Below are 72,089 nucleotides of genomic sequence, written 5' to 3'. Positions count from 1 at the left end.
AGAGAATTAGGCAGCCAACACAAAGAAGGGCCAATACCAAAGGACCTCAGAAATACAGAGCTCAACAGAAAGTCAATTTGCCCCCATTTGTTTAGAAAGTAGGGGAATTTAAAGCTTCAGTACACATAAAGTCAAGGTTTTTAAGTGTTTTGATTCTAACATTCTAAGCCTGGTATGCCACAGAAAGGAGTTCTTAGTAGTTCATAACTCCCTAGATCAGAGTTTGCATGGCATCATGGCTGTGTTCTCTGTTCGGTATCATCAGGACCTCAGCTGGGCTGGTTCTTATCTGGGCGTTCTGGGGAAGATCTGCTTCCATCCTCATTCTTGTTGTTGGCAGAATTCATTTCCTTGTGGTTGTAGAGTTGAGGTCCCTATTTCTTTGCCTATTTCTTTGTTCTTAGTATTTTTGAGGTCAAGATTTAAATCCTGTATTGTTTTCCACAGTTCCTGGCCTGACTGCATAGCAAACACTCAAAAATACCTGCTTACTAAGTAATGTAGAGATGAATTTTTCCTCATACTTCTGCTTACTTCTTCCCTCACCAACTTACCTGGAGACTTCATTCACATCTGGTTCCTCAGAAAAGCCCTACATGAATATTAACATTTTTTTTTCTCCATTCTCTTTTTACATTGGTGACTTTTTCTCTTGCTAAGACATTATATCTCCTGCATCTTTGGCGATTTTAGTAAATATGATTACAAATTTGTGATCTTAGGATTTTTTTTTCTTGATGAAACTTCATTTAACCAGTATTTTTTTTTTTTTTTTTTTTTTTGCTTTCCTGCTCTGTGCCAGAGATTGCAATGATGAAGTGATAGGTTCCAACATTTCTCAGGAACTCTGGAATCTTGTGAGAAGGGAAGATTGCTAAGTGGATTATTATAATAATGACTTGCCCCGTAGCAGGGCTGTGTGTGTGTGTAAGGTGCCCCAGCAGCAGAGAAGTCACAGGTGCGCCGAGCAGTGAGGGAAGACTTCAGAGGAGAGGCATGGTATGTGAGTTTTCTATTCCTGCATAACCAACGGCAACAGACTTAGTGGCTTAAAACAACACCTATTTAGTAGTTCATAACTCCCTAGATCAGAGTTTGCATGGCATCATGGCTGTGTTCTCTGTTCGGTATCATCAGGACCTCAGCTGGGCTGGTTCTTATCTGGGCGTTCTGGGGAAGATCTGCTTCCATCCTCATTCTTGTTGTTGGCAGAATTCATTTCCTTGTGGTTGTAGAGTTCAGGTCCCTATTTCTTTGCTGGCAATCAGCCAAGTCCTGCTGTCAACTTCTAGAGGGCCCCCCCCACCCCGCCTCTGGCATTCTTTGCCATGTGACCCCGCCCTTTGTTCTCAAAGCCAGCAACAGAGAATTTCTTGAAAATCAAATTTCCCTCACATGCTGAATCTCTGCCTGACTTCCTTTTTTGTTGCCAGTCAGAGAAAACTCTCTGCTTTTTAAAAGTTCATATGATTAAATCAGCCCCTCCCAGATAACCCGTTCTTAAATCAGTTGTGTTGGGGTTCCTGGGTGGTGCAGTCAGTTGGGCATCCAACCATTGGTTTTAGCTCAGTCATGAGACTGAGAGCTGTGTGAGGCTCCACGCAGAGTGCAGAGTCTACTTGGGACTCTCTCTTCCTCAGCCCCTCACCCCCTCTCTAAAATAAACAAATCTTTTTTTAAAATCTACTATGTCATACCACATAATCTAATCATAAAAGTATAGTTCATTATATTCACAGTACCAAGGGCTATGCAGGCCATCTTTACCAGTGGGATCTTCAGGGACATATGAGAGTCCTGCCCATCACACATGGTGAGCTGAAACTTAAATTCAGGAAGTTATTTGCTGGGAGAAATAAGGATGGAAGAATGGGCATTCCAGGCAGAAGAACTCAAGTGTACACAAGCTTGGAAGTGTAAGAGAATAACCCTGTCCTGGGAAGGGTAGGAGTCGCTGGCCTTGGGATATTGGGAGAAATGTAGCCAGGGGGTAAATCCAGAGAAGAGAGCAACCAGATGAGGAAGGAAGGGTGTTTAAGCAGGCTAAAGATCTTGAGTAAGGAGATAAAGATCTAAACCACAGCAGTAGCTGAGGAAGTGATCTGAGGACTATCAGTTGGGATGCATTCAGCTGCAAGGATCAAAACACCTAGCCCAAAACAGCTTGAAGAGCGAAGATTCTTTTCTTATATAGCGAAAACCCAATAGAGGGGCCCAAGTTGGTTAGGCCATGAATTGTCATCTCTGCTGTCAGAAGGTGACTTCCTCACCTCCAAATAGCTTGGCATCCTACACAGGAAAGGGGAAGGATTCATATATTAATTCTCACTCTCTGTTTCTCTCTTTCTCATAATCTTTTAATTTTTTAGAACAGATTTATATTTACAGAGAAATTGAGCAGATGGTACGGAGAGTCCCCATATACCCCACATCCAGTTTCAATTGTTAATATCTGAAACATTTGTCAAATTAGGGAGCCAATATTAATAAATTGTAATTAACTGAAATCCACACTTCATTCAGATTTCTATAGTTTTTATCTAATGTCCTTTTTCTGTGTCTGAATGCCATCTAGTATCCCACTTTATATTCTGTCCTCCTGTTGACGTAGGCGCCTCTTGACTATGATGTCCCTTGTTTTTGATGACCTTAACAGTTCTGAGAAGCACTGGTCAGGTATTTTGTAAACTTTTCCTCCACTGTGATGTGTCTTATGTTTTTCTCATACTTAACCTAGGGTTATGAATTTGAGGACTATCACAGAGGTAGCATGCCTTTCTTATCACAACCTATCAGCGGTCACATCATCAGCATGACTTACGGCTGTTGAGGTTGACCTTGGTTGCCAGTTTGAATCCTCACTTGTCAGATTTCTCACACTCTTTTCTCCCCCCCCCCCCCCCCCGCTTTCCATATTGTGCTCTTTGAAAGGAAGTCACAGTGCTCCCACCTAAGGAGTGGGGAGTTGTGTTTCACTTGCTAAGGGTGCAGAGTATCTATATAAATTCCTTGGAATTCTCCATAGAAAATGTGTATCTTCTCTCAGTTATTATTTATGCAATCATTTATTTATATTAATATGGACTTATAGATATTTATTTTATACCTTGGGCTGTAATCCAATATAATATATTTACTTTGTTGCTCAAATTGTTCCAGATTTGTCCATTTGGAGTTCTTTCCATTGGTTCCTGTGACCCTTTGACATTCCCCCACCATTGTGGGATTTTCTTTGTTTTTCCTACTTTTTGAGTACTTCCTTACTTTCTGGCATTACCAAATGTGCCAGACTCATCTTGAATATTTCTACCACAGTCCTAGAATCAGCCATTCTCCATGGAATCCTGTTTTCTCTTATTAGAGAATAACACTGGAAACCAAAATCTGTGATGTAATGAGCACTGGGTAATATATAAGTCTGGTGAATCACTAAATTCTACCTCTGAAACTAATAATACATTATATGTTAATTGAATTTAAATAAAAACAAAACAAAAATCTGAGGCTAAGTGTGCTTGTGATTCTCTTCACTAAGAGCAATCTCACATCTGCCATCCAGCAGACTGCCCCTTTTGTTCTTGCTAAAAATCTGCTAATGGTGCCCCTGAGTTCATTCTGCCTTTTCCATAAAAATCAAATTTTGGCTGAGCAATAGACCTTCTATAATAAACAGCCTCCCTTGTACCTAAATGTGGTCCTGTGACTAGGTACTAGCAAAAGGGAAATCAATGAAGTGTTCATCCAAGAACCTTCTTGAGAGACCCTTCCCCAAGAGACAACTGCTTTGCCTTCTCTGTCTTCATCCCTTTCTCCATCCTGGAATACCTTCTAGGCTGTCTTGGAGAATGAGGACAAGGGGCCACACAGAAGTGGTAGAAACACAACCCCCATCCCAGTCTGTACCACAGGGCTCTGTACTTTCACATAAGGAGGGAGTTAGTGTCTGTCACTTGTAGCTGAACTTCCTCCTGAAAGCATTTCATTGACTGGCGCTGGGCCAGCTCCTTTCCTGTGTCTGCAAAGGAGTCAGCACTACCATGATGGGTTCAGCCTACATGAGGAGTGCCCAGGGCTGAGCACACTGCCAGGCCACATCTGACCACAAGCCCAAGCTAGAGGTTACAAGAGCTGAGGGATAGATGACTGTTGCCTGGCAGCCAATCGTGTCTCCCTGGGAAGCACATGGAGAGCCGTGACTTGGGGAGCTAGAACAGGACACTGTAGGTATACCATGTGCTGTATAAATGATCCATGACAAGTCTATTATTTATTTTTATTTATTTTTTATTATTGTCATCATCATCCCCAAGGCAGTTGGGGTGGACACTCACTTTTTTTTGTCAAAAAGCAAAACATTAGTAAGGTAAAGCTCCTGACAAAAATCCACAGTACTTCCGGAAGCCAAGAAAAATCATTTCTGGGATTTCTGCTGTTTGGGATCGCCCAAGCAACTTTCTGAGTGTGGAAAGAGGCCATATGACAAGATTTCCCCCAGAGGTTTGTCTTGAATTTTCCGTGATTTTGGTTATCTCTAATTCTTTCCTTTATCAGTTGCTATTACCTATATCTCTTTAAAATTGTGTATTGTGTATTTTACATTATGTTACACATATTGATGGAAAATGTGGGACACACAAGGAAGAAAACCCTCTCATTCCATCTATATCTATTCCCATTCAGTCTTTTCTCCCTGCAAAGATCTTTGTTGTGATGGTATTTTTTGCTTTTATACATTTTTAGGTAGTGTTAGGCAGTTGCAATCCTATAATGCAATTTTAGATCCTACTTTTTTTCGTTTATGCAACCTAAGTAGTTTTACTTTCTTTCTGCTATAATTACAAATTTGATAGCTGGTATGTATACTTTAATTTTAACTTTTATTCTAATTTCTTTTTAATGAAAGATGTTCATATAATGAATAAAGAGCTAAGGACAGCCTCTTGGCTGCCAGGGAACATAATAGAGATTTTTTTTTTTTGCCCTTGGTATTTACAACAAAATGACAGATCACGTGAGACACCGATGCTAAGTGAAATTTGAGAAGTGAAACTCATCCTAGAGATGACTGTCCCTTTCACATTCCTTTAGCCCTCATCATGGTGTTAGATAGGACATGATACAGTGGAAAAGGAAATTACGGACTGTTACTGGGGGAGAACTTTCTGTTTTGGAAAAGGTCCTAGAGATGTTTAAATCACATGGGTTATCTGAGCTAACACATTCTAAGACTTTATAGTAAATTAGGGTTTTTGAGAAGTTGGCCGTTTGCTTGGGGCCTCCCGGTGGCCTCCACCGCTGCAGCACCCCCTAATGGCCCATTGTTGCCTCCAATCTCTGTGTCTCAATAGCAGAATGAGGAATATGTTTCTTCCCTTTCTCTTGTTCATATTGTCTGGTTCTCTTCCTGTTCCTCTTATTTCCTTCTCTCTCTGCTTCTTCCCCACTCTCTTCACCATGTTTTATTGGTATTTCTCACAAACATCCCAAGAGAACGTCATGGGAATGATTATCCTCATTTGCACATTCTCATTTCATATGTATATTCCTATTCATATTCTCTTTTGCATAGGAAAATGTGGCAGAGAAAAGCAGGGTTGCTGTTACCAGGCTGCTGGGCCACCTAATGGAGCAGCCCTGAAAGGAGTCCAGCATCCAGCCCTCCCCAGCGCCTGGTGTCTCGGGGTTCCTCCCTAATGCCAGGTCCCAGAGCCCCTCCCTGATTGCCTAATACCACAGGGTACCACGCCCTGTCTTGCCTTCAGCTGCCCCTCCCAGTACCTGGGGCTCTGCCCTCCAGGTTCAGACTGGTCCCTGGTGAAACCACTGGCTTCCTTCCCTCCAGGGACCCCCAGGCTCCCTTTCAGAGCCAGGTACGCCATCAGCCATCATGGGTGTTGATACCAATAGACATCAGTGAAGAATTAGTCATCTCCATCCCTCTGGCTCAAGACGCGCCTCAACCCAGCATGGTGCAGCTCCTTTCACAGCTGGTTCCTGCAAATCTACTCAAAGGGATGACATTCTTTCTTCATCTGAAGGTCTGGTTCTTCATCAGAGGCCAGCCTGTCTGGAGCTGCACTGGAGAAGGCTCAGTGTCCTGAGAGACGGCAGTGCCACTGACCCCTTGGCCCCTCCAGACTGCTGTGGTTGCTCAGACCTGTTTCAGAGAGTGGGGTTCCCTGTGCCCTCAAACACTGGCTGCCCTACTGTGGCCAAGCCTGGTGGCTCTGGCCAGGCTCAGCCACGAACACTGGAGTTGGCCAGAACTGGTGCCTGACCCTCTTGGTCGGGCTCACTGAACAGAAGACAGGATTGTGTTGGACACCAGTGGGGCAAGGCATGTGAAAGCCACTGGATACAGAAAGCCTGCCCCCATTGCTGTCTGTGAGAGGCCCAGCGCCACACCTGCCCCAGTAGACTGTAGAGCCAGCAGCCCCTTGAGAATGGAGGGTGCCCACACACACCAGAAGGCAGTTACTTTCAGGGAGACCGACTCTGAGATGGTGGCCCCATATTATGAGTCATCACCTCTAATTTTGGAGTTCATTATGATCAGACTCTCATGAGCCAGCTGCTCCATCAGCCTTGAGCATAGCAGAGGGGCCATGCCCAGAGAACTTGGGTAGTTTTCTGTCACCACTGGAAACACAGTGTATCTTCTGGAGCCCCTAAGACCATTCTTCTCCTGCCACTCCCTGGCCCTCCACCACCATCCTTAAGAACCAGCATGTCTGGCGCCTGGCTGGTTCAGTTGGTTGGGCAACTGCCTTCTGCTTGCTTGGTCATAATCCTGGAGTCCTGGGATCTGGTCCTGCATCAGGCTCCCCACTCAGTGGGGAGTCTGCTTCTCCCCCTGACCCTCTCTACTCTTATTTTCTCTCTCTCTCTCTCTCTCAAGTGAATAAATAAAATATTTAAAAAAAAAGAAAAAGAAAAAGAACCAGCCTATCATGTCCTCTGCCCTAAAAGTTATTCATGCCAAAGAAAGAAAAACTAAAAGATGTTACCTGTCCCCTCCACCCTTGAGGTTGTTGCCTCAGACTTCAAGAAATTTGTGGAGGGATTTCTTTTCTTTTCTTTTAAAGATTTTATTTATTTATTTGACAGAGGGACAGCAAGAAAGAGAACACAGTAAGAAAGCAGGGTGAGTGGGAGAGGGAGAAATAGGCTTCCCACCAACCAGGGACCCCAATGCAGGGCTTGATCCCAGGACCCTGGGATTATGACCTGGGCCGAAACCAGACACGTGATGACTGAGCCACCCAGGCACCCCTGTGGAGGGATTTCTGTGCAGAGAAACTTTACTGCCTGGTTGACTTGGCCAGGGTTCTGCCGTGCAATGGACCTGCCACCTACCGTAGATTCCCTTAGAACCTGGTGCCCGATTTTGCCAAGCCCTCACTTACAAATGTAGTCTTACGGCACTTACATAACCCTGCTGCTTTTAAACTTGTAGCCTGAGGAGGCCTAGAAGTGGGATATCCCAGTCACAGTGAGTCTATCTAGTGTTTCAGTCTAGGTTTCTGAATGCCACTCTTTACCAAAAGGGACTGGGGCTGCTGCAGAAGTACAAAAGCCTGGGGCATTATACATGTGTGGAAAGGACGCCAGAGTCAGCGTCAAGGGGTTAATTAGGGCCAAATCTGGAACATGTGGAACATGAAAGTGATGATAATAAAGGGTTATCTCCCACATAATCATTCATGAGGCACAGTGTTCTAAACTTAAATGAGGAAGAAGGGAAAACCCTCCCTTTCAGAAATATGCCAACAACCAACAGTTGTGAAAGCAAGGACAGACTCAAGATATTCACAGTGGATATTCAGACCACTGGTTACAAGCCTGGTGAGGAGCACAGTGCTTCCGCTCAAAGTCTCTCCCCTCCAGTAATTATTTAGAGAAAACAGCCCTTTCAGAGTGGAGAAAGCTGGCAAACACCTTCAGAAAACAAAACAGCTCACAGTCCTGCCACCCAGGCTTATAGAAGTCACCTGCTGAAATGTCTCCAAAAAGTGACCTATGCCCCCATGCACTCAGCAGCTTGTGCTGAGCGTCAGGCGGCTTCTGCCAGCTTAGAGCCAGAATATAGCTGAATCCAGCCCAGGTATGCACTACTACAGGAATTACTGGCCAAAGAATTACTTTCAACTAAAAAAATACCTATTTCCTCTGGGTGACCACCTGCCACTGAGGTGAGGCTTGGCTGTGAATTTCTGCCAAGGTATGTCCGTCTGCTCAGGCAAGTTTCTTAACCTCTCTAAGCTTCAGTCTTTCATCTTTTGAATAAACCAGCAGTTCCACCTAGAGAGACGAAAACATATCTATAGAAATGCTTGTACATATACATTTGGTGCTACTTTTTTCGTAATAGCCCCCAAATGGAAACAGCCCAGATATTCATTAGCTGAACTAATGAAGGACCTAAACAATGATAACATTTCAAAAGCATTATGGTAAGTAAAAGAAGACTTTCACCAAAGGACTATATATGGCATTATTCCATTTCACGTTGGTGGTATGGTGGTTAGCATAGCTGCCTTCCATGTCAATGAAAGTCTAGGAAAGGTAAAACTCTAGTGTCAGTGTGGTTGCCAGGGGCCAAGGGAAGAGGACAGGCTGCAGAGGGGTGATGGAATTGTTCTAGGTCATGAACACCACGATGCTGACTACAACATTGTATCCATTTGTCAAACTATCACATTGTATAGGTAAAAATGGTACATTTTATTATGTGTAAATTAAGCCTAATAAAACTGATGAAAAAATAATACCAAAGCTATAGTATCATTGTGAGGGTTAATAGGATGATCTATATGCAGTGCCAAGTTCATTGCTTGACCACAAAAGGAGTCCTAAAATAATAACTGTTACCATGTACACTGTCTTGGGCACAAGCAGGACAAGTGCATAGGCAAGAGGCCCTCCCAGAGGAGCCACCCTCTCAAGATATTCTGCAGCTAAACTGGTAATGCAAGGTGGAATGAGAAACGCACAGGTTCAAGAGGAGATGGCATGAGACCCACACAGGAGGCTGTCACCACCACTGGGGCACCCAGAGCAGCAGAAGGCCCTCCTGCCCCGAGGAAATGGGCACACACCCCCCAATCTGAGGTGCCTCCTTCTGCCATGCTCCTGCCTCAACGTTAGGAAGTCCTGTTCAGCTACCGCCGCCCCTACCATCCCGTCTGTGGCCACCACCCACACCTTCTGCACCTCTCTCCCACCCCGCCCTGCACAGCCTTGTCCCATTTGTCGCCCAGGCAGAACTCCCCATCCACCCTGAGGAATCTGCCTCTGCAGTCTGCCTTCACTCTGATCTGGAAGCTCTTCCCTTGAGGAGCAAACCTACTGCCCCAGGAGAAGCTGCAGGGAAGGCAGCCAGGGCAGAGGGCAAAAGTAAGGGGAAGACAGCAGTGAAAGTAATAGGCCTCACTGTTACAGCGAGAGACTGGGTTGTATTTATATATGTTATGTCTTGTTGCTTGGCAACCAAGTCTCAGCCCAAGTGCTGGCTGGGGAGGAGGGGGTCTCTTTGTTGGAGCTGCTCAGGGTGACTCATTGCTATATACTCTGCCCCCCCCCCCCGCCATTAGGTTAATAGTTGCACATCATTTCAGGCTGGGTGCAGGCTGCAGGGCTTTACTTGCTGTGGAATCCCAGCATGGAGAAACGCTAGCTCCTAGAAGGAACACAGGCTGAATACAGTCAGACCACCACTGGGCTCCTAGTTCCACCAGCTGGGTAGCCTTGGGCGAGTCACTTAACCTCTCTGACCTTGGCCTCCTCATCTTTAAAAGATTATGAGAGTGACTCTTCATTTGGGTTTACAACAGACCTTAAACACACTAACTCATCCACACTTACCCCTGTCTCCCGAATCGGGCAAGGAGGAAATTATACATAAGCCAGGGCAAAGTTAACCAACTTTCCTAAAGTCACCTAATTTGTATGTGAAAGAGGAACTTTCAAAACCAGGTCTCCGCAGGACAGTGCACTGTATGTCTTTTCACTGTTAACACCCCACCTTGTGTTCCATCCAAGGGACTCAGGGACTGAGTTCTGGGGCGCGGGCTAGTGTGATTCTCTAGGGCAGTCCCTTAGGTTAGAGGGTCTGAGAACTCTCTCTGATGTCAGCGCCATGTCTTTAGAAAAGTGTGCATGGTCTCTGCACTCGGATGGGGCAGGGGCTACAAAGCTGCCTTCACGCCTCAGCAGGCCTGCTCTTGCTGTCAGCTGTTCCCTGTAAACTCTAGCTCCCCTTTTTCTCGACCTGGGTCACCTCCTAGGGTGGCTTCCATGAGCTGCAGTGTCAGATTTTGGCCACCAGCTTCCTGTGACTACAGGAATCATTGTAATGGATGCAAATCTGGCCAGGTCACTCCCCTTCTCAGAGCATGTCACAGGCCCCCATTGCCCATAGGATGAAGTTTAAACTCCATGGGGTGGCAGGCAGAGAAGCCCTCCACCATGGAGCCTCTGTGTCTCCAACCCCTTCTTGTCCTTCCCATCACTTCACTCTCAGGGCCCCAAATCATCAGTCTGCCCCACTCCTACCCTGTACATCTCTTACCTCAAGGTCCTCTCTGGGGGCTTGTCTGGGGGCTTCCCAAGGACACTGAGAGCACCCTGAGGGCAAGACACACTTTCATCCTACAGGCCTGCCTCTGCGTAGTACCTTCTCAGAGCTTTTGCTGAGTAAGTTGTGAAGGGACAGATGAATGACAAAACATTTACTTTATTTCAAAGAGCCTATGGCCTCCAACATGAGGCATTTGGGGCTATTGAATAAGGCCAGAAAGTCCTGGTTCAAGACCCTTAGCCCAATTTCATCTGACTCTTCATACTTTCAAAACATCCACTCTCATTATCCAGACCTATTTCCCCCCCAGTAGCTATAAAAATGTAGCATTGTTTGAAAGGTCATAAGTAAAAAGGTCCTCTTGAAAAGCCATAGCATTTGGGGCACTCAGTTCCCTTCTTAGGACCTCAGTTTCCCTGTTTGCACAATAAGAGGTTGGCCCGGAGGGGTGTTTTTCAAACTGCAAGTTTGGATCCATTCATTAGTATGTTGTGGAATCAAACTAGCTGAAAATAACCTGCCTGGAATAGAAAACAGCTTGTGGATATCGGTTTAAGTTGAATTTATGTGTCTATATGTTAGAACATGTTATAAGATGTACTTCTTGTGGTGGGTGACAAGCAGAAAGCCGCACTCCCTCTCAGCCCCAAGGATTTCAGCATTTGAAACTACAAAGTGGCTGCCCCCCCATGCAAAGACCTGCTGTGCTGGGTGAACCCCACTACACTGGTCCAACAGCGCCCCTTTCATTGTTCTTTGGTTTCAAAAAAGGAAACAACAAACACAGACACTGTTAAAGACAAAAATGAAAAGTGATCCCTCCCTCCCAACTCCAGGTGCCGGCTGCACACCCCAGGAGCATATCCCTGCTGACGCCCTAGTGTTCCTTGATTTTTTGTTTTGTTTTGTTTTTTAATTTTTTCAAGATGTATTTATTTATTTTATTTTTTAAAAAAGATTTTATTTATTTATTTGACACGGAGAGAGAGATCACAAGTAGGCAGAGAGAGAGAGGGAAAAGTAGGCTCCCCGCTGAGCAGAGAGGTCCCTGTGGGGCTCGATCCCCTGAGATCATGACCTGAGCTGAAGGCAGAGGCTTAACCCACTGAGCCACCCAGGTACCCCTAAGATGTATTTATTTATTTTAGAGAGGGGAGAGGGTCAGATGGCGAGGGAGAGAGAGAATCTCCAGCAGACTCCCTGGTGAGTATGGAGCCTGACACGGGGTTTGATCATAGGACACTGAGATCATGACCTGAGCCAAAAATCAAGAGTCGGATGTTCAACCAACTGAGTCACCCAGGCACCTCTCCTTGTTTTTTTTTTTTTTTTTATTGTTTATAACGATTTCATTTATTTACTTGACAGACAGAAATCCCAAGTAGGCAGAGAGGCAGGCAGAGAGAGAGGGGGAAGCAGGTTCCCTGCGGAGCAGAGAGCCCGACTCTGGGGCTCGATCCCAGGACCCTGAGATCATGACCTGAGCCGAAGGCAGAGGCTTAACCCACTGAGCCACCCAGGCACCCTCTCCTTGTTCTTTTAAATTGAAGTACAGTTCATGCACAATGGGACTTTAGTTTCAGATGAACAAAATAGTGATTTTGTAAGTCTGTGTATGCTCACAAGCATAGCTCCCATCTGTCACCATACAATGCATGACAGTGCCATTGGTGATATTCACTATGCTGTACCTGTTATTCCCATGACTTACTCATTCCATAACTGAAAATCTGTATCTCCCACCCCCTTCATCCATTTTGCCCACCCCACCCCACAACAACCACCAGTTTGTTTCCTGTATTTATGGGTCTATTTCTGCTTTTTCTTTGTTTGTTTATTCCACACAGAAGTAAAATCATATGGTATTTCTTTCTCTAACATACTTCACTTAGCATAATACCCTCCAGATTCATCCACATTGTCACCAATGGCAAGATTTCATTCTTTTTATGGCTGACCAATATTCCATTGTATATATGTAATATATCTTCTTCATCCATTCATCTATCAACGGGCAGTTGGATTGCTTCTGTATCTTGTCCATTGTCAATAATGCTAAAATAAAGGATGCATGTATCTTTTCTAATTAGTGTTTTTGTTTCTTTGGGTAAATATCCAGTAGTGGGTATTTGAATCATGTGGTACTGGATCTTATGGTAATCCTGTTTTTAATTGTTTTAGGAAAATCCATACTGTTTTCTACAATGACTACACCAGTTTACATTCCTACCACCACTAGGGTCCCCTTTCCTCTACATCCTCACCAACATTTGTTATTTCTCACGTTTTTGAGTCTTGTGTTTTGAGTTTTTGAGCCATTCTGGTATGAGGTGATAGCTTACTGTCGTTTTGATTTGCATTTCCCTAATGATCAGTGATGTGGAGCACCATTTCATATGTCTGTTGATCACCTGTATTTTTGTTTGGAGAAATGTCTGTTCAAGTCCTCTGTACATTTTAAAATCAGATTATTTGGGTTTTTATGTCTTTTTTTTTTTTTTTTCCGGTGTTGAGTTCTGTAAGTTCTTCATATACTTTGAATATTAATCCTTTATTGGATAGATCATTTGCAATATATTCTCCCATTCAGTAGGCTGCCTTTTCTTGTTTTATTGATGGTTTCTTTCTAAATCCTTCCTTTTATTTGTATGGAGGCCATGCTTCCCTCAGGTATTCCCAGCCAAGGATTGAACAGTCACACTGCCCTCACTGCCTTGGCTCACTCTGCTCTGCCCACTCTTTCTCCACTGTTTGGGTCCCCACCTCTCACCAGCCCCCTTAGCCCTGCACAGCTTGCTCTTTTCCTTCCCAAGCTGTTCCGAAGGCCAATCCGGTTTTGCATTTTCATTTAACCAGATTAAATCTGATTTGTACCTAGATCCTAATTCCTAAATACCATTCTCCAATAAACAAGCCAGGGCTCCTAGAGAAATGACTGATTCCAGGGCTGGGGAAGGGAAAATACCAGAGAAGCCTGGGTCATCTTGTGCCACACAGTAAGGAAGTGCTCCAGGAATGATGGAGGCATGTCAAGGAGCACAGAAGCCAACTTAGGGGAGCTCCCAATTGCCAAATCTGTTACGATTTGAGCAAAAAAGAAGAGTAATGGATTAGAACCCACAGAATGAAATATCTAAAAGACCATCCATAAAGATGTAAAAATAATGGATTAAGTAAATAAATGGGGGAAAGAGTTCCTTTTTACAGTAGATTTCCCATTAATGTAGAAAGAATAGTGGAAATAGAAAAATCACTATTTGGTAAAAACCACAGCAATACCTGTTGCAAACAAGGATCATCAAGGGATTCTACAGTTAGTGGGAAAAAGTATGAGAGAACAGGATATTTATATAGTCATAAAGCATCTCCCCACAGAATGTTTATTAATGACAAAGGAAAACAGATGGCTTTACAGTGGAGAAACCTCCGAGAGACCATTTTTACCAGGTGATCAAAATTACTATGAGCAGTTTAGATACATCAGCACCACCTGATAGGGCATCTGGAGAAGGGCACATCACTTCTGTGGTATTCTTGCCAAAAATGTGTAACTTCAATAGAGGAAGGAGAAAACAGGGAGCTCTATTCCTACAAGATTACTGGCCCAAGTGTTGCAGTGGCACAGAGAGACTGAGGAACTATCCCAGGTGCAAGCTAAAGGGGACAGGACAACTAAATGCCATGTGGGATTCCGAATGGGATCCTGGACCAGAAATAGGATGCTGGTGGGATGTTTGGCAAAATCCAAATAAGGCTAGTAGATGAGTGAACAGTGTTATATCTTTGTTAATCCCCTGGTTTTGGTCCTTCTGTGGCAAACATTGGGGAAAATCTGAGCAGAAGGTGCTATACTAGCAACTTTTTTTAAGTCTAAAAAGACTGCATGTTGGTAGACAGTCTACAGGATGGCAACCAACTTCCCTTTTAAAAAAAAAAAATATTTGACAGAGAGAGCAAGCAGAAGCAGGGGACTGGCAGACAGAGAGAGAAGAAGGATCCTGCTGAGCAGGAAGCCCTGGGGGGGTTAGGGAGCTTGATCCCAAGACCCCTGGATCCTGAGTGGAAAGCAGACACTTAACTGACTGAGCCACCTAGGCACCCCTGGAGTGGCAACTAACTTTCAAAAGGAATTCTGACTTATCAGTTGTTAGAAACGCCCACCTCAGGGAATGCCAAGCATTCTGAGGCTTCATTCACTCTGAAGGAGAAATGCTAGGGTGGAGGAGGGGTGGGGGTGGGTGGGTGGGTGGAAGAGGTCTGTGGGGAGGGAGCAGGGAGAAAGGAGTGGGAGGAAGGTAGAATTCATGAACTTATTGCAGGGGCAGGAGATACCTTTCTATAAGCTCAAAATGTTTTTAAATAAAAAATATGAAGTAATAGGTATGTGACAGAATTCACAGAATTAAAACAGCATTTAAGTAGAGTGAGGAGTAAATCCTCTTCCTATCCCCAATCCCTTTTGTCCTCCCCACCCCAGAGGAGTGGTTACCAAGATTCAATGCACCCTGCAGGGTAGAAACAAACAGGTATGAAGATTTATTGCTCCTGCAGTTTGAGGGCTCTGTCTTAGGTCAAGGGTGAAAGGGAGAGTCATGAAGACTGAGAGCCAGGAAGCCTCTGCTAACAGGTGAAGCAGGCCCTTTTCTGCTGTTGTGCTTTGTACTGAAAAAGAGTAAAGACGGATATGTCTGGACACCATCAAACATGTTTTTCATATTGCTGGTTGCAACCCATTAGCAGTTCATACAGTCAATTTCATGTTTCATGATCATCATTTCCAAAAAACAAAAGGAGTAGATACTGGCAAGAGGGCATCATCTGTAATAGGGGTAAATAGTTTTGTGAAACTTTGCTGCAATGTAAAATGTATTTCTTACTGGGGGTTGAGGTTTAAAAAAAAAACAACAAAGTTTCAAAAACACTGCCTTAAGCAACAACTGGCATCAGGCCAGAACCTGGATCACCAGGATGGTTTGCCTTGGGGTGCAGGTAATGGGGCTTATCACGATCCCGGGAGCAGCATAGGCAATAAATGTGCAGGCCTGACTTCCTTGAAACCCTGTGGAAGGACTAGAGCTAGACGGACTAGATGGTTAATAGGTAACCAGAAGCAACAAGCACTTAGCTGGAAGTGAGTATTTGGTCCCATGGGCCCCCAGCACACCACCGGAGGTGGGGGGGGGGGGCTCGCAAAGATGGTGTGGGACAAACCTGGGTCCCCAGGCTGCAGTGAGTAGCTCCCTACCCCAGAGCAGAGGAAGTTCAGCCACAACAGAGAGTGGCCTGGGGTGCAAGTAAGGAGGGCTCTACTGACTGCTGACAAAAACTTGGGTACGGGTTAGCAGAGCTGGAATGGCTCCCCAGGGTGGGAACCCCCCCATCAGGCGTGAGGCCCGGCATCCCCTTCCCCTCCACAGGCCTTGCGCTCCAAAAAAGAATTGCCTCCTTAACAGCCAGGGACTTGAGCAGCCCCTGGAATGTGGGCAGCAAACATGGAAAGGTACAGGTAGTAAACACTTTAGGCTTTGGGGGCCGTGCAGTCTCGCATAATTGCTCAACTCTGCTGTTCTGCAAAGCACTAATAGACACATATTACAAATGAGCATTAGTGTTCCAAAAAACTCCTCCTGGACGCTGAAATTTGAATTGTAAATACTTTTCATTTGTTACAAAATGTTTGTCTCTTTGTATTTTTCAAGTTACAAAATTTGAAAGCTATTCTCAGCTCCTCAGCTGAACAAAAACAGAAGACAAGCCAAATTGGCCCTGCAGGCCGAAGGTTTGGAACCCTTACTTTGGACCTTGCACTTCCTCCCCCCTCCTCCCCATCTCCCTCCCTTCTGCCTCCCCCGCCTCCTCCTCCGCCTGTCCTTTACTCCTCCTTCCCTCCTCCCTTTTCCCTTCCCTTTTCTCTTCCCCTATTTTCTCCACTTTTTCTTCCAAAGCCCATTCTCCCCTCCCTCCCTTCCTCCACCCCCGTCTAGCTCACCCTTCCTCCTCCTCCTCCCTCCTCGCTCTCAGCCCCCGCCCCCGTCCCTCGTCCTAGAGCCCGGCCCAGACGCGGCGGGCCGGCGCAGTCAGGGGGCGCTGACTCACAGGCTGACTCAGCGGGAGGTGAGCTGCCAGCAGACGCCCGCGGGGGGCGGCGGGGCGGGGGCGCTGGCGACGGTGTCGGAGGCCCTGCTTGGGACGGGAGCGCACGGCCTGCCGCGGGAGCGACCCTTCCGGCTTCCGACCTCCGCGGAGCGGGACAGGAGACCGCCTGGAGGACGCGGGGCACTCAGGGACGCGAGGGCGCGAGGGGCGGCCAGAGGGAGACCCAACTGTGCAGGTCCGTTTGGGCCGCTCACCTGCCGGGGAGGCCCCGGTGCCGCGCTCCGCCTTGCTCTTCGCACGCCCTCTCTTTGAACTCCAAGCACCACCACCGCCACCCCCGGCCCTGTCCTCCTTCGCTCCACGCGCCAGCCGAGGCCCACCTCCTCCAGGAAGCCTTCTCAGAAGACCTCCTCCGGACTGGGTTACCTGGGGGAGGCTACGTGCTGGCACCTTCGGTATTGCTCTCTGCCGGCCTGTTTTGGGTCTGGCTTCATCACCAGACTGTGGGCCCCTTGAGAACAGCGGCCAGGTCTTCGTGGGCTAAGCATACCTTGGCTTAAACAGAGCCCAGGCAGCGGAGGAGGTGGGACAAATATTCGCGTGACCAACTTTAGAGATCCAGCCTGGGACACAGCCATGCCAGACTCCCCAAACCCATAATAATATGTTAAAAATTATACACATACCTGTGTATATGTTGCTTTAACCTAGAAATATGAAAAGGTTTATTTGAAATAATGTCAGAATTATATCATTAACTATGAAAAATAGGTGTTTATTGTAAATTTTATATTCTGTATTATTTACTTTTGTGTTACATAAATGCTATTATTTAAACAGAACATTAGGATTAGTAATGAACATGACAAATAATTATTAGGACTACTTTGTGAGAAAGAAATATAAAAATAGGTAATGTTTCTGTTCTCTGGTACTGCAATTTATTTTAACTCATTGGATACTTAAAATTTGTATTAACATACATACATGTAAAAGGCTACGTATGGTATGATTCCATGACATTCTTTTTTTTTTAAAGATTTTATTTATTTATTTGACAGAGAGAGATCACAAGTAGGCAGAGAGGCAGGCAGAGAGAGAGAGAGGAGGAAGCAGGCTCCCTGCTGAGCAGAGAGCCCCATGCGGGACTCGATCCCAGGACCCTGAGATCATGACCTGAGCTGAAGGCAGTGGCTTAACCCACTGAGCCACCCAGGCGCCCCGATTCCATGACATTCTTATATGACATTCAGCAAAAGGCAGTATGGAGACAGTTTAAAAAAAAAAAAAAATATATATATATATATATATATTTATCAGTAGTTGCCAGGGTTGTTGGGGTAGTGAGGGGAGGCAGGAATAAATGAAGCACAGATGATTTTAGGGCAGTGGAACTCCTCTGTATGATACGGGAAAGATGGATGGTGTCCATCGTGGTGGACATACCGACAGAATGTACCACATCAGGGGCAAACCCAAATATAAACTACGGGCTTTGGCTAATTATGATGTGTTAGTGTAGGTTCATCAGTTTTAACAAATGTACACTCTGTTGGGGATGTTGATGGGGTGTCTATACATGTGGGGGTACAGTGGTTGGGGTATATGGGAAATCTCTGTGCACTCCCCTCAATTTTTTGTGAATCTAAAACTGCTCTACAAAAATAAAGTCTTTAAAAAAAAGAAGATACATACATGTAAGACTTTCTAAGAGAATGTAAATACAATAGGACTAATTAAACATAGTACCAATATTTAATTTTAAAAAAATGACATTTCTGTCATTGATGCAGAGGAGATTTTTACCTCTCTGATTCCTTGCCTGTAGCCTTTAGGAAACCTTCTTTGATGTAGTGAAGAAAATGAATATGGCCAAACATAAAATTCTTTGACTTGCAGTCCTGCTCTTATTAAGCCCACATTACACTAATTCCTGCAGTCAGTCCAATGCAATGGCATCAAGCTAATGATTCTCTCAACAAAATCATTTGAGCATGGAATACTTAGGATCTTACTAACAACAGCAGGCTTTTAGACTTGTAGGGATTAGTTTCCTGCTCTCCAAAAAGGCCCATCCTCTTTGTAGCTATAGGCTGGCTTTGGTAGAACAGCTTTTTGTTAGCTCCTTTCCATCAATAAATTCAACATCTAAACTTTAATCCTTTGTAAACATTTTGAAGCACACTGGGTGTCATAAAGCACTCTCTCTCTCTCTCTATCGTACTTATGTGTATCTCAGAGAAAATGGCTTTAAAGCATAGAGGAATTTAAACTTGTGATATTAAATTTGAATCACAGATAAGTTCCAGTCTTAGTAAAGAAGTGAGAAAGTCCTATTTAAATCGGTTGCCCTTCTTCTGGTGACATTTTGTTTTATGTCACCAGCCAATTTTTATTACATGGGTTTTTGTTATTTCCTACACAGAACAATGAACAACTTAGGTGCCATCAGATCATCCTTTTTCAGGATCCTTCTGATCTCTTCAAAGATCATCAGTTTTGGAAGAACCATTCATAGATGTCCATTCAAATGCAATCCTTGTCTCCCTTCTCATTCTCAATATTATTTTCAAATTATCCTACACTTTGAAAATATGATTTGATGATAGCCTAACTTTTTACCATCTCTTCTACGGCTGGCAATGACGACAGCCTCTTGGAGGCACATGTCTAAATGAGACTGTCTCTTATTTCTAGAACATCAAATAGCTCATTGGGGTCTCTTGCACGTTTTGAGGAAACTGAGAAATAACCAAACCTGTCATTGGGAAGGCCTCAGTCTCAAAGGAAGCAAACCAAACCCCTTGGGCCATGGGTATATAAGGTGTTCAGGACACTTAGCAGGTAAGATCTTTTCGTTTTCTTTGGTAAGCGTTCATAGACTGATCAGAATTTGCAAAAATTTAGCTGACAGAGCCAGCTCTACACAATATAAAGGGCCAACACATCTGTTATCAAAATTTCACCTTCGGTCTACCTACAAGATATTTCAGGTATGGCCTATGATTGAGGACATGTAACTCTCTGTGTCAGAACAATCAAAGGAGCAATACATTCACCCATTCAGTAGGCCCACCCTAATTCAGCCACCACTATCTTCAACTGAGAACTGGTGTCAAAAAAAACCCAAAAAACCAAAAAACATTTTCATTAAGTTAGAAGTACTTGCCTGTTTCCTTGGGTACCGGTGGGAATCAGTTTCTTCATGTGCTTTTACATTTCTTTGCCCCCCTGCCCCCAGCCTCTCCCACTCCATGCCAAATCCCCAATTCTCTGCATATGGTCCAGTATCCCCTTTTTGATGATTTATCGCTCTAATACCATTGTATGTGTTATCTAGCTGCCACCGAAATAATACAGTCGTTTAGCTTTCTAAATGACCATAGCGTCTAGTGCATGCTGGCATTGGTATTGTAATCATGCTAGCGTTCATCATCTGAACTTTTAAAAAAACATGGTCGCAATATTTATCATGTTAAAAATTAAACTAGTACTGTCTAGATACAAAGCACAATGGTGAATCCACAGGCAAAGTGGATGTTCCGTCCTCCAGAGGACAGCACACTTAAGTCATCAGGTGGTGTAATAATGGTTGATGAGTGATCACAAACTGCCCATCACGACTGTCATCGTCAGCAACAGGGCCTAGGGAAAGTCCTGGGTCCATTTGGTACTAAAACCAGTGTTGCTTTCAACCCCTCTTTTGGAGCTAAAAACTGGGAGTTTTCTCATCCCAGGGTAGAGTTTACTAGACGTGCTTTAAGGGCTAAAATCAGAATAGTCCCGACAAACTTGCAGGGTCAGTTACCCTAGCACATGCTTGTGGAATCAAGAAATAAGTTGAGTGCTCCATATCACTGGGCATCAGGGAAATACAAATCAAAACCACAATGAGGTATCACCTCACACCAGTCAGAATGGCTAAAATCAACAAGTCAGGAAATGACAGATGCTGGCGAGGATGCGGAGAAAGGGGAACCCTCCTACACTGTTGGTGGGAATGCAAGCTGGTGCAGCCACTCTGGAAAACAGCATGGAGGTTCCTCAAAATGTTGAAAATAGAACTGCCCTATGACCCAGCAATTGCACTATTGGGTATTTACCCTAAAGATACAAACGTAGTGATCTAAAGGGGCACGTGCACCCAAATGTTTACAGCAGCAATGTCCACAATAGCCAAACTATGGAAAGAACCTAGATGTCCATCAACAGATGAATGGATCAAGAAGATGTGGTATATATACACAATGGAATACTATGCAGCCATCAAAAGAAATGAAATCTTGCCATTTGCGACAACATGGATGGAACTAGAGGGTATCATGCTTAGCGAAATAAGTCAAGCAGAGAAAGACAACTATCATATGATCTCCCTGATGTGAGGAAGTGGTGATGCAACATGGGGGCTTAAGTGGGTAGAAGAAGAATCAATGAAACAAGATGGAATTGGGAGGGAGACAAACCATAAGTGACTCTTAATCTCACAAAACAAACTGAGGGTTGCTGGGGGGAGGGAGGTTGGGAAAAGGGGGTGGGATTATGGACATTGAGGAGGGTATGTGCTTTGGTGAGTGCTGTGAAGTGTGTAAACCTGGTGATTCACAGACCTGTACCCCTAGGGATAAAAATATATGTTTATAAAAAATAAAAAATTTAAAAAAAATTTAAAAAAAAGTTAATTGACAAAAAAAAAAAAAAAAGAAATAAGTTGAAGATAAATCCTGTATGATCTCACTTGCATGTAGAACCAAAAAAATCTATGAGTTCATTATAGATTCAATTAGTAGGGACTCCTGGGTTATCTGCCTTCAGCTCAGGTCATGATCCCAGGGGGATCAAGTCCCGCATCAGGCTCCTTGCTAAGTGTGGAGCCTGGTTCTCCCTCTACCTTGCTCCCCTAGCTTGTACTCTCTCTCTGACAAATAAATAAATAAAATCCTTAAAAAACAAACAAAAAAAATCAGTGGTTACCAAAGGGGGGTGTGAGGGAAGGAGGTCAAAGGGTACAAACTTCCAGTTAAAGATAAGTTCTGGGGATGTAAGATGCAGTATGGTAACTGTAGCTTATCATTCTGTATTGTATTTATGAAAGTCATGCAGACAGTATATTGAAAAAATTCTCACCTCAAGAAAAAAAATGTAACTATGTGAGGTGATGGATACCAACTATACTTTTTATACTTTTTTATACACTTTGCAATATATACATATATTAAAGCATACTGTATGCCTTTATCTAATATGATGTTATATGTTAGTTTTATCTCAATAAAACTGAAAAAGTAAGTCTCAGTATAAAGCTATCAGTTGTATTTCTATATATTAGCAACACATAATTATAATTAAAATATGTAAAATGCCATTTACAATAGCATTTTTAAAAAACATAAAATAAGTAGGGATAAATTTAACAAAATATGTTCAAGATCTATATACTAAGAACTACCAAACATTGGGGAGACAAGTTAACAAAGACCTAAATGGGAATTCCAGGCTAATAGATCAGAAGACCCACCAGTAAGATGTCTCTTCTCTCCAGATTGTTCCATAGAATCGACTCAGTTCCATTCAAAATCCCAGCAAGATTTTTTTGTTTTGTTTTAAAGAAATTGACAAGCTGAATCTAAAATGTGTATAAAAATGCAAAGGATCTGGGCACCTGGGTGGCTCAGTCATTAAGCATCTGCCTTTAGCTAAGGTCATGATCCCGGAGTCCTTGGGATCCAGACAGTATTGGGTTCCCTGCTCACCGGGGAATCTGATTCTCTCTTTCCCTATGCCCTACACCCCACTCTTGTGCTCTCTCTCTCTTCCAAATAAATAAAATCTTTTTTAAAAAACCCTCAATTTTAGGGGCGCCTGGGTAGCTCAGTTGGTTAAGCGTCTGCTTTCAGGTCGTGTCATGGTCTCGGGTTCATGGGATTGGGTCCCACATTGGGGTCCCTTCAGGGAACCTGCTTCTCCGTCTGCTGCTCCCCTTGCTTGTGCGCACTCTCTCTCTCAAATAAATAAATAAAATCTTTTTTTTAAAACCCTCAATTTTAAAAAAATAGGCCAAATATTGAAACAGACACATCACCAAAGAGGGTATATGAATGGCAAATAAGCACATGAAAAGAAGCCTAACCTCATTAATGATTGGGGAAATGAAATGAGATCCTACCACGCACCTATTAAGATAACCAAAAATAACAAAATGAAACAAAAAAACTAACCACGCAAGTGCTGGTGCGGATGAAGAATGGCTGGACCACTCATATTTTGCTTGTGGGAATGCAAAATGGTACAGCCACTTTACATAACAGTTAAAAACAAACTGTTTTTTAATAAAAGTAAATGTACTGGCCACATGACTCAGCAGTCCCATTCCTAGAGACTTGCCCAAGAGAAATGAAAACATATCCACACAAAGACCTGTATGTCAATGTTCCAGAAGCTTTATTTAGTAATAGCCAAGCAGTGGTGAATGGGTAACCAATTGTGGTACATCCATATAATGGAAACTACTCAGCTATAGAAACTACTGATACGTACATTCACGTGAAGGAATCTCAGAAACTCTGGTGAGTGATAGAAGCCAATCCTAAAAGGCTCCATGCTGTAGGATTCCATTTATATGCAATTCTAGAAAAAGCAACAGAAACCACATCAGTGGTTGCCAGGGTGGTGCACTGGGGAACTTTTGAGGGTGACAGAAATGTCCCATAGTCATAATCGTGGTGGTAGTTACACTACTACATACATTTGTCAAAACAAATAGAACTGAACATTGAAAAAGCCAATTTTATTGTATGTACATTATTCCTCAAACCTGGTTTGAGAAAAAAAAATAGTCAATGTGTCATTGTGCTGTTGACCTTGGCTGTATCCACCCACCTGCATTTCTTACCAGGTACGGTATGGTACGGTGGGTGGCTCCCCAGGGTCTCTGGTTTCTCTCTTCCCTGGCCTCCAGGGAAGCAGCTCCAGGTCTTCCCCAGCAGAGAGAATGGACAAGACCCTGGGGAGCCGGCCTGGGGTGAGCACCAGCCACAGTCCTGTGAGCCCTCCATCCCACCGCTCTGATAAGGAGAGGTAGCCCAGGATCTATGAGATTCTATTTGGGATTCGAGAGTGGGGGCCAGTGCTGGGTAAAAGCACACCCCAACCCCGGGGGGAGAGCAGGAGCCTTGGACGCTGAGTCTGAGCCTGTAACTATACAGACAGCAGCTGGTCCCTCTCCCCGTCCTGGTCTACCTCTCCCAGGCCCTCACAGGCATTCACAAAGGGGGAGGGGTACCCATACTCCCCCCTCTCCCCCGGGGCCCCTGATCAAAACAAAGTTTCAGGTGGCACCTCGCTTTATCTCTAGGATACTTGGGAAGCTGAGAGAGGAAATTGCCGCTGGTTGATTACCTAAGTCTCTGTCCACCTTATAGAAAATATTTAATTGAATCCTCATAACATCAGCCTGAAGTGCATACAGTTATTGGTCTCATTTTACAGGTGTGGAAAATTGAGGCTGAGGGAAGGAAAGAAGTTGAAGTTTAAACCCATGTGAGGGGCACGTGGGTGGCTCAGTCACTTGAGTGGCTGCCTTTGGCTCAGGTCATGATCTCAGTGTCCTGGGATGGAGCCCCTTATTGAGCACTGCATCGGGCTCCCTGCTCAGCGGGGAGTCTGCTTCTCTCTCTGCCCCTCACTCTGCTGGGTCTCTCTCTCTCTCTCTCTCTCTCAAATAAATAAAAGTTTAAAAACAATAAGCTTGTGTGAGCCTGACAACAAAAGTGAGGTTTCTGAATCCCCCACTGCTCGATGACACCTCCTGGTTTTGGCTTTCTTTCTGTAGCCCCCCCGCCAAACTCCTCTTCCTCCCACGTTACCTCCAACCCCACCCCTTTGCATCTTATTCCTCTGCCCATGTCCTCACAAATGCAGTCAGTTCCCTGCGCATGGACGGCCTTCCTCTCTCTGAATCATGGCTGGCTGTGACGCCAAAGTCCTGCTCTGGCATCAGGAGAAAGTTAGGCCCAGCAGGATGACTCACAACTGGGAAGGAACACCCCAGCGTCAGACAAGACAAACCAGCAGCAGCCACCAAGCCAGGCAAGGCCATCCCTAAGAACAGCAGCCCAGACCGAACTGGGAGGACCAGGGGAGTGGCCCCTGCTAGAAACCTGTTGCCAGTGAGCCCAGACACCTGGATTCCCAGCAGCACTCTCCCGGGGATGGCAACTGTTCAGCCTGCGCAAACTTGGGGAACAGCAGGAGGGGGCCCTCCCTGCTTCAGGGAGATGACTCTGGTTCCCTGAGCTGCCAGCCAATAAGGAGTCCTGAAGCAGGCACCCCTACTGCAGTGCCCAGCTAGCCAACAAGCATGAATCGTTCAGCAAGAGGAATCATCCTGCCCCACTCTGGGCAGCCTTCAAGGCATGAGTCCATCCCTGGCACTGGTCACTTCTCCCACTGCAGCTGCCTTGGCTCTTCAGAGGGTCAGGCTTTTGGCACCGGGGCTGGTTTGGATGTGGGTGCCTCAGGCAGAGTCTCTCATCCACATTCGGGACCAACGTGTGAACCCTATGTAGCCATCACATGGAACTGACCACCAGTGCCAGCTGGGGAGCAGGTGGTGGGTGAGGAGCTTGGTGGGGAAGGCAAGGAGGATGGAGTCCCAGTGAACAGCCACCATACCTTGCACTCGGTAGCCACGGAGGAGAAGGGGGTATTAGGGAAGAGAAGTGGAAATGAGGAGAGCCCAGACCACTAGCTGCTTCAGACTTGGACTTACTGGGAGGCCACCTAGCACAAGAACATGGGCGCTGGAGGTATTTGGCAAGGTCCTCGGCTGCTGAGCAGCCCCTCTTGTGTGGTCATGCCCATGGTCTCTGGGCTTCCTGCCTGAGTTCTGAGAACACATGTCCCCTTCTAGAGGCAGCTGCCACAGACCCTCCAAAAACAGCTACTGGCTCCCCACTTGCTGGAGGCTCCACTCCACGTGCCATACTCCATTATTTCCTCCTCCCTCTCTTCTACCCCTCCTTGCTGCGATGCTTCCTCCACTGTTTGTCTCCCTGCCTCCATTCCCTCCCCTCCTGAGGGGCCTTCTTCTGTTCCCAGGGTCCTTCCTGCTCTCTGACCTCTAGGTGTAGCTCTACCTCCCCCAGGCAGCCTTCCTGGGCCACCCCAGCTCGTGCTGATGTCCCCCCATTCCTCTTGCCTTCTCAGGTGGCCTGTGGGCCTGTAGCCCCACAGCTCAGGGAAGGTGCTGTTCCTCTGGAGGAGATATCCTGTCCTAAGAAATGCAAGCTACCCCAGTCAGTTTAAGGAAACTTAAGGAAAGAGGGGGTTTCTAGGAGGGCAGGGACCCTCATGAGCCTAAAGCCAGGATGTGCTCACTCTGGAAGGTAGGGGCCTACCCCTGCTGCTCTCTCCCACTCCTGAGTGTCCAAGGTCTCCTCTCTCAGCCTCTCTCCTGAGTTTGTATCTTCCTCTTCATCAGCTTCCTCTGCTTTAGGCCCAAATATGGATGCCTGGGCCCTGGCTTCAAAATCTTCTCAGTCCAGTGCTCACTGTGGAATGAAGGCACCCAGACCCCACTACTAGGGGCTGGGGTAGAGAACTGGGTTGACCCCTGGGTCAGGCGACTTTCCTGGACAGTCCTGGAGGCCAGGAGGACAGGGTCACATGATCCCTGCAGGAGCTCTGGCTTTGGGGGGTGTGGTTAAGCCCTGGGGTGGGGGTGGGGGTTGGAAGAGCAGGTACTATAGGGAGGAAATAGGTGTGGATCCCACACAGTGGGTACAGGGAAGCAAGATACCTCATAAATGTCGATAGACTCAAGAACTGGCGCCAAGGCTTCAGGCTGGACCTTGTACTTCTGCCCTTTTCATTCCCAGCGTCCCAGCCACGGACTGACAACAGCCTTTCCAGAACCCGGTTTGTTTTTCTCACTTGTTTACAAAGGTGGCCAAGAGGTGCCAGGAAGACCTGAGTCTACGCCAGGCCTGCCACTCAGCAGCTTGGTGAATCTGAGCAACTAACAAGAGATTTCTGAGTGCTCTTATCTACAAAGTAGAGATTCCAGGAGCAGCCACAGGCTGCTGTGTGGGGCAGCTACAGGAGCTATTGGAGCTGAGTGGCCAGCACTCACATGGGAGGGACCCAGAGAGGGGTGTCTTTTGATAGTGAAAATTGGAAATCAGGATGCTGTGTTCCTGTGTAACTGACAGTGTTTCTGCCACATAAAATAGGTGCATCTTATAATTAACGGCGTCCTAGATTTGGTGAAATACAGAATCATTGCCAGTAGTGCTAATCTGGGGAAAACTAGTATCTTTGGGTAAAAATGTCCCCATCTGCAACATAGCCACGATGTCCCTCCTACAGCCAGCCACCTTCGAGGCCAAAATGAGACCACATCGGTAGACAGTTTGACACTGCCCATCCTTCCCGCCCTCCCTCCTGGATGGCACCAATTGGTGGACAAAAGTGGGCTTTGGGCAAACAGGGCCATCAGGAGCTGGGAGCCCGTTTGTTTATCTGTGGAGTGGGAGGTCTCAGCACTGAGGGCCAAGCAAATATTTGAGGTTATGGATTAACTCACGCGCGGTTCAGGCTGTCATGGCGGCGGGACGGCGACCTTGCAGTCTCTCCCTGGCCCACCCCAGTAAGGCCCCTTCATGGCAGGTCTGTGAGGGGGGACGGGGGTGGGAACAGCAGATGTGAAGGTTGAATGCTCCAGCCAGGGTTCCAGAAGCTGGCTGGAGCTTGGGCTAATGGGACATCAGGACTCTGCCACAGGCCGGGCCAGGGCGCTGGCTGGCATTTTTCAGGCCTGGGTGCCACAGTTCCCACTGGCCTTCTTCCCAGACTTGGAGGCAAGTGGAAATAGTCTGAGGGTCGCCAGGGACCTGGGACATCGTAAGGGCAGCTTGGAGCCCAGGACTCCCCCTACTCCCCATCTCACCCCCTCCTCTAAACCTAGGGTGTCTGATTCAAACAAATATCACAAACAGCCTCCGGCGGGGGCGGGGGGTCAGAGAAGGCAGAAAGTGAGGTCAGATGGAGTGGGGGAGGTTGCCGGTGGGGCCGGCAGGCCTACTGCTTGGGGTTGGAGGCAGTGGAGGGATTGCTCCTCAGTTTCCAGCCTGCAGGAGTACTTCTGGGGCTTCGTGGGGCAGCAGGTAGTTTGGGGCAGGGGTTAAGATTCGAGGCCTGGACACTGGGCTGGGGTCCTAGCTCTGTCAGGTTCCAGTTGTGGGTTTTCAGTAAGCTCCTCTCTCCTCTAAGCTTTGATGTGACCACCTTCTATGAAATGGGGTGAAGACACCTCACTTGCAGGCATTGTGAGCTTTTTTTTTTTTTTAAAGATTTTATTTATTTATTTGACAGAGAGAGAGAGTGATCACAAGTAGGCAGAGAGGCAGGCAAGAGAGAGGAGGAAGCAGGCTCCCTGCTGAGCAGAAAGCCTGATGCGGGGCTCGATCCCAGGACCCTGAGATCATGACCTGAGCTGAAGGCAGCGGCTTAACCCATTGAGCCAACCAGGCACCCCGTTTTGTGAGCTTTAACTGAGAGAATAAAAGCCAATATTCCCAAGCATTTGCTGTATACAAACCCTGTTTTAAGAGTATTATGTGGATTAATTAATTTAATTCTCATAGGGTTACTATAAGGCAGAAATACAGTTTTTCTAACTAGGAAACTGAGGCATGGAGCCGTTAGGTATCTTGCCCAGCATTGGTGTCCCGGAGCTGGGATTTGCACCAAGTGGTTGACTTGGTGGCCTGCTTTCTGAACTATGTATAAGTTGTTCGAAAAATACCATAAATGTCTGATAAATATTAGTTACGACTCTTAGCCTGGCCATTAGATCAGCAAAGTCACCACCTCCTGTCCTCAAATAACAGGGCAAGAGAGGGCACCTGCCATGGCCCTTTTGTGCTGAGTCCCTTTGATCTTCCCCAGGAATCTGTGTCCTTTCCACCTTTTCTCTTCATCGCTCAGATGCTGGGCAGCTGCTGTGATCCTAGCCCCACACAGGCCAGGACACTGAGGGGCTAGTAGCTGTCTGGGTAGTGAACAAGGACCCCCCCCTTCCCCCCCCCCCCCCCCCCCCCCCCGCCAAGCCCTGGCCCTGGCAGTCAGCTCCCATCTGGGGCAGGGGTGGTAGGCAGAGCAGGGGCTGGTGAGGCTGCTGGAAGCTCAAAAATCCTCCTCAGACAGGTGGCAGCAACTCCAGAATGTGGCAGCTCGCAAGCCTCTTACTGTTGGTGACCATCTGGGGAATTTCCGGCACACCAGTTCCTCCCGGTAAGGCCACTGTCCTTCCCTGGGATCATCAGGGTCTTCACAAGGCCCCACACAAGGCCCTCATACTTTGCAGCATATCCTCTGAGCCTCAGAGTGACAGGAGAGGCACCATGGGAGGAGCAACCTGACAGTCCCTAAAGGCCAGCTGCTTGAATCCAGTAGCCCCCGCCCCTCCACCCTGGGCAGGGGTGGGGGGACTGTGATGGCAGAGTACTGTGGTGACAGCACGGAGCCCCAGGGGGTATGTCATGAAGTTCCCACCTCCAGTCTGGGAGTGGGCCACTGGGTCTCCTGGGCCTTTCCCCTCCATCCACTCACTCCCTTAACTGTGAAAGCCCGAAAGCTGAAAGCCAGGACTGGCTAGCAACCACACTGCCACAGGGCAGCCTCTCCTCCTAGACACGTGTATGGTGACTGCCCAGCTTCACCCCTTGACCCCCTTGACTCCCAGCCAACAGGAGAAAGCCAGGGTGCATGAGGAGGTCTGAGGGGCAAAGAGCTGCCAGTGCCTTGCAGCAGCCCCCCTGCCCCAGTCTCCTTGAGGCACACCAGCTGTTGTTGGCATTTGAGCTCCATATTGAGCTGCTTGTCTGCCTGGGAGTGGGGACTCCTACCTGTGGTTCACTTGGCTCCTGTATCCAGACTCAGGTCAGATGCCTTCCTTTCCTGGACACTGCACTGCCTCCTCCAGCCTGTCTTGCTCACTCCCCTTACTTGGTCCCTTCATCCCAGCTATAACCAACAGATATCTCTCAGAGCCCAAGGCACAGGTCTGCTGTCTTCCCTGAGGGGAAGGCAGAGGAAATGCTCCACTCAGGAGAGGTCAAGGGGGGTGGAGGTGGGGAGGTGAGGGAGATAGGTGGGACAGTCAAGATAGGGTTGCACAGGGGTACTGGGAGAATAGCAAGACAGAGTGATGTTTGCAGTCCTGGTAATAACAACATCCAGCTAACATGTGTCACTGAGTGCTCATTTCTAGGTCAGGCACTGTGCTGTTTGACACCATTACCTCATCCTCATGTTTGTACAAATAAACTGAAGTTTAGAGAGGCAAAGGCACTGGCTCAAGGTCACATGGAGGTCAGATTGGGTCCAAAGGGAGGACTGTCTGTCCAGCACATATCCTCTGAATGGCCAAGTCTCCTGTCTTCCCCGGCTGGCCATCTGCTGTATGTGGAGGAAGAGAGCAGAGGAGCAGCAGAGTTTTAAGTCCTGAGGGCTCAAGACAAAAATATCTCCTGGGCCTCACTGCAGAGTGGCCCCACCCTAGACCCCTCTCCCTAATGAGCTTCCCTCTACCCCCCAACCAGACTCAGTGTTCTCCAGCAGCAAGAACGCCCACCAGGTTTTGCGGATCCGCAAGCGTGCCAACTCCTTCCTAGAGGAGATCCGGCCAGGCAGCCTGGAGCGGGAGTGCATAGAGGAAATCTGTGACTTCGAGGAGGCCCAGGAGATTTTCCAAAATGTGGATTACACAGTAAGGCCATCTGGCTGGGTGCAAAGGACGAGCCTCAGGGGCAGGCTGGTGGCCAGCAGGGGTCTGGAGGAACAAGATAGGGCCCCACTGCTGAGGCCCTCCTGGGAGTCTGGGGAGGCAATGGGCAACAGCCCCTTCTCCATCCAGCTTGCTCGGGGGTGAGGAGGGTGAGTAGAATGAAGAAGATGCTGGCCCTACAGTCTTGGTCAGGTCACACATGACTGCAAGGAACAGAACTCTGCAATTAGCTCCAGGAATAGGGAATTTGGGAAACCTTAGGCTCGGATTCCCAATAACCCCACTGGAGGAAGTTCAGTCCGCCCTCTGCCCATAGCTGGCCCCTGCCTCCCCTGTTCTCTGTGACCAAAATCCCACCTTCTCTGTTTCCAGCCACACATCTGCCTATCAGGGGGTGTGTGACCCAAGATTCCCTGATGTCTGTCTACATACACGCCCTCTGTGCCTCAGTTCAAATTCTCAAGAGGCAAAATCTGATTGCTCAGGGGATCAGAAGGGAAGTCCACATCCTCTCTGGCTGCCAGGGCGCCGTGGTGGCAGCCCTGAGGCAGAAGGATGGATTGGTAAGGGAGGTAGCTCTCTGATACAAGGCTCAGACCTAGTCCATCTCAAGAGCTTACTTGAGCTACTAGGACAAGAAGTTGTGCTGCTACCTGGGATGCAGGTCTATAAGGTCTATAAGGATGCCCTTCCTTATTAATTCAGGGCTTCCAAGACTAGGGTAGGAAACTCTGGTCTGTCCTTTCATCTGCTACCTCCTTGCCTAGATCACCACTGGCCTTTTTCCCAAACAACCTCCTCAACAGATGCCCAAAGGACTTTGTGCAGCCACAATCTGGGCACCTTACCCTAAGGTCTCCTAGGCCCAGCAGGGCAGAGCCACTGCTACAGGGAGGGGTTTAATGTTGCAGGCATCCAGCTGTGGATCTCCCGTGTGGTGGTCCCAGACCACCACCACCAGCAGCAGCAGCAGCAGGAACAGGAACTTGGTCAGACAAGCAGACCTTCTCAGCAATCCATATCTAACCAACAAGGTCTCCGCTTTGAGAACACTGGCTTAGGGAAAGACCACATGCATGAGAGGTCCAGAAAAGCCCAAGAGAGTGACAGAGGCTGGAAGGAGGCAGAGCAGCTGGGTGGGAGATTTGGGTCGCTTCCAGTGTAAAGGTTGTTGCTGTAGCAGGCAGTCCAGAGAGCAGGGTTCCAGCTGCACTGGGGGTGGGGTGGGGTGGGGGGGTGGTACCTGGGATGTGGCTTGGACATGGGCAGCAGGGGGCAAGGAGGAGTGTGGTGGTCCTCCTCAGAGGGCAGTTGCACCAGCGGCTGGCAACAAGCAGGGGTAGACCCCTCTTTGTCCAGAAGCCCTTCCCTCCCCTGCTCTACCTAGACCAGACTCAGGGGGCACCCCCTGGGCTCCCTATATACTTATACATGGGCTGAGGCCTTTGACCTTGTCCCTTTTCTTCACAGCTGGCCTACTGGTCCAAGTACTTCGGTGAGTGCGCTCTAGACCCCAGGCTGCGGTGCCCCTGCCACCCCCCCCCCCCGCCCTTTTTTTGAGCCGCTGTAGGGACGGGAGCGTGCCCCCCCCCCTGCTGGAGACACCAATGACGCCCCTCCTCCCATGTCGCAGACGGGGACCAGTGCGCGTCCCTACCTTCTGAGCACCCGTGCGACAGCCCGTGTTGTGGACACGGCACATGCATCGACGGCATTAGCGCCTTTGGCTGCAACTGCGACGGGGGCTGGGAGGGTCGCTTCTGTAGGCACGGTGAGAGAGCAGGCCGCGGAGGAGGGTGGGGGTCGGGAGACGGGGTTCCTGGGGGCCCGGGGGGCGGAGCGGGAGCCGGAACGTGCCGCGCCACCCCCTCCTGGCGCCTCCTCCCCTGTCCGCCCAGAGGTGATCTACTACAACTGCTCGGTGGACAACGGCGGCTGCGCGCACCACTGCCTGGAGGAGGAGGGCGGGCGCCGCTGCCGCTGCGCGCCGGGCTACAAGCTGGGGGACGACCACCTGCAGTGCGAGCCCACAGGTGAGCGCCCCCCAAACCGGCGGTGGGGGCGGCACGAGAGGCTTCCAGGGAGTGGGCGAGGAGACGGGCCGCCCCTGCACCGACAGGGTGCTTGGTAGTGCAGTCAGCCTGGGAGTTGTGTGGGTGCCCTTGGGTCGCTTTCCCTCTCTTGCCTGCCTTCCTCCAGGTTCCCCAGCACACCTTGGGGACAACTTCCGGAGGAGCATGAGCCCATATGAGCTCATCTCCCAAACTCTGAGTGGGTGTTAGGGGCCAGGCCTCCAGCATCTTCCTTCATCCACCTTGGATGGCTTTATTTTCTGAAGACACCTCGTCCAGCTTGGCATCCCAGCTCCCCTCTGGCTTCCCTGAGGAGAGACAGGAACCTTGAGTCTGCCTTCTTTTCTGTTTTCCTTCTTAAAACATTTTAATTTTTATCAACTTTGTATATGTCCTAGAAGTGAGAATTTTACAACTCTTATCATGAATTTCAGCAGATTGTTGCCCAGTATGGGTCTTTTGTCATTCGTTGTACAATGCCCTTGATGGAACCTTTTCATGTGGAAATTCCTGTCTACTGCCTCAGGCACATTTCCTTAGTTATTTCTTTGATATTCTCCCATTGCATTCTCTATTCTCCCCTCTGGGACCTCCCATTACTCAGATCTCTGTTCCTTGGGATCGCTTCTCTAGGTTTATTTTCACTTCTGTTTTCCACCTCTTTGACTTGGCTTCGTGTTCTTTCAGGGAACTTTCCACAATGTTATATTCTAACCCTTTCACTGGGAAGAAATGTCTAACCTTTTATTTTGAAATAATGATTCACAGGAACTTACAAGGAAATGCCTGTGGACCAGCTGGCCTAAAGGCTTTCTAAGAGACCATCAGAAGCCCCAGGTCACTGGTAGAATCCCTATTGCCAAGCTCCTCAGGTCCTCCTCAGAGGCCGCTTCCTGATTCACGTTTGACTGGGCATAGCCTGCCTTCCAGCCCCCCTGGAGCAGAGTAGAGAAGAGGAGCTGGCATCTGCCCAGTCTGCAGATATCTGCATGACTCCGTCTGGCCAGCCTTGCATGTCACTCTTTCCTGTGGCTGGAGGCCCAGATCACAGTCTCTGGTTCACCCTGTGCAGAGAAGGCACCTGTGGTCTTTTTCAGGACTGAGAGAGGAGCCAAGCCACTGGGGGCCTGAGACAGAGGACTTGGGCGTTGGCAGTTTCATTTCTAAACTCAGCGTTCCTGTCTGTAGTCCCACCCTACACTGACTGTGTCCTTCAGAAACACTGAGGCTTCTGGAGGGTTCTGTAATAAAAAGCAGTCTGCTGCTGGAATTGTATTACTGGCTAAGGTTTTTGCTTTCTCAGTCAGCCAAGTTAGTTACCATGTCTAGCCTCTAGAATTTTTTGCTTTTGTCCGTCTCTATTCTTGGCCACTATGCAATTCTTCTGCTGATGGTTGCCCATCAACTATCCTACAAGTCTAAATCTTTCAACCTAGCATGCATGGTTCAACCCAGCCCTCGGTTCTCTGTCCTCTTGGCAGGGGACGTCACAACCGTGCTCAGAGCTACTTTGGGGGCTCCCCCAGGAATGCCCACCACTTCCTCCCCATAATTTCTTACCTGTGTTAAGAGCTTGGTGGTATCCCAGCATGAGACTTTATTTTATGTACCTCAGGGACTGCTCCCAGCAACTTCTGGAGGAGCAAATACTGAACTCTGCAAAGTTTAATCTGTCCGGGGACACACAGATAGGTAGTGATGGTGCTTGGTCTGGCTCTTACCATTAGGTGGCACTGTTTGTTGACTGACTGACTAACACAAGGGGATGTGCAGTTTACTAGAACTGGGTGCCTCAGTGTCACCTAGCCTTTTAACCCTACAATGGAGCAAACTAGCCTGCAGGCAGGAAGTAGACAAAGATGGGAGGGCAGTCTTGGGGAGTAATGCCTGGCAGGAACTTACTTGCTTCCCCTGTCTTCAGTGAAGTTCCCTTGTGGGAAGCCAGGGAAGCGATTGGAGAAGAAGCGCAAGCACTTGAAACGGGACACAAACCAAACTGACCAAGTAGATCCAAGGCTCATCAATGGGAAAGAGACCAAATGGGGAGAGAGCCCCTGGCAGGTGAGATGAGAAGCAGCTGTTCAGCAGTTGGGGCAGGAATCTCTGAGCCCCTACTGGGAGTTCCTGATCAGAATGCACAGATGGAGAGAGGAAATGCTGCCTTCACTTGGGGTGGGGGGCAGTGGTAATGGCGAAGCAGTTTAAGGGAAATCCAGGGGTACCTGATGGGAGAGTAGTGGTCGGGGCAGCGTGAATTGGGCACAGGGGCAGGGGGCAGATGTGCAGGAAGGTGAGTTATAGTTATAACAAAGAGCTGGAAAGATCATGTGCTGCTGGTGGCACATTAGGCCAGGGCCTGGCTTATGACAGGGTTGCTTGGGTTGACCCTGCAGTACCTCGCCAGCCTTACCATGGGAACTAATGCTTTAAATGGTCCCAGGCACTGGGTGGGAGGGACCAATAAGCAGAAGATTGGCAGGCTTTGGGGATAGATCCTGCGAGGGTCAGGCCCATAAAAACAGCCACTCAAGGAGACCAAAGCCAGGATGGCCAGGGGGATAGGGGCTTATGGAATCCTGAGGGGGATACTCAATACAACCTTGAGGCTTCAAAGGCATCTTAGAGGACTTGAGTCCCAGCCTAAGTCTCAAGAGTGGGCAGAACTTTCTGGGTGCTGCTAAGGATGACTGTAGCAATAGCATGGGCAGAGGCAAGGAGATGCCCTACAACAGTCCAGCTCTGTAAGACAGAAAATGCCAGAAAGGGACCATAAGTCCATGCTGTGTGACCATGAAAAACTGACCAATGCAAGCTTGAGAACCATGCTGTGGCTGTGCCAAGAACTGTAGGCCCAGACTTGGAGCTGTCAGAGGTAGTGTTGTGATGTCACTGTCTACTCCCATTCCAGGTGATCCTGCTGGACGCAAAGAAGAAGCTGGCCTGTGGGGCAGTGCTCATCCATACCTCCTGGGTGCTGACAGCCGCCCACTGCATGGAGGGCTCTAAGAAGCTCATCGTCAGGCTCGGTGCGGGCTGGGGCTAGGCAGGAGGGCGCCACCAGAGGCCTTAGTGAGCTTTGGGGACCCTCGTCTTTGGGGTGCTTGAACAAGAGGCTGCTTGAGTGAGTCCCCTGGAAGGTGTCTGGGGAGAAGAGGCCTGTATGCTCCCCGCAGCTACTCTTGTGGTATTTTAGACACAGTGGCACCTGTTGTTCTGCAGGTAGGGGATTCTTTTCCAATCTGGTGCCCAAGTGCTTACATACACATGTTTGCAAAGTGAGGGGGGGTCTCTCTCACACACACACACACATACCCTCGCCTCTTTATTCACACTCACACGAACAGGCTGTGTGTGTGGGTCTCTGGCACCTTAGGTGCGGAGATCCACAAGGCATCCACATGGCTTGGGCTCAGGGCCATGCTTCACATGACTGACAAGAACAGAGCTGAGCAGCAGAGGCCCCAGCATCTTCCCGGCTGCTTTCCTGCAGTAACCCAGGGCCACAAGCCTGGGCCCCGCTCTACCAATTTCTGGAGGGGGCTCTCCACTGTTCGTTCAGAAAAGAAGGAAAAGATATATTGAGGATGACCAAATTCATATTCTTTACAATTGCCTCCAGCATGACCAAAGTCCCATGGCCTCCAGTGGCACTCAGTTTAGAATTCTCAGCTCCCTGCACTGCCCCTGCCGCTCCAGGAGCCATCAGCCTTGCTGGAGAGGATCTTGTCCCTTGTGTGTGATCCAGATCTTTCCTGGCAGAGCCTGTGTCCCGTGGGTCCTCTCTAGGTCTTGCTGTTCTGGCCCTGTCCCCATCGTGGCTTGTCACTGCCTTGTTTTTGGGCCAGCACTGCTAGAAGAGTTGTGTCCCTCCACTTCCCAGTGTGGATCTGATCTGTGTCCTAGGCTGCCATGCTGACCACCCACAGCTGCTTACTTGCCAGGGCTCACTGCTCCATCTGGGACTGAGTATTAAATTCCAGTCGGAATTCTGCCCCTTTAGGACTGACACCCCAGCTGTTACCACTGGCAGGGATATGAAGCACAGACTTTTGGCACTAGTAACTGCCTGGGAGAAACAGCGACCACTCCAGGTGTGGACCCACTGGTTGCCCCAAACCGCTCTTAACTGCTCCTTTGTCCCACAGGGGAGTATGACCTGCGGCGCTGGGAGAAGTGGGAGATGGATGTGGACATCAAGGAGATCCTCATCCACCCCAACTACAGCAAGAGCACCACGGACAATGACATCGCACTGCTCCGCCTGGCCCAGCCTGCTGTCCTCTCGCAGACCATCGTGCCCATCTGCCTCCCAGACAGTGGCCTTGCAGAGCGTGAACTCACTCAGGTTGGGCAGGAGACTGTGGTGACCGGCTGGGGCTATCGCAGTGAAACCAAAAGGAACCGCACCTTCGTCCTCAATTTCATCAATATCCCCGTGGCCCCGCACAATGAGTGCATCCAGGCCATGCACAACATGGTCTCTGAGAACATGCTGTGTGCGGGCATCCTTGGGGACACGCGGGATGCCTGTGAGGGTGACAGTGGGGGGCCTATGGTTGCATCTTTCCGTGGCACCTGGTTCCTGGTGGGCCTGGTGAGCTGGGGCGAAGGCTGTGGGCGCCTCCACAATTACGGCATTTACACAAAAGTTAGCCGCTACCTTGACTGGATCCATGGCCACATTAGAGCCGAGGAGGCCTTCCCTGAGAACCAGGTACCTTAGCATCCCTCAGGCTTGTGTCTGAACCCCAGAGGCCACTTGTGGAATGGGGCTGGATTGCTGAATGGGAATATTTGAGACATTAAAGGGGACATGTGACATGCACATCAGTTACAGTTCTGTCTTTGAATCCTTTTTTTGTGCTGTTCTGGAGAGAAGTAACATTTGTGGAGCGTCTACTGCATTTCCCACACTTTAGGAACACAATCTTATTTAACTTCCAGAGCAGCTCTGTGGGGTGGGGAGGAGTGGTTCCAAGTTCGGTGAGGTCTTAGGCTGATAGCATTTGGAGGGGGCTCTCTATATGAAGAAGAATAAAAAATGTGACTATGAAACTGTGAGAGACCCTCCCAGGGTCTTGGAAGGAGCCCACACAAAACAGATCTGGAAGCCAGAGCTTTACAGTCAACACAGCAATGAAGGCAGAGGTTTTGAACTCCTATTACAGAGGAGGAATCTGAAGTTCAGGAGGGTTTACATGGTGAAATCAGGATTTAAGTCTAAGTCTGACTCCCAAACCCCTATGGCCCTGTCTATTCTCCGCTGTTCTTGGAGAGCAGCTGTGTTGAGCACCTGCTGGGCGTAGAGACTATTATCAATCCAGTGGAGGAAGTAGCCAGAGACTCAGAAGGTGTTGGTTCAGCTCAGCACGAGCTCACAGTGTAGTTGGGGAAGCACTTTAAGGACAATTTCACACAATCATGAACAGCAGTAAGCAAGAGGTTCTGTCTTGACCCAGCCTTCTAAGAATGACTGGATGAGACAGAGAAAGAAGTAAGGATGTACCCAATAAAAAGGGATAGAGGTGAGACAAGCTGAGACAATTAGCTGAAAGTCATACAAGGAATCTAACTCTATGTGGCCTTGGCCAACTCATTCTCTCATCTGGGCATTATAAAATAAAGGGATTAAATGAAAGCTGTGGTTCTCAAGCCTATCTGTCCATTAGAACCTCCTGGGGAACTTTCACAGACATCTAGCTAGAATTGCACCCTTGGAGACTCTGGTTTAACTGATTTAGAGTAGGTGACCCAGGCATTGATACTTTAAAAACTCCCTAGGTGATTTAAAAGTGTAACTGAGGTTAAAAACCACTAGACAGATGGTCTTTAAGGGCCATTTCTGCTTGGATAGGCACTTTTTCCAAGCCTCAGGCAGCAATCTCAGAAAGGATAGCATGAGTGAGACAATAGTGAAGGAGACCTTGACTTGTGATTATAACCAGCTTGTCAGATCAGAGCTGCTAATCACATCAGAGAGATACCAGGACCCATGGAGTTATCTATATTCAGCCACAAGAGAAGAACTGTGCCTGAGAAGGGGCCTGCAAGATTCATCTCTTAACACACCCAGGAGAGGGGTAGATGGCACAGCTGGGAACTGGGAGAAAGACAGGCTCAGAGTTTGAACCACCTCCCAATTAGTGCATTGGGCCAGCATCCCTGACACTTGTGGGACATACTGGATTGAGAGAGTGACAGCATGCTGGATGCCTTTGCACAAGGTGAGCTTCCCATAAAGACAGTTAACTAGCATGGATGAGAAAAGTCGGGCATGACAGTATGAGGAGCATAGTGAAACTAGTGAAAATTATGAAAAAAAAAAAAAAAAGAAAGAAAGAAAAAACATTTAAAGTCTCTGGAAATGGTCCTAAAGGCAAGAAAACAAGAACAAAGGTACATCTTTTAAACACACCCAAGAAAACTGCATCTGTCCAACAGAAAACAAAAAAGGAGACTAAAAATAAATAAGCACTACACATAAATACATTTCATTCCTATTTAATAACAATGAGCATGTCCAAATCAAAACTAAAAACACAATACCACTTCCAACCACCCTAAAGAAAATAAAGTACTTAGGGGAGCCTGGGTGGCTCAGTGGGTTAAAGCCTCTGCCTTCGGCTCAGGTCATGATCCCAGGGTCCTGGAATCAAGCCCCACATTGGGCTCTCTGCTTGGCAGGGAGCTTGCTTCCCTTTCTCTCTCTTTGCCTGCCTCTCTGCCTACCTGTGATTTCTGTCTGTCAAATAAACAAATAAAATCTTTAAAAAGGAAAGAAAATGAAGATATAAATTAAACACACAACTATGGGCATCTGATTTTTGACAAAGCTGCAAAAGTAATTCAATGGAGAAAGGAGAGACTTCTCAACACATGAAGCTGGTACCGTAGACCATCTGTAGGCCAAAGAATGAAACCCAATCTAAGTCTCACACCTTATACAAAAAGTAAATCAAAACAAACATAAACTATAAAATGAGACAAGAAGAAAGTATAGTTAATGGAAACTATGGAATGAGTTGGAAATAATGATAAATATAACTAGGTTAAGCTTACCAATTAAAAGAGAGAACTCACAAGGACCAGATGGACTTAACAGATATATTCAGAACATTTCATCCTAAAGCAGCAGAATAAACATTCTTTTCAAGTGCATGCAGAACATTTTCCAGAATAGATCATATACTGGGTCATTAATCTGCCTTCAACAATACAAGAGAGAGATCATACCATGCATATTTTCAGACCACAGAATTATAAAATTTGAAGTCATCCACAAGAAAAAATTGGAAAGGCCACATATAGACAGAGGTTAAAGAACATCCTACTAAAGAATGAATGGCTCAACCAACAAGTTAAAGAAGAAAATTTTTTTTTAAAGATTTTTATTTATTTGACAGACAGACCACAAGTAGGCAGAGAGGCAGGCAGAAAGAGAGAGGAGGAGGAGGCAGGCTCCCTGCTGAGCAGAGAGCCCAATGTGAGGCTTGATCCCAGGACCCTGGGATCATGACCTGAGCCAAAGGCAGAGGCTTTAACCACTGAGCCACCCAGGGGGCCCCTTAAAGAAAAAATTTTTAAAAAATGTATAAAAACAGATGAAAATGAAAATGAAAATATGACATCCAAAACTTTTGAGATGCAGCAAGGATGGTCCTAAGAGAGAAGTATATTGCAAAATAGGCCTAACTCAAGAAGCAAAAAAACTCTCAAATATACAACTTAATATTACACCTATGGGAGCTGGAAAAGGAACAGCAAATATAGACTAAAGCCAGCCGAAGAGGGGAAATAATAAAGATTAGAAAAGAAATAAATTATATAGAAATAAACAAACAAAAATCTGGAACAGATTAACAAAACCAGGAGTTGGTTCTTTGAAAGAATTAATAAAATTGACAAACCTCTAGCCAGACTTATAAAAAGAAAAGAGAAGGGACTCAAATAAATAAAATCACAAATGAAAGAGGACAGATCACAACCAACACCACAAAAATACAAACAATTATAAGAGAATATTATGAAAAATTATAGCCATTGATCAATCTGGAAGAAATGGACAAATTCCTAGAATTACCAAATTAACAAATCTGAAATAGGAAGATATAGAAAATTTTAACAGACCCATAACCAGCATAGAAGTTGAATCAGCAATCAAAAAACTCCCAGAAAACAAAAGTCCATGGCCAGGTGGCTTCCCAGGACCAAACATTTAAAGAGTTAATACCCATTCTTGAACTGTTAAAAAAAAAACAAATGGAAATGGATGGAAAACTTCCAGTCTCCTTCTACAAGCCCAGCATTACCTTGATTCCAAAATCAGACAAAGACTCCGCTGAAAAGGAGAATTATAGGGGTTCCTGGGTGGCTCAGTGGGTTAAGCCTCTGCCTTCGGCTTGGGTCATGATCCCAGGGTCCTGGGATCAAGCCCTGCATTAGGCTCTCTGCTCAGCAGGGAGCCTGCTTCCTGCCTCCCTCTCTGCCTACCTCTGTGGCTACTTGTGATCTCTCTCTCTCTCTGTCAAATAAATAAACAAAATCATATATATATGAACAAAAAAAAAAAAAAAAAGAAAAGGAGAATTACAGTCCAACATTAACAATGAACAGGGATACAAAAGTTTTCAACAAGAGACTAGCAAATTGAATCCAACAGTACATTAAAAGCATTATTCACCACAATCAAGTGGGATTTTTCTTGGCTGTAGGTGTGGGTCAATATTCACAAATCAATCGTGATACACCACATTACTACAAGAAAGGATAAGAACTATATGATCCTCTCAATAGATGCCAAAACATCATTTGACAATATACAGTACCCATTCTTGATAAAAACCTTCAACAGAGTAGGGATAGATGGAACATACCTCAACATCATGCAGGCCATATATGAAAGAACCACAACTAATATCATCTTCAGTGGGGAAAAACTGATGGCCACTCTCACCATTACTCTTTAACCATTATTGGAAGTCTTAGCCTCAGCAATCAAACAATAAAAAGAAACAAAAGATATCCAAATCAGCAAGGAAGAAGTCAAACTCTCACTTTTTACAGACAACATGTTGCTCCATGTAGAAAGCCAACAAACTTCACCCAAAAATTGCTAGAACTAATCTATGAATTCAGCAAAGTCACAGGATATAAAATAAATGCACAGAAATCTGTTGCATTTTAATAATGGAGCAGCAGAAAGAGAAATCAAGGAATTGGTTTCATTTACCATTATACCAAGAACCAGAAGATACCTAGGAATAAACCTAACCAAAGATGTAAAAGATGTGAACTCTGAAAACTAGAGAACACTTATGAAAGACATTGAAGAGGACACAAAGAAATGGAAAAGCTTGGATTGGAACAGCAAACATTGTTAAGATGTCTATACTCCCCCAAATAATCTACACATTTAATGCAATCATTATCAAAATACTACCAGCATTTTTCATAGGGCTAGAACAAATAATCTTAAAATTTGTATGGAACCACAAAAGACCCTGAATAGCCAAAGCACTCCTGAAAAAGAAAAGAAAAGCTGGAGGCATCACAATTTTGGACTTAAAGCTTTATTACAAAGCTGCAGTCATCAAGACAGTATGGTACTGTCACAAAAACAGACGCATAGATCAATGGAACAGAATGGAAAACCCAGAAATGGACCCACAACTATACAGTCAACTAATCTTTGACAAAGCAGTAAAGAATATTTTGTGGAAAACGACAGTCTTTTCAACAAATGGTGTTGGGAAAACTGGTCAGCAACATGCAGAAGAATGAAACTGGACCACTTTCTTATACCATATACAAAAGTAAAAATGGATGAAGGACCTAAATATGAGATAGGACACCATCAACATCCTAAGGAGAAACTCTTTGACCTCAACCATAGCAACTTCTTACTAGATATATTGCTGGAGGCATGGGAACAAAAGCAAAAATGAACTACTGGGACTTGATCAAGATAAAAAGCATTTGCACAGCAAAGGAAACAGTCAACAAAACCAAAGATAACCAACACAATGGGAAAAGATATTTGCAAATGACATATCAGATAAAGGGCTAGTATCCCAAATCTATAAAGGACTTAAACTCAATACCCAAAGAGCAAATAGTCCAATCAAAAAATGGGCAGAAGACATGAACGGACATTTCTGCAAAGACGACATCCAATTGGCCAACACACACATGGAAAAGTGCTCAAATCACTCGGTTATCAGGGAATTACAAACCAAAACCTCAATGAGATACTGCCTTACACAGTCAGAATGGCTAAAATTAACCGGTCAGGAACTGACAGGTGTTGGAGAGGATGCAGAGGAAGGGGAACTCTCCTACACTCTTGGTGGGAATGCAAGCTGGTGCAGCCACTCTGGAAAATAGTGTGGAGGTTCCTCAAAAAGTTGCAAAAAGAGCTACCCTATGACCCAGCAATTGCTCTATGGGGTATTTACCTCAAAGATACAAATGTAGTGATCTGAAGGGGCATGTGCACCCCTATGTTTATAGCAACAATGTCCAAAATATCCAAACTTTGGAAAAAGCCTAGATGTCCATCAACAGATGAATGAATAAAAAAGATGTGGTGTATATATACAACGGAATATTATGCAGCCATCAAAAATGAAATCATGCCATTTGCAACAACACGGATGGAACTAGAGGATATTATGTTAAGCAAAATAAGTCAATGAAATCAATTATCATGTGATCTCATTAATATGTAGAATTTGAGAAAAAGGCAGAGGATCATGGGGGAGGAAAGGAAAAAATGAAGTGGGATGAAATCAGAGAGGGAGACAAACCATAAGAGACTCTTAATCTCAGGAAACAAACTGAGGGTTGCTAGAGAAGAGGGTGGTGGGAGGAATGGGGTGGCTGGGTGATGGACACTGGGTAGGGCATGTGCTATGGTGAGCGCTGTGAATTATGTAAGACTGATGAGTCACAGACCTGTACTCCTGAAACAAATAATATATTAAATGTTAATTTAACAAGAAGACATATAGATGGCAAATAAACATATGAAAATATGAAAAAAAGAAAATCTTACCATTTGTGCAACATGAATGGACCCTAAGGTTACTATGCTAAGTGACATAAGTCAGACAAAGAAAGACAAATACTGCAGTTTCTCACTTATATATGGAACCTAACTAACTAACAGACCACCCAACCAACCAACTAAATTCATAGATGCAGAAAACAGATTGGTGGTTGCCAGAGGAGGAGATTTTGGGGGTGGGAAAAATGGGTAAAGAAGGTCAAAAGGCATGAACTTCTAGCTATAAAATAAAAAAGCCTTGAGGATGTAATGTGCAACATGGTGACTATAGTTAATAATACTGTATTGTATTTGAAAACTGCTAGAAAGTAGATCTTGAATGTTCTCCTCACAGAAAACAAACTTTGTAATTATGGCAATGGATGTTAACAAGACTTATTGTAGCAATCATTTAAAAATATATACAAATAATCATTATTTTGTACACCTGAAACTAATATGATGTTAAATGTCAATTATATCTCATAAAAAAATAAAATAGCAAGGAGAAGGAATTAAGAACTGTTTTGCTAGAATCTAATAAACTCGAAAACATAAATGAAATAGATACATTCCTGAAAACATAAGAAGAAAACTGAAGTGGTGCTGAAAGCCATCCTTCTCCCCTTCCAAACCTCAGCCATGTGTTGTTTTGTGCCTGTGAATTCTATCAAACTTTTAAAAAAAGATTTATTTATTTATTTGACAGAGAGAGAGAGAGAACAAGTAGGAAGAGAGGCAAGTAGAGACAGAGGGGGAAGCCGGCTCCCTGCTGAGCAGAGAGCCTGATGTGGGGCTCAATCCCAGGACCCTGAGACCATGACCTGAGCTGAAGGGAGAGGCCAACCCACTGAGCCACTCAGGCACTCCTCTATCAAACTTTTAAAGAACAGACAGTTCCCAACTTAAACAAGATCATACTTTAAAATGAACAACAATAACTGCAAAGCCAGCAACAGCTCCCCAGCTCATTTCATATGTAATGCCAGAGATATCTCCCAGCTGGTGCCTAAGACTTGCTGCATTACCCGGAACCTTCATATCCTCATCTAAGAACTTGGGTTCATATCCACTATATCCCTAGTGATTGTAAGGATAAAACACAATACAAATCTGCAGAGTCTCTGGAGGTATCAGTGAGCTCCTCCCTCCCCTTCTGTCCTTACTCCTTCATGCAAAGTTTGGGACTGAGGGTCACAGTAACTGAAACTCCTTTAGAGATGGGAGTGTTCTTCACAGGCTGAGTCATCTATGAAAGTGGGAGTTCAGTACTCCATTGGAAGCCAGTCATGTGCAGAGAGTCCTGCTCTGGGGTTGCTGGGCTGAGGAATTGGGGTTTCTGCCTCCTAAGGAGTCCTCCACCCAGCTTAACCAGAAGGGGTGGAAGGACAGATGGGAAACTTCTAGCTAAACTGAGGCCAAGAGGACCAGGGAGAGATGGAGGGAGGTGGCAGGGGGTGGGGCTTGTGAATTCATGGGCACAAGTTCAGGAATAGATGGACTAAGTCCCAAGGGAAGCCAGGGGAGACTGAGCAGGGAGATGGACCCCAGGGAAGAGATGGCTAGCCAACCCCAGCTGTCTCAGGGGAGGCTGAAGGCTGAGGACAGGGATGAGGGTAGCTGTATTGATCACTCTCACTTAGCTAACCTTGTGATGGCAGTGGTCTCACAGCAACTGGGAGGGAAAGTACTACTGACTCTCTTCATATTGATGTGGAGGAAAGAGAATCAGTGGGACTCCCTAAATTGTCCCTAATGAAGGAGTCATGTGGAACTTGTGGTAAGCTTCAAAGTCTCTGTTCTGTCCCCTGTGACATGGAGCCAGGTTGCAGGTGAAGGAGAGAAGTCATGTATGGTTGGGCAATGGCAGAACTTGGGCTCTGTCAATATTTAGAATAGGTCAATCATTAGCCAGTTTCAGACTTTCCCCTTGTCAGGCTCCACTGGCAGGTGCTGGGCTAGGCCTGATCCTAGCTATAGCCCTTCTGGGGACTCCATGGGGTGTGGCCAGGAAAGTAAGTTTTAAGCAAACCCAGATCACACACCAAGTCAATGGGAGAGCTAAGCATGAAGTCCAGGTCTTCTGGTTTCTAACCTATGTCCTTTCCCTTCCCATCACCCTGTGCAATGAGTGCAAGGGTCAGTGTGGACACTGAGGTCCCACAGAACCCCTCATCAGACAGGAGAGCACTGCACCTGTTTAAAAAAAAATCATGCATGTGCTTAAACAATCACATGGTGCAAAGGACTTCATAAGATTAATCACAATCTGCCATTTCATCTCTCCTCCTTTTTTTCTTTCTTTCTTCCTTTCTTCTTTCTTTCTTTACTTCTCTCTATGCTGATTTGAAGAGTTTTTATCAATCTGTCTTCAAGTTTAGTAATTCTGTCTTCTGTGTCCAATCTCTATGAAAGCTGTGCAATGAATTATTAATTTCAGAAGTCAAAGTTTTCACTTTGACTTTTTCTTTTTTTTCTTTTCATATTCCATTTCTCGGTAGAAAATCTCCAAATTTCCACCAATTTGGCCCGCTGTTTTCTCTATCTTCTTTAATACGTTGTGGGTCTGTTTGTGGGTCTACGTATATTGGTTCCTTTCTTCTTATTTATTGGTTACATTTTTTGCTTCTTTGCCCGTCTCAAAATTTTTTTTAGAATACTGAAAATTATTTAAAAAGGAATCATAGCAGCTTAAGATTGTATTTTTTTTCTTATCAGAAAATGTTTCCCCTTTCTGGTTCAATCAAGAACTAAGTTGGTATCAGCTGGTCTTTCAGCAGACATTGAAGGCCATAAAGGAGTGGATGATACATTCAAAGTGCTGAAAGAAAAAAATTACAACCAAGAATATTCTATCTAGAAAGTTTCAGAATAGAAGGAGAGATAAACAGGATAGGAACAAACAAACAAAAAAAAAAAAAAAAGAGAGAGAGAGAGAGAGATAAAGTGTTTCCCTGAAAAACAAAAGTTAAATTTCATCAACACTAAACCAGCCTAATAAGAATAAAGAAAAAAAAGAATTGTTTTTTGTTTTTAAACATTTTATTTATTTATTTGATAGACAGAGATTACAAGTAGGTAGAGAGGCAGGCAGAGAGAGAGGAGGAAGCAGGCTCCCTGCCAAGCAGAGAGCCCGATGCAAGGCTCAATCCCAGGACCCTGAGATCATGACCTGAGCTGAAGGCAGAGGCTTTAACCTACTGAGCCACCCAGGCGCCCCCCAGAAAAAGAATTGTTAAAAGGAATTTTTTACATGGAAAGAGAAGGCCATAAGTAGAAGTAAAAAAAATAAGAAAGGGAAAAATTTCATAGGTAAAAGCAAAATACAGTAAAGGTAGTAGGTTAATCACTCGTACAGCCAGTTTGAAGGTTAAAACACAAAAGTAGTAAGATCAATTATATCTAAAAAAATTGGTCATGGAATACACAAAATAAAAAGATGAAAAACATGACATCATATACATAAAATGTGGGGGGAGAAGTAAAAACTTAGTTATCTTAGAGTGTGTTCAATCACTTGTACCATCAACTTAATATAGACTGTTACACACGTAAAACGTTCTATATGGACCCAATGATAACCACAAATTTTAGAAAAAGATACACAAAAAATAAAAAGAAAGGAATCCAAGGATAACACTAAAGAAAGCCATCAAGCCAAAGGGAAGAAAACTACAGAAGAAGAAAGAGGGAAGAACTACAAACACAGCTGGAAAACAACAAAATGGTGATAATTACTTTGATTGTAAATGAACTAAATGCTCAAGTCAAAAGACATAGGGTGACTAAATGGTTAAAAACAAAAACAAAAACAAAAGCCATCTATATGCTGCCTACAAGAGACTCACTTCAGACCTAGACAATACAGACTGAAAATGAAGGGATAGAAAAATATATATCATACAAATAAAAAAGGCTGGGATAACAATACTTACATCAGACAGAATAGATTTTAAAATAAAGATTATAGCAAGAGACAAAGACCTAGTGATAAAAGGGTCAATCCAATTAGAGGATATAACAGTTGTAAATATTGATACATGTAATGTAAGAGCACCAAATACATAAAGCAAATAGTAACAGACATAAAGGAAGAAATCAACAATAATTCAACAATAGTAGGGGACTTAATAGCAGATCATTCAGATAGAAAATCCACAAGGAAACAGTGGTTTTGAATAAAACATCACATTAGATAAATCTGACAGATATATATAGAACATTCCACCCAAAACAAATAGAATACACATTCTTTTCAAATGCATATGGAGCATTTCCTAGGATTGATCACATTAGGCCACAAAACAAGTCTCAATAAATTTAAGAAGACTGAAATCATATCAAACAACTTTTCCAACTACAACTGTATGAAACTGGAAATCAATTACAAGAAAAATCTGGAAATAATCCCAAAACATGGAAGCTAAACAACGTGCTACTAAATGATAAATGTGTCAACTCAGAAATCAAAGGGGAAACCAACAAATACATGGAGACCAGTGAAAATAAAAGCACAAGGGTCCAATATCTTTGGGACACAACAAAAACAGTTCTAAGAGGGAAGTTTATAGCATTAGAGATCTACCTCAAGAAATAAGAAAAATCTCAAATAAACACCTAAAGGAGCTAGAAAAGGAGAACAAACAAAATCCAAAGGTAGCAGAAGGAAGGGAATGATAAAGATCAGAGCAGAAATAATGAAATAAATTAAAAACACAGGGATGCCTGGGTGGCTCAGTGGGTTAAGCCTCTGCCTTCAGCTCAGGTCATGATCACAGGGTCCTGGGATTGAGCCCGGCATCAGGCTCTCTGCTCAGCAGGGAGCCTGCTTCCCCACTTCTCTACCTGCCTCTCTGCCTACTTGTGATCTCTCTCTCTGTCAAATAAATAAATAAAATCTTTAAAAAAATTAAAAACACAATAAAAAAGACTAATGAAACCAAGAGCTGGTTCTTTGAAAAGATAAACAAAATTGACCCACTTTTAGCATGATTTAACAAGAAAAAGAGAGAACTCAAAATCAGAAATGGAGGAGAAATAGCAGACACCATAGAAACACAAAAGATTATAAGAGAATATTATGAAAAACCATATGCCAATAAATTGGACAACCTAGAAAAAATGGATAAATTCCTAGAAACACACCATCTTCCAAAATTGAATCAGGAAGAAATAGAAAATTTGAACAGATTAATTACTAATCAAATAGAATCAATTAAAAAAAACCAACAAATAAAAGTTCAGGATCAGGCTTTACTGATGAATTCTATCAAATTTTAAAGAAGAGTTAATACCTATCCTTAAACTATTGCAATAAAATAGTAGAGGAAGGAAAGCATCCAAATTTATTCTATAAGACCAGTCTTACACTAATACCAAAACCAGACAAAGACACAACAAAAAATGAAACAGGCCAGTATCTCTGATGAACACAGATGCAAAAATCCTCAACAAAATATTAATAAATCAAATTTAACAATACATTAAAAAAGTCATCTACTACAATCAAATGGGATTGTGGTTGCAAGGTTGCAAGAGTGAATCAATATTCATAAATCAGTCAATGTGACATTAACACACATTAACAAGGGAAAGGCCAAAAAGTGTACGATCATCTCAATAAATTCAGAAGCAGTGGTGTGGGGAGTTAGGTGGTGGGTATTAAGGAGGACATGTATTGCATGGAGCACTGGGTGTGGTGCATAAACAATGAATTCTGGAATACTGAAAAGAAATAAAATAAAATGAAAAAGGAAAAAAATAAATTCATAAGGAACATTTGACAAAATACAACATACATTACAAAATACAACATACACTCTCAACAAAGTGAGTTTAGAAGGAACATACCTCAACATAGTAATGGCCATATATGAAAAACCCACAATAACATCATACTTAATGGTGAATAACTGAAATATTATCATCTAAAATCAGGAACAAGACAAGGATCTCCATACTCAATACTTTTTTATTCAACACAGTCTTGGCAGTCTTGGCTGCAGTAATCAATACTAATCAAACCAATAATAATAACAGTAAATAAAAGGAATCCATCTATATTGGTTAAAAAGGAATAAAATTGTCACTATTTGCAGATGACATACTATATATAGAAAACCCAAAAGACCACCAAAAATCTATTAGAACTGATAAATGAATTCAGTAAAGTCACAGGACACAAAATTAATATGCAGAAACTGTTCCATTTCTATACACTAATAATGAGGTAGCAGAAAGAGAAATTAAGAAAACAATCCCATTTAAAATTATAACACTCTCTCCTCCAGCAATCCAAGATGCCAAAGGGAAAGAAGGCTAAGGGGTGGTCCCAGGCCTTGATCTTGTGAAGAAGCAGGAGGCTCAGAAGGCGGTCAGTCCCCTGTTTGAGAAAAGACCCAAGAATTTTTGGCATTGGACAAGACATTCAGCCCTAAATTTACCTCACCTGCATTGTCAAATGTCTCTGCTACATTCAGCTGCAGCAGCAAAGGGCTATTTTCTACAAATGTCTAAAAGTGCTTCCTGGAATTAACAAATCCACCCAGGTCCTGGACTGCTAAACAGCTATTCAACTGCTTAAGCTGGCCCACAAATACAGACCAGAGACAAAGAATGAGAAGAAGAAGAGATTGTTGGCCTGGTCTGAGAAGAAAGCTGCTGGGAAAAGGGATGTCCTCACTAAGAGGCCACCTGTCCTTCGAGCTAAGGATAATACAGTCACCACCTTGGTGGAAAACAAGAAGGTTCAGCTGGTAGTTATTGCACATGGTGTGGATCCCACTGAGCTGGCCTGAGTCTTAAGTTTGGTGTTCTTTACTGCATTATCAAGGGGAACACCAGGCTGGGGTGTCTTGTTTCACAGAGGTTAACTTGGAAGACAAAGGAGCTCTGCTTAAGCTGGTGGAAGCTATTAAGACCAATTACACTGACAGATATGGTGTGATCCACTGTCACTGGGGAGACAATGTCCTAGGTCCAAAGTCAGTGGATCACATTGCCAAGTTGGAAAAAGCAAAGGCTCAAGGACTGGCCACCAAACTGGACTGAGTGGATGCTGTTGAATTTTCTGTAAATAAAACTAACAAGAAGTTGTCTTTTAAAAAATAATAAATAAATAAAATGACACCAAAAATTTTTTAAAAACCCTAAGAATAAATTAAATCAAAAGGTGAAAGACCTATACTCTGAAAACTATAAGATACTGATAAAAGAAATTGAAGATGACCAGAACAAATAGAAAGGTATGCCATGCCCATGGATTAGAAGAATTACTATAATTAAAATAAATGTCCATACATACCCAAAGCAATCTACAGATTCAATGCAATGCTTATCAATACAAACAGCATTTTGTACAGCATTTTGTACATTTTGTATTTTGGAGCAAATAATTATAAAATTTGTATAGAGAGTATTATGCTAAACAAAATAAGTCAGTCAGAGAAATACAAATACCATATGATTTCACCATATGTGGAATTTAAGAAACAAGACAAATGGGAGGGGGGAAAAGAGAGTGAGAGAGACAAACAAAGAAACAGACTCTTAACTATAGAGAACAAACTGATGGTTACCAGAGGGGACATGGGAGTGGGGAGGGTTAAATAGGTGATGGGGATTAAATAATGCATTTGTTGTGATGAGCACTGGGTGTTGTGTGAAAGTGTTAAATCACTATATTGTACACCTGAAATTAATATTATTCTGTATGTGAACTAACTGGAATTTAAGTAAAAACTTTTCTTTTTTAGTAGGCTACACACCCAGCATGGAGCCCAATGAAAGACCTTAAATAGCTAGAGCCATCTTGAGAAATAATAACAATGCTGGAGGTATCACAACCTCAGATTTCATGATATACTACAAAGCTATAGTAGTCAAAACAGTATTATAACAGCACAAAAATAGACACATAGATCAATAGTACAGGAGAGTGCCAAAATAGATCCACAAGTATATAGTCAATTAATCTACACCAAAGGAGGCAAGAATATTGTATAATGGGGAAAAGACAGTCTTTCCAATAAATGGTGTTGGAAAAACTATGAGACAATTACATGCAAAAGAATGAACCTGGCCCCAGGAGGCTCAGTCAGTTAAGTATCTGACTCTTGATCTCAGCACAGGTCTTGATCTCAGGGTTGTGAGTTCCAGCCCCACAATGGGTTCCACACTAGGCATGGAGCCTATGATTAAAGACTTCAGAGTAAGAACTGAAACCATAAAACTCCTAGAAGAAAACATAGGTAATAAATTCCTTGGTATTGGTCTTAGTGATATTTTCATTGGATCTGACTGCAAAGGCAAAGGAAATAAAAACAAAACCAAGCAAATGAAACTATACTGAACTGAGAAGCTTCTGCACAGTGAAGGAAACTATCAACAAAACAAAGAGACAACATACCGAATGGCAGAAGATATTTGCAAATCATACATTTGATAAATTGTTCATGTCCAAAATATATAAAGAACTCATATAACTCAATGTCAAAAAAGCAAATGGATAAAAAAAGAGAATAAATAATAATGGAGAATCGGAATAGAAATTTTTCAAAAGAAGACATACAGATATCCAACAGACATATGGAAGTGTTGGGCTCCCCGCGGATGTTTAATATCACTAATCATCAGGGAAATACAATAAAAACTACAATGAGATGCATCACACCTGCCAGAATGGCTATCATCAAAAAATAAAAAACAAAAACAAAAATAAAAAACAAGAAATATCAAGTGTTGGCAAGGGTGTGGAGAAAAGGAAACCCTGGATTACTGTTGGTGGGAATGTAATAGGTGCAGCCACTATAGGAACAGTATAAAGTTTCTCAAATTAAAATAGAATTACCAGGAGAAGGAGTCAAGATGGCGGAGAAGTAGCAGGCTGAGACTACTTCAGCTAGCAGGAGATCCTCTAGATAGCTTATCTAAAGACTACAAACACCTGCAAATCCATCGGCCGATCGAAGAGAAGAACAGCAATTCTGGAAACAGAAAAACAACCACCTTCTGAAAGGTAGGACCGGCGGAGAAGTGAATCCAAAGCAACGGGAAGATAGACCCCGGGGGAGGGGCCAGCTCCTGGCAAGCAGCAGAGCAACGGAGCACAAAATCGGGACTATTAAAAGTCTGTTCCGCTGAGGGACATCACTCCAGAGGCTAAACCGGGGCGAATCCCACGCAGGGTCAGTGTGGCCACAGGTCCTGCAGGGTCACAGAAGGATCGGGGGTGTCTGAGTGTTGCAGAGCTTGCGGGTACTGGAAGGGGAAAGCCGGCTACAGAGACAGAGCCGACAGTAAGCTCCCAGCTCAGGGGTTAACTTGAACCGGTCGTAGGCTCGGTGAGCTCGGAGCATGGCCGGAGGTCAGGCAGATGGGAGTAACTGGGCGCTGTTCTCTGAGGGCACACTGAGGAGTGGGGCCCCGGGCTCTCGGCTCCTCAAGGCTGGAGACCAGGAGGCTGCCATTTGTATTCCCGTCCTCCGGAACTCTACGGAAAGCGCTCAGGGAACAAAAGCTCCTGAAAGCAAACCTGAGCGGATTACTCAGCCCGGCCACTGGTAAGGGTGGTGCAATTCCACCTGGGGCAAAGACACTTAAGAATCACTATACCAGGCCCCTCCCCCAGAAGAAGATCAACAAGAAATCCAGCCAAGACCAAGTTCACCTAGCAAGGAGTGCGGTTTCAATACCAAGGAGAGCAGCAGAATTCCAGAGGAGGAGAAGGCAAAGCACGGAACTCATGGCTTTCTCCCTGTGATTTTTTTAGTCTTGCAGTTAATTTAATTTTTTTTTCATTTTTTTTCTCTTCTTCTGCTAAATTTTTTTAACTTTTATCCTTTTCTTTTTTAATGTTTTTTAACTAGTTTATCTAATATATATATTTTTTCTTTTTTATATTTTTCTTTATTCGTTTTCTTTTTAAAATTCTTTTCTTTTCTTTTCTTTTCTTTTTCTTCCTTTCTTTTTGAACCTCACTTTATCCCATTTCTCCCCCCTCACGATTTGGGAACTCCTCTGATTTGGTTAAAACATATTTTCCTGGGGTTGTTGCCACCCTTTTAGTATTTTACTTGCTCCTTCATATACTCTTATCTGGACAAAATGACAAGGAGGAAAAATTCACCACAAAAAAAGAACAAGAGGAGGTACCGAAGGCTAGGGACCTAATCAATACAGACATTGGTAATATGTCAGATCTAGAGTTCAGAATGACAATTCTCAAGGTTCTAGCCTGGCTCGAAAAAGGCATGGAAGATATTAGAGAAACCCTCTCGGGAGATATAAAAGCCCTTTCTGGAGAAATAAAAGAACTAAAATCTAACCAAGTTGAAATCAAAAAAGCTATTAATGAGGTGCAATAAAAAATGGAGGCTCCACTGCTAGGATAAATGAGGCAGAAGAAAGAATTAGCGATATAGAAGACCAAATGACAGAGAATAAAGAAGCTGAGCAAAAGAGGGACAAACAGCTACTGGACCACGAGGGGAGAATTCGAGAGATAAGTGACAGCATAAGACGAAACAACATTAGAATAATTGGGATTCCAGAAGAAGAAGAAAGAGAGAGGGGAGCAGAAGGTATACTGGAGAGAATTATTGGGGAGAATTTCCCCAGTTTGGCAAAGGGAATGAGCATCAAAATTCAGGAGGTTCAGAGAATGCCCCTCAAAATCAATAAAAATAGGTCCACACCCCGTAACCTAATAGTAAAATTTTCAAGTCTTAGTGACAAAGAGAAAATCCTGAAAGCAGCTCGGGAAAAGAAGTCTGTAACATACAATGGTAAAAATATTAGATTAGCAGCTGACTTATCCACAGAGACCTGGCAGGCCAGAAAGAGCTGGCATGATATTTTCAAAGCACTAAACAAGAAAAACATGCAGCCAAGAATACTATATCCAGCTAGGCTATCATTGAAAATAGAAGGAGAGATTAAAAGCTTCCAGGACAAAAAAAAAAACTGAAAGAATTTGTAAACACCAAACCAGCTCTACAGGAAATATTCCTCTAAGCAAAGAGAGAGCCTACAAGTGGTAGATCAGTAAGGAACAGAGACAATATACAGTAACAGTCACCTTATAGGCAATACAACGGCACTAAATTCATATCTCTCAATAGTTACCCTGAATGTTAATAGGCTAACTGCCCCTGTCAAAAGACACAGGGTATCAGAATGGATAAAAAAACAACACCCATCTATATATTGCCTCCAAGAAACTCATTTTAAGCCCGAAGACACCTCCAGATTTAAAGTGAGGGGGTGGAAAAGAATTTACCATGCTAATGGACATCAGAAGAAAGCAGGAGTGGCAATCCTTATATCAGATCAATTAGATTTTAAGCCAAAGACTATAATAAGAGATGAGGAAGGACACTATATCATACTCAAAGGGTCTGTCCAACAAGAAGATCTAACAATTTTAAATATCTATGCCCCCAACGTGGGAGCAGCCAACTATATAAACCAATTAATAACAAAATAAAAGAAACACATCAACAATAATACAATAATAGTAGGGGACTTTAACACTCCCCTCACTGATGACAGATCATCCAAGCAAAAGATCAACAAGGAAATAAAGGCCTTAAACAACACACTGGACCAGATGGACATCACAGATATATTCAGAACATTTCATCCCAAAGCAACAGAATACAAATTCTTCTCTAGTGCACATGGAACATTCTCCAGAATAGATCACATCCTCGGTCCTAAATCAGGACTCAACCGGTATCAAAAGTTTGGGATCATTCCCTGCATATTTTCAGGCCACAATGCTCTGAAGCTAGAACTCAACCACAAGAGGAAGTTTGGAAAAAACCCAAATACATGGAGACTAAACAGCATCCTTCTAAAGAATGAATGGGTCAACCAGGAAATTAAAGAAGAATTGAAAAAAATCATGGAAACAAATGATAATGAAAATACAACGGTTCAAAATCTGTGGGACACAACAAAGGCAGTCCTGAGAGGAAAATATATAGCAGTACAAACCTTTCTCAAGAAACAAGAAAGGTCTCAGGTACACAAGCTAACCCTACACCTAAAGGAGCTGGAGAAAGAACAAGAAAGAAACCCTAAGCCCAGCAGGAGAATAGAAATCATAAAGATCAGAGCAGAAATCAATGAAATAGAAACCAAAAAAAAACAATAGAGCAAATCAACAAAACTAGGAGCTGGTTCTTTGAAAGAATTAATAAAATTGATAAACCCCTGGCCAGACTTATCAAAAAGAAAAGAGAAATGCCCCAAATAAATAATATCATGAATGAAAGAGGAGAGATCACAACTAACACCAAAGAAATACAAACTATTATAAGAACATACTATGAGCAACTCTCTGCCAACAAATTTGACAATCTTGAAGAAATGGATGCATTCCTAGAAACATATAAACTACCATAACTGAACCAGGAAGAAATAGAAAGCCTGAACAGACCCATAACCAGTAAGGAGATTGAAACAGTCATTAAAAATCTCCAAACAAACAAAAGCCCAGGGCCAGACAGCTTCCCGGGGGAATTCTACCAAACATTTAAAGAAGAACTAATTCCTATTCTCCTGAAATGGTTCCAAAAAATAGAAATGGAAGGAAAACTTCCAAACTCATTTTATGAGGCCAGCATCACCTTGATCCCCAAACCAGACAAGGATCCCATAAAAAAAGAGAGCTATAGACCAATATCCTTGATGAACACAGACGCAAAAATTCTCACCAAAATAGTAGCCAATAGGATTCAACAGTACATTAAAAGGATTATTCACCACGACCAAGTGGGATTTATTCCAGGGCTGCAAGGTTGGTTCAACATCTGCAAATCAGTCAGTGTGATCCAACACATCAATAAAAGAAAGAACAAGAACCATATGATACTCTCAATAGATGCTGAAAAAGCATTTGACAAAGTACAGCATCCCTTCCTCATCAAAACTCTTCAAAGTGTAGGGATAGAGGGCACATACCTCAATATCATCAAAGCCATCTATGAGAAACCCACTGCAAATATCATTCTCAATGGAGAAAAACTGAAAGCTTTTCCGCTAAGGTCAGGAACATGGCAGGGATGTCCATTATCACCACTGCTATTCAACATAGTACTAGAAGTCCTAGCCTCAGCAATCAGACAACAAAAGGAAATTAAAGGCATCCAAATCGGCAAAGAAGAAGTCAAACTATCACTCTTCACAGATGATATGATACTATATGTGGAAAACCCAAAAGACTCCACTCCAAAACTGCTAGAACTTGTACAGGAATTCAGTAAAGTGTCAGGATATAAAATCAATGCACAGAAATTAGTTGCATTTCTCTACACCAACAACAAGACAGAAGAAAGAGAAATTAAGGAGTCAATCCCATTTATAATTGCACCCCAAACCATAAGATACCTAGGAATTAACCTAATCAAGGAGGCACAGAATCTATACTCAGAAAACTATAAAGTACTCATGAAAGAAATTGAGGAAGACACAAAGAAATGGAAAAATCTTCCATGCTCCTGGATTGGAAGAACAAATACTGTGAAAATGTCTATGCTACCTAAAGCAATCTACACATTTAATGCAATTCCTATCAAAGTACCATCCATCTTTTTCAAAGAAATGGAACAAATAATTTTAAAATTTATATGGAACCAGAAAAGACCTTGAATAGCCAAAGGGATATTGAAAAAGAAAGCCAACGTTGGTGGCATCACAATTCCGTACTTCAAGCTCTATTACAAAGCTGTCATCATCAAGACAGCATGGTACTGGCACAAAAACAGACACATAGATTAATGGAACAGAATAGAGAGCCCAGAAATAGACCCTCAACTCTATGGTCAACTAATCTTCGACAAAGCAGGAAAGAATGTCCAGTGGAAAAAAGACAGCCTCTTCAATAAATGGTGTGGGAAAATTGGACAGCCACATGCAGAAAAATGAAATTGGACCATTTCCTTACACCACACACGAAAATAGACTCAAAATGGATGAAGGACCTCAATGTGCAAAAGGAATCCATCAAAATCCTTGAGGAGAACACAGGCAGCAACGTCTTCAACCTCAGCCGCAGCAACATCTTCCTAGGAACATCGCAAAAGATAAGGGAAGCAAGGGCAAAAATGAACTATTGGGATTTCATCAAGATCAAAAGCTTTTGCACAGCAAAGGAAACAGTTAACAAAATCAAAAGACAACTGACAGAATGGGAGAAGATATTTGCAAACGACATATCAGATAAAGGACTAGTGTCCAAAATCTATAAAGAACTTAGTAAACTCAACACCCAAAGAACAAATAATCCAATCAAGAAATGGGCAGAGGACATGAACAGACATTTCTGCAAAGAAGACATCCAATTGGCCAACAGACACATGAAAAAGTGTTCCATATCACTCCGCATCAGGGAAATACAAATCAAAACCACAATGAGATATCACCTCACACCAGTCAGAATGGCTAAAATCAACAAGTCAGGAAATGACAGATGCTGGCGAGGATGCGGAGAAAGGGGAACCCTCCTACACTGTTGGTGGGAATGCAAGCTGGTGCAGCCACTCTGGAATACAGCATGGAGGTTCCTCAAAATGTTTAAAATAGAACTACCCTATGACCCAGCAATTGCACTACTGGGTATTTACCCTAAAGATACAAACGTAGTGATCCAAAGGGGCACGTGCACCCGAATGTTTATAGAAGCAATGTCCACAATAGCCAAACTATGGAAAGAACCTAGGTCTCCATCAACAGATGAATGGATCAAGAAGATGTGGTATATATACACAATGGAATACTATGCAGCCATTAAAAGAAATGAAATCTTGCCATTTGTGACAACATGGATGGAACTAGAGCGTATCGTGCTTAGTGAAATAAGTCAAGCAGAGAAAGACAACTATCATATGATCTGCCTGATATGAGAAAGTGGTGATGCAAAATGGGGACTTAAGTAGGAGAAGAATAAATGAAACAAGATGGGATTGGGAGGGAGACAAACCATAAGTGACTCTTATTTTCACAAAACAGAGGGTTGCTTGGGGGAGGGGGGTTGGGAGAAGGGGGGTGGGGTTATGGACATTGGGGAGAGTATGTGCTTTGGTGAGTGCTGTGAAGTATGTAAACCTGGCGATTCACAGACTTGTACCCCTGGGGATAAAAATATATGTTGATAAAAAATAAAAAATTAAAAAAAATAGAATTACCATATGATCTAGGAATTCCACTACTAGATATTTATATGAAGAAAATGAAAACACTAATTTAAAAAAGATATATTCACCCTCATGTTCACTGCAGCATTATTTACAATGGCCAAGATATGGAAATAACCTAGGTGTCCATGGATGAAGATAGTGTAGTATAAGCACACAAAATAATACCACTCAGCCATAAAAAAGAATGAAATCTTACTACATGCAACAACACATTTGGACATAGTGGGTATTATTCTAAGTGAAATAAGAAAGAAATAAAGAATACTGCATGATTTCACTTATAGGTGGGATCTACAAAACAAATGAACAAATAAACAAAATAAAACTTAGACTTATTAATATAGACAACAGATTTGTGCCTGCCAGGGGGAAAGGGGATTTGTGGAAGGGTGAAATGAGTGAAGGGGATCAAGAAGTACAAACTTCCCATTATAAAATAAGTCATGGGGATATAATGTACAGCATGGAAAATATAGTCAATAATGTATTAACTGTGTGGTAACAGATGGTGACTACACTTTGGAGATAATTTTATAATGTATACAAATGTCAAATCACTATGTTATATATCTGAACATAGTATTATATATCCATCATATCTCAGTGATTAAAAAAATAACTATGCTGGATGAAACTTGACCTCAGTTGTAGTTAGATAAAGATCCCATCTGGTTTCAAATGATAGTAAGACACTATCAGCTTTGGACTGAGAGACTGAAGGGTCTACTTTGTGCACTTCAAAGATGCAGAAAGTTGTTCTTTCTCTTGGCAGTTTTAATGTCCACTCTTCAGTTTCCTACCCCAGGCTGCTTCCAAACTTGTCAAATCTTTTATGAAAAAGATGGGCACTTGGTTTGAGCTAAGTAAGCCCTTTTTCTGGATAGGACTTTGTCTCCCAGATACCGAAGACTAAGGAAGATTAGGTTCTACCATTTAAAAATACTCCAGTCTCCTGGCAAGCATCCCGATGCACCAAATCAGCAAATATATTGAAGGGAGGGGGAATAAAATGGCTGCCATTTTTAAAAAATTTAATAGGAGAGATGGAAGAAGGTGGTGGATTGGGAGGATCCAAGGCCTACCTTGTCCCATGAACACAGCTAGATAACTATCAAACCATCCTAAAAGATTGGCAAAACAACCTCCAAAACTAAAGGGAGAGAAGAGGGGTACCTGGGTGGTTCAGTTGGTTAAGCATCTGCCTTCAGCTCAAATCATGATCCCAGACCTTGGGATTGAGCCCCACATTGGGCTCCCTGCTCAGCAGGGAGTCTGTTTCTCTCTTTACCTCATCTTCCCCCCCCCAACATGATCTTTCTCACTCTCTCTCTCAAATAAATAATATCTTTATAAACAAACAAACGAGCAAATAAATGGAGAGAAGAGGTCCTATTGAAGAAAGCAGGGAGTGCAGAGGCTGGTTTGGGAGAGAAACAGATCGTGCTTATGGAGAAGAGCAAGAGAGAAACTAACACACAAGGGGCACACAGAGAAAATGAATCCCATAGAAATTGGCTCGGAAAGTGAGTGGGCCCAAATGTCATAGTCTAACCACCATTGGGCTTAAACGTGGAATGTTAAGGTCAATGGGCATGGTGCATGGGAAGAGCTCAGAGACTTCAAGGCTGCTCTTGGAGAGAGGGCAGTGAAAACAGCCTGTAGACATACAATGTAGAAACAGCAATCTGAACAGCACCTGGAACACAGAGCAGGGAGGTTATTTACTCATTTTGGACCACGTTTCAGAGAGGTATTGTTCATGAAGAGATACTTCTGGGAACAAAGGAAATGGCAGGTGCCATTTTCCACCCCCACCCCTCCACATAAGCACAGTTCCTGTGGGAACCAGCACAGCACTGACACTCACTACCTAACTTGCTTATACCAAGTCCTGCCCCCCTGCACCCTGGTGGAACCACCCTTCCTAGTCATGCTTGCTTCAGTCCCAGCACCATGGGCCACCTCCTCCAGAAGACTGGTCAAACTCCTGCTCACACCACACACCCAGATTTTGGAGTTTTGTGGAGCCTTGGTCCTTGTGGTTGTGGTGACAGATCTCATTTCACAAGCAGACTGGAGCATACCTAGTTAGAATGCACTACATTCAAGCCAGGGGAAAAAAAAAAACTGCCCACATCAGGCAAAGAGAGCCTTTGCTGACAATTGGCCTGAAGGATAAAGCAGCCAAGGACAAAACAGCAGAGTGCATGCAGCACACATTGGAAACACTCCTGGAAGCACCAGGCCTGGGAAACAGAGAATATTACATCTCAGGGTCACTACAAGACCTCTTCTCCATAAGGCCATTACCCTCAGGAACATAAGATGTCGCTGACTGTTCTAACACAGAGAAACAAGCATAGAGACTTAAATAAAATGAGAAGAAGAGAAATTTGTCCCAAATGCAAGAAAAGGACAAGGCCACAGCTAGGGACTGAAGTGAAAAAGATAGAAGTAACATACTGATGGAGTGTTTAAAGCAATGATCATAAGACAAATCTACTAGACTTGAGAAGAGTGTAAGATATTAGTGAAGTCCTTAACATAAAGATAAAACAGAACCAATCAGAGGTGAAGAGCGCAACAAATGAGATCAGAAACACATCCAAGAGAATAAAAAGCAGGCTAGAAGTAGCAGAAGAGCAAATTAATGACCTAGAGGACAGAATAATGGAAAATAATCAAGCTGAAAAAAAGAGAGAAAAAAGAATTATGCAAATGTAAGAATAAACTCCATTAAATGTAACAATATTCACATTATAGGAGTCCCAGAAGAAAAAAAAGAGAAAGGTGGGCAGAAAATTTATTTCAAGAAATAAAAGATGAAAACTTACCGAATCTGGGGAAGGAAACAGTTCTAGATCCAGGAGGCACAGGGAACCACCCCCCCAGGAAATCAACAAACACAGATCTAACCAAGACATATTGTAATTAAATGGGCAAAATATAGTGATAAAGAAAAAAATTTTTAAAGCGGCAAGACAGGGGAAAAGAAAGGTAACATACAAGGGAAACCCTCTAAAGCTACTGGGGGATTTTTCAGCAGAAATTTCAAGTCAGAAGGGAATGGCATAATATATTCAAAGTGCTGAATGGGAAAAATCTACAGCCAAGAATACTTTATCCAGCAAGGCTATCATTCAGAATAGGAAGAGATAAAGAATTTACCAGAAAAACAAAAACTAAAGGAGTTCATGACCACTCAATTAGCTCTACAAGAAATATTAAAAGGTGCTCTGAATGGAAAGGAAAGGAAAAAAGTGACATATGAAGGCAAGAAAGACAAAGGCAGTAAAAATGAATATTTCTGTAAAAAAAATCAGTCAAGGAACTCACAAAATAAAAGGATGTAAAATATGACACCATATATCTAAGACATAGGGAGTAAAGGATAGGTTCAAATGTAAATGACCATCAACCGAATTTAGACTGTTATTTGCAAAAGTTATATAAAAACCTAACGGTAGGGATGTCCAGGTGGCTCAGTTGTTAAGCATCTGCCTTCAGCTCAGGTCATGATCCCAGGGTCCTGGGATCAAGTCCCACATTGGGCTCCCTGCTCAGTAGGGAGTCTGCTTCTACTTCTCCCACTTCCCCTGCTTGTGTCCCCTCTCTGGCTGTGTCTCCTCTCTCTGTCTTATTTATTATAAATAAATAAAATCTTTAAAAATAAATAAATAAGTAAATAAGAAATAAAGAACTAACAGTAACAATAAAGAATCACTAATAAATATGCAAAGAATGAAGAGGAAGATACCCAAATATATCATTAAAGAAAACCAGCAAACCATGAAAAGAGAAAATCTTCAGAAACAGCCACAAAACTATTAATAAAATGGCAATACATATCTATCAATGATTACTTTCAATGTAAATGGACTAAATGCTGCAATCAAAAGACTTAGAGGGACAGAATAGAATAAAAAACAAGACTTATCAATATTCTGCCTACAAGAGACTCATTACAGGGGATGGAGAAATATTTACCATGCAAATGGATATCAAAAGCAAGCCAGAGTAGCAATACTAATATCAGAGAAAACAGACATTCAAAGGCTATAAGGAGAGACAAAGAATGACACTATATAATAATAAATGGAATAATCCAACAAGAAGATATAGCAATTGTAAATATTTATGCACCCAACATGGGAGCACTCAAATATGTAGAACAGTTAACAGCATTAAAAAATTAATCCATAATAATACAATAATATGGGGGATTTTAACACTCTGATTTCATCAATGGACAGATCATATAGACAGAAAACCAACAAGGAAACAATGGCTTTCAATGACAGAGTGGACCAGATAGTTTTAACAGATATATTCAGAATATGCCATCCTTAAGAAGTAGAATACACATTCTTTTCAAGTGGAATGGAATGGAACATTCTCTAGAATATGTCACATACTAGCCCACAAAACAAGCCTCAACAAATTCAAGAAGACAGAAATCATCCCATGTATCTTTTCTTTTTTTTTATGATTTTATTTATTTTGAGAAAGCTAGAGAGAGAGAGAGAGAGCATGACAGGGGAGGGCAGGGGAAGAGAGAGAAGCAGACTCCCTGTTGAGTTTGGAGCCTGAATACCATACATCTTTTCTGACCACAATGTTATGAAACCAGAAGTCACACAAGAAAAAAACCTGAAAAGATCACAAATACATAGAGGTTAAATAACATGCTACTAAACAATGAATAGGTCAACCAGAAAATAAAAGAAGAAATTAAAAAGTACATGGAAACAAGTGAAAGTGAAACACAATGGTCCAAAACCTTTAGGATGCATCATAAGTTGTGCTAAGAAAGATATTTAGAGCAATACACGCCTACCTCAAGAAGTAAAAAAAAAATCTCCAACACTCACCTTACTTAACCTTACACCTGAAGGAGTTATAAAAAGAATAAAAAATGAAGCCTAAAGTAGGAAGAATGGAGGAAATGATAAAGATTAGAGCAGAGATAAATAAAAACAAAAACAGAATGAAACAAAATTTTAAAAAACTATAGTAGAATAATCAATGAAACCAGGCCCTGGTTCTTTGAAAAAAAAAAAAAAATCAATCGAATTAGTAAACCCTAGCCAGATTTATCAAGAAAAAAAAAGAGAAGGACTCAAGTAAAATCACAAGTGAGAGAGGAGAAAAACAACTAATACCACAGAAATTCAATTATAAGAGAATATTGTGTGGCAATTTGTGCCAACAAATTGCACATCCTGAAAGAAATGGATAAATTCCTAGAAACATATAACCTACCAAAACTGAAACAGAAAGAAATAGAAAATTTGAAGAGACCAACATCCAGCAAATAAATTGAATCAGTAATCAAAAAACTTCCAATAAAGAAAAGTCTAGGGCCAGATGGTTTCACAGGCAAATTCTAACAAACATTTAAAGAAGAGTTAATACATATTCTTCTCAAACTATTCCAAAAAATAGAAAGGGAAGGAAAACTTCCAAATTCATTCTATGAGGCTACATTACTCTGATACTAAAACCAGATAAAGAAACCACACACACACAAAAGAGGATTACATGACCATATTTCTGATGAACAGAAAGATGCATAAACTCTCAACAAAATACTAGCATATCTAATCCAACAATACATTTAAATACTTAAAAAAAAAGATTTTATTTATTTGAGAGAGAAGGAGAGAGTTTGAGCAAGAAGGAGAGGCAAACTCCTCACTGAGCAGGGATCCAGATGCAGGGACTTGATCCCAGGACTCCAGGATCATGACCTGAGCCGAAGGCTGCCATTTAACCAACTGAGCCACCAGGCGTGTCCAGTAACACATTAGAAAAAAAAATCATTCACCATAATCAAATGGGATTTATTCCTGCGTTGCAAAGGTGGATCAATATTCACAAATCAGTCAATGTGATAAAAGAAAGAATAAGAACCATTAGATCATTTCAACAGACACAGAAAAAGCATTTGACAAAAGACAACATCCATTCATGCATGACAAAAACCTCAACAAAGTAGGTCTAGAGGGAACATATCTCAATATAGTAAAGACCATATATGAAAAGCCCACAGCTAGCATGATCCTTAATGGGGGAAAACTGAGAGATTTTCTTCTAAAGTCAGGAACAAGAGAAGGATCTCTACTCTCACCACTTTTATTCAACACAGTACCACAATTCTGAGCTGCAGCAAACAGATGACAAAAAGAAATAAAAGCCATCCAAATTAGTAAAGAGGAAGCAAAATAGTCACTATTTGCAGATGACATGATATGATATATAGAAACCCAAAAGACTCCACCAAAAAACTGCTAGAACTGATAAACAAATTTAGTAAAGCTGCAGGATACAAAATCAATGTACAGAAATTTGTTGCATTTCTATATAGCAATAATGAAACAGCAGAAAGTGAAATTAAGAAAACAATACAATTTATATCTGTACCAAAAATAATAAGTTATCAAGGAATAAACCTAATCAAAGAGGGAAAGATCTCTATTTTGAAAACTATAAAACACTGATGAAAGAAACTGAAAAGGACACAAAAAATGGAAAGATATTCTATGGTCATGGATTGGAAGAACAAATATTGTTAAAATGTCTATACTACCCAAATGCACAAAAATCTACCCATTTAATGCAATCCCTAACAAAATAACAACATTTGTCACAGAGTTAGAACAAACAATTCTAAAATTTGTGTGGAACCAAAAAAGACCCTAAATAGCCAAAGCAATCTTGAAAAAAGAAAAGCAAAGGTGGAGGCATCACAATTCTAGACATCAAGTTACATTATAAAGCTGTAGTAATTGAAATAGTATAACACTGGCACAAAAACAGACACATAGATCAGTGGAACAGAATAGAAAATGCAGAAATGAGCCCACAATTACACAGTCAATTAATCTTTGACAAAGCAAGAAAGAGTATCCAGGAAAAAAACAGTCTCTTCAACAAATGGTATCGGGAAACTGGACAGCAACATACAAAAGAATGAAACTGGATCAACTTCTTACATCACACATGAAAATAAATTCAAAGAGGATAAATGTGAGACCTGAAACCATAAAACTCATAGAACACAGGAAGTAACATCTCTGACATTGGCCAGAGCACCTTTTTTTCTAGACAAGTCTCCAGAGGCAAGGGAAACAAAAGCAACATAAACTATTGGAACTTCATCAATATAAAAAGCTTCTACACAAGAAAGAAAACAACAAAATTAAAAGAAAATATATGGAATGGGAGAAGATATTTGCAAATGACATATCTGATAAAGAATTAGTATCCAAAATATATAAAAAACTCATCAAAGTCAACATCCAAAAAACAAATAACCCAATGTAAAAAATTAGCAAAAGACATGAATAGACATTTCTCCAAAGAAGTCATACAGATAACCAACAGACACATGAAAAGATGCTCATCATCACTTATCATCAGGGAAAGGCAAACAAAACTACAATGAGATATTATCTCACACCTGTCAGAATGACGAAAATTAACAACACAGGAAACAACGGGTGTTGGTGAGGATACAGAGAAAGGGGACCCCTCTTGTACGATTGGTGGGGATGCAAACTGGTGCAGCCACTCTAGAAAAGGGTATGGGAGTTCCTCAAAATGTTAAAAATAGAATTACCTATGATCCAACAACTGTACTACTAGGTATTTATCCAAAGTATACAAAAATACTGATTCAAAGGGATACATGCAACCTGATGTTTATAGCAGCATTATCAACAATAGCCAAAGTATGGAAAGAACCTAAATGTCTATTGAGTGAAGAATGGATCAAGAAGATGTTACATGTATATATGCAATAAAATATTACTCAGCCATAAGAAAAAAATGAAATCTCGCCATTTGCAATGATGTGTATGGAGCTAGAGAGTATTATGCTAAAGGAAAATCAACAATACTGGAAACAACAGGTGTTGACAAGGATATGGAGAAAAAGGAACCCTGGTGCACTGTTGATGGGAATGCAAACAGTATGGAGTTCCTTCAAAAAGTTAGAAACAGAACTACCCTATGATCCAGCAATTCACTCCTGGGTGTTTACCCAAAGAATTAAAAAAAAAATCCAAAGGTATACATGTACCCCTATGTTTATTGTAGTATTATTTACAATAGCCAAATTATGGAAGCAGACTAAGTGTCCACTGATTGGGAAATGGACAAAGAAGATGCAGCATATATATACAAGGGACTATTTATTCAGCCATAAAAAATAATAAATTCTTGCCATTTGCCATGACATGGAGGGATCTAGAGAGTATAATGCTAAGTGAATAAGTCTGAGAAAGACAAATACTATATGATTTCACACATGGGAAGTTTAAGAAACAAAAGAATGAGCAAAGAGGGGAAAAGAATGGAAGACAAACCAAGAAACAGACTCTTAATTATATATAACAAACTGATGATTACCAGAGGGGAAATGGGTGGGGGATGGGTGAAATAGATGATGGAGTTTTGAGGAGGGCACTTGTGATAAACACCAGGTGATGTGTAGATTTGAATCACTGTATTGTACACCTGAAAGTAATGTAACACTATGTGTTAACTAACTGGAACTAAAATGAAAACTTTAAAAACTGAAAACAGGCACCTGTGTGGCTCAGTGGGTTAAGCTGCTGCCTTTGGCTCAGGTCATGATCCCAGGGTCTTGGGATCAAGTCATGCATCAGGCTCTCTGCTCAGCGGGGACCCTGCTTCTCCCCCTCTCTCTGCCTGCTGCTCTGCCTACTTGTGATCTCTCTCTCTCTCTAATAAGTAAATAAAATCTTAAAAAAAATGAAAACATTATCAAACTTTTTAAGGAGTTTTTGTTATACAGAAAAATGAATGAAAGAGACAGAGAGTTCCCATATATCTCTCTCCCCCTCCCAGGTTCCACTCTTATTAACATCTTGCATTGGCATGGTACATTTGTTACAACTGTTGAGTCAATATTGATACATTACTATTAACAAAAGTCATTAGAGCTCAGTCTTTGGGTCGTACATTGTATGGGTCTTGACAAATGTATAATGACATGTATTCAACATTACAGTATCACAGAAAATAGTTTCACTGCCCCCCCAAAAATCCCCTGTTGTTCACCAACGCATCCTTCCCTCCCTTCCTCTAAGCTTTAGCAACCACTAACATATTTTGCTGTCTCCATATTTTTGCCTCTCTCAAAATGTCATATACTTAGAATCATACGACTTTTCATAATCGACTTTTTTCACTAAGCAGTATGCATTTAAGTTTCCTCCATGTCTTTTCATGGCTTGATAGCTCATTTCTTTTTATTAATGAAGAATATTTGATTGGATGTCACATGGTTTGTTTTGAAGGAATTCTTGGTTGCTTCCAAGTTTTGGTAATTATTTATTTTACTTTATTTTATTTTATTTCTATAGAAGGGGAGAAAGTGTGGGGAGGGGCAGAGAAAAGGGGTTATCTTAAGCAGACTTCATGCCCCAAACAGAGCCTGACCTGGAGCTTGATTTCACAACCCTGAGATCAAGACCTAAGCTGAGATCAAGAGTTGGATGCTTAACTGATTGAGCCACCCAGGCGCCCCTGTATGCAGCTGTATTTAGTAGCTTTATTTATAATTACCAAAACTGGGGCACCAGTTACATATATATAGGGAGGGGGGTTCTCCCAGTTTGCAGCTTGTCTTTTCATTGTCTCAGCAGTATATCTTGCAGAGTAGTTTTTAATTCTAAAGAAGTCTAAGTTCATGGTTCATGCTTTTGGCATTGTACTTGAAAAGTCATCCCAAAACAAGTTCACACAGATTTTCTTCTAAATTATCTTCTAGATGTTGTATAGTTTTGAGTTTTGAGTTTTGAGTTTTGAGTTTAAGTCTATGATCCATTTTGAGTTAAGTTTTGTAAAAGATGTATGGTCACAGCCAAGAATACTTTGTCCTTGCTGGATAAATCTATTTTGAATCCTTCACTGAAAATAGAAGAGAGATAAAAAGCTTCTGGGACAAACAGAAACTATAAGAATTTACAATCACCAAACCAGCCCTATTAGAAATATTAAAAGGGGTCCTCTAAGCAAAGAGAGAACCCAATAGTAGCATAGGCCAGAAAGAAACAGAGAAATTATACAGTAACAGTCAATTTATAGGCAATACAATCTCCCCCTCCAATTTCATGTATTGCACGGAGCACTGGGTGTGATGTATAAACAATGAATCTTGGAACACTGAAAAAGAAAATAAAATTACAAAACAAAACAAAAACAAAAACAAAAAAACCAAGACCTTTCAATATACCATATGCAAGAAACTCAATTTCAGACTCAAAGACACCTCCAGATTTAAAGTGAGGGTGTGGAAAACAATTTATCATGCCAATGGTCATCAAAAGAAAGCTTGGGTGTCAATCCTTATATCAGACTATTTAGATTTTAAGCCAAAGCCTGGAATAAGAGATGAGGAAAGACACTATATCATATTTAGAGGAAATAAGGGGGGTGGTGTGCCTGGGTCGCTCAGTCGTTAAGTGTCTGCCTTTGGCTCAGGTCATGATCCCAGGGTACTGGTATCGAGCCCTGCATTGAGCTCCCTACTTGGCAGAAAGCTTGCTTCTCCTTCTCCCACTTCCCCTGCTTGTGTTCCTTCTCTTGCTGTCTCTCTCTCTCTGTGTCAAATAGATAAGTCTTTAAAATAAAAAAAAAATAAAATAAAGGAAATAAGGGCTTTAAATGACACACTGGACCAGATGAACTTCACAGATATATTCAAAATATTCCCTCCCAAAGCAATAGAATACACATTCTTCTGTAGTGCACATGGAACATTTTCCAGAATAGATAACATCCTGGGTCGCAAATCAGGTCTCAATTGGTACCAAAAGATTGGAATCATTCCCTGCATATTTTTGGCCAAAAATACTTTGAAACTCAAATTCAATCACAAAAGGAAAGTTGGAAAGAACTTGCATACATGGATGCTAAAGAGCATTCTACTAAAGAATGAATGGGTCAACCAGAAAATTAAAGAATTTTGAAAATTCATCAAAACAAATGAAAATGAAAACACAACTGTTCAAGACCTTTCAGATGCAGCAAAGGCAGTCCTATTTATTTGACAGACAGAGATCACAAGTAGGCAGAGAGGCAGGCAGAGAGTGAGAGAGAGGAGGAAGCAGGCTCCCCGCGGAGCAGAGAGACCGATGTGGGGCTTGATCCTAGGACCCTGGGATCATGACCTGAGCCGAAGGCAGAGGCTTTAACCCACTGAGCCACCCAGGCGCCCCGTAAAGGCAGTCCTAAGAGGGAACCATATAGCACAACAAACCTTTCTCAAGAAACAAGAAATTTCTCAAATACACAACCTAACCCTACACCTAAAGGAGCTGGAGAAAGAACAAAAACTAAAGCCTAAACCCAACAGAAGAAGAGAAATAATAAAGATTATAGAAAAAATCAATGAAATAGAAACCAAAGGAACAGTAGAGCAGATCAACATAACTAGGAGATGGTCCTTTGAAAAATCAATAAGATTGATAACCTCCTGGCCAGACTTATCAAAAAGAAAAGAGAAAGAATTAATAAAATCATGAATGAAAGAGGTGAGATCACAACCAACACCAAAGAAATACAAACAATTATAAGAACATATTATGAGCAATTATATGTCAGCAAATTAGACAATCTGGAAGAAATGGATGCATTCCTAGAGATGTATAAATTACCAAAACTGAACTGGCAAGAAATAGAAAACCTGAACTGACCCATAACCATCAAGGAAATTGAAGCAGTTATCAAAAAATCTCCCAACAAATGGAAGAGATTATGCTGAGTGAAATAAGTCAAGCAGAGAGAGTCAGTTATCATATGGTTTCACTTATTTGTGGAGCATAACAAATAGCATGGAGGACAAGGAGAGATGGAGAGGAGAAGGGAGTTGAGGGAAATTGGAAGGGGAGGTGAACCATGAGAGACTAAGGACTCTGAAAAACAATCTGAGGGTTTTGAAGGGGCAGGGGTGGGAGGTTGGGGGAACCAGGTGGTGGGTATTAGAGAGGGCATGGATTGCATGGAGCACTGGGTGTGGTGCAAAAATAATGAATACTGTTACGCTGAAAAGAAATTAAAAAAAAAAAGATGTAAAAAAAAAATCTCCCAACAAACAAGAACCCAGGGCCAGATGGCTTCCCAGGGGAATTCTACCAAACATTTATTAACAACTATTCTCTGAAACTCTTCCAAAAATAGAAATGGAAGGAAAAACTTCCAAACTCATTTTATGAGGCCAGCATTTTCTTGATCCCAAAACCAGACAGAGACCCCATCAAAAAGGAGAATTATAGACCGATATCCCTGATGAATATGGATGCAAAAATTCTCACCAAAAATACTAGCCAATAGGATATAACAGTACATTAAAAGGATTATTCACCATGACCAAGTGGAATTTATTTCTGCACTACAAGGTTGGTTCAACATCCACAAATCAACCAATGTGATACACTACATTAATAAAAGAAAGATCAAGAATGACACGATCCTCCCAATAGATGCAGAAAAAGCATTTGACAAAGTACAGCATTCTTTCTTGATCAAAACTCTCCACAGTGTAGGGATAGAGGGTATATATCTCAATATCATAAAAGCCATCTATGAAAAACTCACAGCAAATATCATTCTCAATGGGGAAAAACTGAGAGCTTTTTCTCCAAGGTCAGGAACACAGCATAGATGTCCACTATCACCACTGTTACTCAACATAGTACTAGATGTCCTAGCCTCAGCAGTCAGACAACAAAAAGAAATAAAAGGTGGGGTTCCTGGGTGGCTCAGTCATTAAACATCTGCCTTTGGCTCAGGTCATGATCCCAGGGTCCTGGGATTGAGCCCTGCATTGGGCTCCCTGCTCAGAGGAAAGTCTGCTTCTCCCTCTCCCACTCCCCCTGCTTATGTTCCCCTCTTGCTGTGTCTCTCTCTGTCAAATAAATAAATAAAATCTCAAAGAAGAAAGAAAGAAAGAAAAGGCATCCAAATCTGCAAAGAAGAAGTCAAACTCTCATTCTTTGCAGATGATATGATACTTTATGTGGAAAATACAAAAGACACCACCCCAAAACTGCTAGAACTCACACAGGAATTCAGTAAAGTGGCAGGATATAAAACCAATGTACAGAAATCAGTTGAATTTCTATACACCAACAACAAGACAGAAGAAAGAGAAATTAAGGAGTCAATCCCATTTAAGCTGCACCCCAAACAATAAGATACCTAAGAATAAATCTAACCAAAGAGGCAAAGAATCTATACTCAGAAAAGTATAGAATACTTATGAAAGAAATTGAGGAAGACA

At 43.2% G+C, this 72,089-nt stretch overlaps 1 protein-coding gene, 1 long non-coding RNA gene and 1 pseudogene across 6 annotated transcripts; all 3 read left to right on the top strand.

The window, feature by feature from the left end:
- Window positions 1-15,774: 15,774 nt before the first annotated feature.
- LOC309843544 lies at window positions 15,775-24,411 on the top strand. 2 transcript variants are annotated; one of them, XR_014300200.1, is made up of 4 exons: window positions 15,775-15,873; window positions 15,997-16,358; window positions 19,373-19,519; window positions 24,161-24,411. It is a non-coding gene; the product is annotated as an uncharacterized lncRNA (long non-coding RNA). The 2 variants fall into 2 exon arrangements; XR_014300201.1 differs by having other exon boundaries at window positions 15,776-16,358.
- A 2,798-nt stretch (window positions 24,412-27,209) lies between these two features.
- On the top strand, window positions 27,210-37,369 carry PROC (protein C, inactivator of coagulation factors Va and VIIIa). Of its 3 annotated transcripts, none has more exons than XM_082690176.1 (9): window positions 27,210-27,340; window positions 28,876-28,966; window positions 30,277-30,443; window positions 31,932-31,956; window positions 32,095-32,232; window positions 32,360-32,494; window positions 34,455-34,594; window positions 35,442-35,559; window positions 36,679-37,369. In XM_082690176.1, exons 1-9 carry the CDS (start codon window positions 27,275-27,277, stop codon window positions 37,254-37,256), a joined length of 1,458 nt encoding a protein of 485 aa, XP_082546302.1. In that variant the 5' UTR covers window positions 27,210-27,274; the 3' UTR covers window positions 37,257-37,369. The 3 variants fall into 3 exon arrangements, with proteins under 3 accessions (XP_082546302.1, XP_082546304.1, XP_082546303.1); XM_082690177.1 differs by having other exon boundaries at window positions 27,230-27,320; window positions 28,880-28,966; XM_082690178.1 differs by lacking the exons at window positions 34,455-34,594; window positions 35,442-35,559.
- Window positions 37,370-49,876: 12,507 nt separating this feature from the next.
- On the top strand, window positions 49,877-50,627 carry LOC309843466 (large ribosomal subunit protein eL8 pseudogene; annotated as a pseudogene). The gene has a single exon. The product of its transcript is annotated as a large ribosomal subunit protein eL8 pseudogene (transcript).
- The last annotated feature ends 21,462 nt before the right edge of the window (window positions 50,628-72,089 follow it).

The sequence above is a fragment of the Mustela nivalis genome, assembly GCF_964662115.1.
Source record: "Mustela nivalis genome assembly, chromosome: 11".
Taxonomy (NCBI): domain Eukaryota; kingdom Metazoa; phylum Chordata; class Mammalia; order Carnivora; family Mustelidae; genus Mustela; species Mustela nivalis.
The sequence above is the reverse complement of the archived record's forward strand: the minus strand, read 5'-3'. Positions and strand labels throughout refer to the sequence as shown.

Coding starts and splice junctions, on each gene's coding strand:
- PROC (XM_082690176.1), top strand. CDS start 27,275: ATGGCGGCGGGACGGCGACCTTGCAGTCTCTCCCTGGCCCACCCCAGT. Junction 27,341..28,875: donor GTAAGGCCCCTTCATGGCAG/GTCTGTGAGGGG, acceptor AATCCTCCTCAG/ACAGGTGGCAGCAACTCCAG. Junction 31,957..32,094: donor CTACTGGTCCAAGTACTTCG/GTGAGTGCGCTC, acceptor CCCATGTCGCAG/ACGGGGACCAGTGCGCGTCC.